This window comes from Taurulus bubalis (genome assembly GCF_910589615.1).
Source record: "Taurulus bubalis genome assembly, chromosome: 3".
Taxonomy (NCBI): domain Eukaryota; kingdom Metazoa; phylum Chordata; class Actinopteri; order Perciformes; family Cottidae; genus Taurulus; species Taurulus bubalis.
The window spans coordinates 3,311,729-3,383,402 of record NC_136591.1 but is presented as its reverse complement, the minus strand read 5'-3'; the positions used below and the strand labels follow the sequence as shown (position 1 = coordinate 3,383,402).

Genomic DNA, 71,674 nt, shown 5'->3' with positions numbered 1-71,674 from the left:
TGGTTCCATCTCCGCTCTGGACTTACCACTGTAGTTGGGGAAGGACGCCATGGAGGTGATGTGGCGCTGGCAGTTCTGGGTGATGACGCCGAAGCAGGCGAGGGAGCCCTTCTTGCAGGCGATGTGGAGGGCCGTGTTGCCGCTGTCGTCGGCCAGATGCGGGTCGCCGCCGGCCTTCAGGAGCCGCTCTACTAGCTGGGGCTGCTCTGTGATCACTGCCAGGTGGAGGGCAGTCTGGGGAGGACACATTTAGGAACATATGGTTAATTACCATCCTGACTAATTGGGGCGGCGTATGAGGAGGAAGGTGTGGCGTTGCAGCCGGGTCTTTACCTGTCTCTGGTGGTTCTGTGTGTTGAGGAACGGGTGATTGTGAGAAAGTTTGATCATCTGAAAGGCATGTTCTGTGGCTTCATGGATGATGGCCAAGTGGAGGAGCCTGTGGGTGAGGAGGGAGGAGAGGTTAGTTAAAATGGTGCTTTTCGAAAAAGAAAAAAAGACCAAAAACCCGCATTACGCATGGAGGAAGTGGGTCCAGTGAAGTGAGAAAGAACAAAGCAAGCGCAGCGGAGCGTTTCGCAACAGCGGAGTTTTGTCGGGTTATTTCCACCAGTTGTTGCTTGACACATCTGATGCTTTATCAGTTCCTGGCAGCGCGCCAGGGACTTTCCTGAACGCGCAGAGCGGACTTTAGCCCTGCCCAGCCTGCGCTCTCAGCCAAAGCACACACACACACACACAGAGGGGGCGCGCTTTGCTGCACGCGCACACACCGTTTAAAAGGCTGCTTGCTGCAAAATGACGTCTGAAAAGTGCAACTTTCGACATTTCCAGACGTCATTTTGCAGCTTCTTCATAACTTTTTTGTGCATTCAGTTTGAAATCTGGATGCCCCCCCTCCCCTCTCCCAAAAAAAAAGTCCCTTTTTGATTTTACGCATATCTGATTTGCATGCGCAACAACGTCCACACATAATAACAATCTACTTACGAGTCTCCGTCCTCCGTCACTGCAGACCTCCACGGTTCGTATTCCAGTGTGCTCTCGTCGCGTCTGTCCACCTCCAGCTCCTCAAACGCGCCCACCAGCTCGTCCTCCTTCATGGAGTCCAGGCCGCTGTCCACGCGGTCCTCCTGGCACGGCAGCGCCTTCCCGTGTTTGGGCTCCTCGCTGTCGAAGTTATAATCCATTTGATTGCGGTTCGGCACTCGGTGTACGTCCATGGTTGCTTTGTGACTGTCGGAACAAACAAGCTTCGTTGTTGATTCCAAAAAGGTCAGGGCAAGAGTAGTGCCGCTCAGGGAGGCGCGCTCGTTTTTATACGCTCGGCGGGCGGGGCTTCAGCGGGGAATTCCGATTGACTTATCTTAGGGCTGTGCGAGGGAAATCACACCGGGCTTGTGCTTTTGTGAGAAAAATCCCCCCCTCCCTCCCAAAGACACTCAGAATGAAATCGTGTAGTTTCCTATTAGACACCTATGTACACCTGTGATGTAGGTTATGAATTATGTCAATGAATGAGACACATGCGCATGAATGAGAGGGAGACTGCCTCAAACCGGCTGCTGAAGAATTCCCTTCTGCACTGGGGAAATTATCTATTTCAAGTGGCTAACCAAAGTGTGTGTGTATATATATATATATATATATATATATATATATATATATATATATATATATATATATATATATATATATATATGTATGTATGTATGTCTATATATTCCATGTACTTACTGTGGCCTAATTGAAATCAGTTAAAAAAGAGACTTACACATTTTGTACACAACTGACACGATGAACTATGGCCACAGCTACACTCTAACCACATTGTATTAATTGTATTAACATAAAACTGCCTCATAATGTCATAAGAGTCCAGATATGTATTGTCATATGCACAGATAACAGACAGTTACTCTGTACAATGAAAAGCTTATTTTTCTGGGTCCTCCTAACACACAGAATTATAATAAACTTAAGGTAAAAAATAAATAAAAATAAGGCACTAAATATAGTAACAGTATTGCACAAAGAATAAGGCACAACAATGTGATAGTATTGCACAATACATTGCTGCATAACAATGCAACAACACATTTTACTTGCAAAGCACATGATATTGTTGCTGTGGATCAGATTTGTGATGTCACTCTACTGAAGAAGAGGTTGCAGCATTAAGCTACTGAGCGGTGTGAAACCACATTACTATGTTTGCATCTTTCTGCATGTAACTAGTATTTGTTGTGTATATTTTCATTCTACTTAAGCTTTGCATTCGCTGTCACCATCAAATAATGTTACAGTCTCGTAAGAGTTGACAAGCAAGGTAATGTTTTTCTTTATTGCATCAGACCTGCCAGCCGTGACCTTTTCCCTGAGGCAGGTTATGCTTTGTTTCCTGCGATGGGATTTGCATAAGTAGTGCGTGTGGTGCAAAAACTTTAACGAATCTTCAAAGTGAATTCATGCAGAACATGGAGTGCAGAGGAAGGGGAAAGACTAACGTTTCCTGGTGGAGACTCCCCTCTGAAACCCACACTGCAGGTTCCACAATGGGATGTTCTGGACTTACCCGTCTTACCCACGGTGCATGCGTATAACACACCGCTGGAGGTCAAATCCTGCACCAACTAGCTTTGATCCTGGAAAACACAGCTTTTACTCATAGACTATATGACTTTTGGTAGGAATTTAGAATATTTTCCTTGTCTTTTTTTTTACGGTGTTGTGACTTCCCTTGTGATCTTTTTTCTTCTTCTTCTGCATTTGTCGCATAGTTGTTTTGAGGCAAGTCTTAAAGAGGAAATTCCTTTCTGTTGCGCAACATGTGCGTGACAGAGCTATACCTGTATGTTCCCCCCTGACATACAGAAAACTCCCAGGATCCCTTCTGTTTACATTTCTTTGTGAAAGGTAGGCTTGGTGAAAACATAGCAACAGTATCCAAGAGCAGCGAAGCATTCACACCTCTATGTTGCAACACACACACACACACTCCCAGAAAGGTGTGATGTCATGTGATTCCACCTCATGCAGACGACTGTCTGTGCGTGTGTGGGTGCGTCAGATCAGACGGATCACCAGGTATAGATTCCACAAATTCATGCATCTCCCCGGCATCGCCGCGAAGCATCTGGGGACAAACTGTTCTTGCAGCTCTGTGGTTTTCCTCCCCGTACTGAGTTTGCGTGCTCGTGTGTCCTCACATGGGAGAAATACTGGGAGTTCCACTTTACTTCCATGAGATTTTGTTGTTTTGTAATGCTGTGCAAGTCCTCTTATCTCCACTAGCCGAGTGTTTACCGCAGGTTGCTATGGACACCAACCGCTGAGAAAGCGCTGACGCCAGATCAGCGTCGTGCTGAACATTGCCCTCTGTCTGCACGTTGGAAAAGCACCACTTATCTGAGTCGGTGAGCGCCTCAGGGGGCATCACGCCCTGTTGGTGCTGAAGTCATGAAACTATCCCTCTTTGACCAACTAACACCAACGTCACGCGACTCCCTTTCACAAAGCCTCCGTGACCGTGTGCAGCTATACTTAGTTACTGTCTAATACGGTCACACATCTTTACCTGGAGGAAGGTTGGAATGTTCAGTTTCTGTTGAAAGTGTTCAGTGTTGATTCCAATCAGAATCATGTATTGCCATGCATGTTTTCACACACAGGTGCATAACATTTAACAATACACATTTAACAAAGAGAGTGCAATAACAGGGAGCATGAATATTTACAATTAAATCTACAGTAGAATGTACAATTAAAGTTAAAATAAAGTGCACAGTCAACAGATAGCAGTACTTTAAGGTGGGATGTAAGTTTGTGTTTGTGTTGCTGTTCAATTATATGTAGTGGTGACATGTCTACCTTTGACATACATGCAGTGGAACAACTATTATTATAACACCCCTCAGCATACAGCACCCAAAGTGATCTTTATTTGAATTAGCACCTCTCTAAAAACTGAAGATTATAACGCCATGAAGGTAGGATCTATTACAGAGCCGTAGTAGCTGCTTTAGTTCAGTGTATCAGGTTGGGTTTTTAGGTGTACCTAAACTGTTGATTAATCCAGGCAACTAAAAATATGCCATGACCAAATATTGTTTATGGTATTTGGTGACAAATATTTGTTAAAAATAAATAAAGCAGAATAAAACAGTTAGTTTGGGGGAAATGTCTCACAATTAGAAGCTTTAATAATTTCCCATACTTTCCTTTCATTAGTCATTTTACATTTACCAACACGGTTCACAGTGAAGGCAGCGGAAGAGGCAAAATACTGTGATGAGGAAGTAAAATAAAAGTAGGCTATTAATATCATATCTCATTTGTGAAACTGAGACACATCATTTTTGGAAAGCGTCTGCACTCTTAAGGAAATAGTTTGACATTTTGGGAAATATACTTGCTGAGAGTCAGAATGCGGTAATCATAGAACTACAGCCGAGATACATTAGCTTAGCTTAGCATAGAAATAGGATGCAGGGGGAAACAGTGACAAAATACATATACATACCAGCACCTTATATCATATTATGTCTCATTTAGATAGAAATTAGACAAAAACCTATTAATTAGTACACTTTGAATGTTTAGGTCGGAATACTGCTAAACTGAAAGAGAACCAGGCTGGTTGTTTCTGCCTGCTTCCAGTTTTTAAGCCAAGCTAACTGGCTCCAGTGTCATGGTAAGCGTACAGACACACCTATATCTAACTTCTATCTGTTTGTGCTGTGTATTAAACAAAAGGCATATAATGTGGAAACAAAGCTTAAGAGTTGCTGCTATGTGTATTTTATTTTATTTTGCACAGAGCCAGCTAGCTGTTTTGGCCTGCTTCCAGTCTTTAAGCTAACCTAAGCTAACATAGCTTCCTCGCTAGGTTGTGGGTGGGAGCGTGTCGGTGCAGGAGATCAGAGAGGTAAGGAGGGGTGAAGGGTTGTGAAGGGCTTTGTAGGTGATGAGGAGGATCTTGAACTGGATGCTTTTCTGTATGGAGAGCCAGTGGAGGTTTTGGAGGACTGGGGTGATGTGATCTCTGGTGTGGGAGTGTAAGAGGAGACAGGCAGCTGAGTTATGGATGCATTGTAGTTTGTTGATGGCTCTGGTGGATGTACCATGCAGGATGCTGTTGCAGTAGTCCACTCGAGAGGCCATGAAGGCACGGATGAGTGTTTCTGCGGCAGAAGAGGAGAGGGAGGGGCGTAGACGGGTGAGGTTTTTAAGATGAAAGAACGCATTTTTTGTGATGTGCTTGTTCAAAAGATGACACCAAGGTTACAGACGTGTGTGAACGCAGGAAGAGAGGTGCCATCGATGCAGAGGGAGAAGTTGTGGGGGGATTTGTTGAGTGATTTGGGGCCGATGCTGAGCATTTCAGATTTGCCGCTGTTGAGTTTGAGGAAGATGGCTTATTGCATCTAGGTCTTTATATCTGTGAGGCAGTTGTTGATAGTGGAGTAAGTAGTGAGTGAGATGGATTTGATGGAGATGTAGAGCTGTGTGTCGTCGGCGTAGCAGTGGAAATGGAGATCGTGGTGGCGTAGAGAATGAAAAGAAGGGGCCCGAGTATTGAACCTTGGGGGACACCTTGAGAAAATGGGTCTGTCAGACTTGGATTTATTGATGATAATGAACTGTTGGTGGTCGGAGAGGTATGACTTGAGCCAGGAGAGGGCTCAAGACGGGAGAGGAGGATGGAGTGGTGATGGTGTCAAAGGCTGCTCTGAGGTCCAGTAGGATGAGGATGTTGAGGGAGTGGTCATCACAGAAGAGGAGGAGGGCGTTGGTGTCAGTTTCTTGGCTGTAATATTGACTTACTCATCTAACTCGTGGCAGGAAATTAAATAAGCCTGATTCCCATTGATTAAATCACTCACTTATCTATGTGTCGAGACACAGTTTTCAAAAGGGTCACATTGTTATATGCAGCCAGATGATTGCATTTAAAATCCATCATGTCAGTAGTTTGTATTGGTGATCTGTTCCTGGCTCAGCTGTCTGAAAATAGCCTCAGTTTCCCAGATCTGCGCATGTCATTCATGACAACTTCCCTCCTGTTTCAGAAGGTAGCGATCACTCCATTGTTACAGTAATCACTCAATGGATAGTCAACCTCAACCAGTCCATTTCTTGTGTGTGGGCTCAGTGACACAGCAGCTCTATACACCCACATATACAAACTACACCCACTTTTCCATCTTATCAAACATGCTCTCTGTGTTATGATGTGTCAGGCTGTTTATTAGTCAGAGGGACTTAACCCCAATCATGCAAGGCTATATGAAAGGTTGCTATCTCTTGTAATTGCATAATGTGTGCCTGTCATACTGCATTTGCCATGATGTTAATAGAGTCACGAGGAGAATGGAGATTTTGATGGGTAGCAACAAGACAAAAAGTAGAAGGAAAGTCATGAATCCCCAGAGCATTCAGTCACGCTGTTCAAACAGGTGTTCACACCTGTAAAAATGAATGTTGTTCGCTTTCAGTGGCATGTGATGATTATGAGATTTTGGGGTGGAAAATGGTCTCTTTTGCTATAGCTTCTGAAAAAGTCATAGAGGACATCTGTCACTGGTTATTGAAACTTTCAAACTGAGGTGAGATCCTCCCCTCTGTTGCCTCGGTTTCACGCTGAATGTGCAAATGCATATTTTTTCGAGGAAGTGTGGGTGTCTTTCGGAGAAGGGGTAATACCTTTATTTCCCTCCCCAGGCATTCCCACGGTGTTATAGCCCATTCATGGGTCGACTGGACTGGGTCACAAGAGATTTTAGGAGATTTTGTATTGAATTTCCCATAGTCTTATCTTATGAAACATTTATATCTGCAGTGCAACTTTAAGCCACAATTCAATAAAATGTATTTTATATATATATCAACTCATGTTTATTGAAAATCAAGAGAGAAGTAGATTAATTTTCTCATAGACTTTTATACGACCACAGGAGTCGCCCCCTGGTGGACAATAGAGATAATGCAGCTTTATCGTATGTATACAGATTGTAAAGCCATCCGAGGCTAATTTGTAATTTGTGGTTTTGGGCTATACAAAATAAACTGAATTGAATTGAAGTGAACATGACGACAGAAATAACATTTAAGAACCTTATTTCTGTCTTCGGTAATACAAAATTTGAATGCCAAAATTGTGGTCGCTATTGATGGTAGCTTAGGCTATATAAAAATAGTGGGTTTGTGCAGGATGTCCCATGTTGCACGTGACAATTGGGAGTTGAGTAGAACCATGCAGTGGACATTTGGCTATAGTGAGCTTGAGCGGTACTTGTACATTAGACCTTTTTTCTTTACTTTTTGAGTGAACCAGATCAGCTGTTTCCATTCTTCATGTTAAGCTAGGCTGCTGGCTTCATATATAGCATTCAAACTCAAAGGTTATTGATTGATATTGATTTTCTAACCTGTAAACAAGAAAGCAAGGCTGTGCACATGTAAGCAGGAGCTCTGTAAAGCCACGAGAGAGTGGAGCGGGTTCAAACAAGATCATTCAAATTTGAATATAATATTACAGTGGTAAAACAGAGGGGAATTGCTAACGATGGGGGTTTACAAACACTTTGCCTGGCCGCAATTCAAATGATTTCTGCTGCATATTGAACAAGCAAGACATGCAACGGTGACTTTTGATGCTCGTTCAAAGGAGATAAAACAAAAGCATCAGAGAGCAACTTCAACGTCTTGTTTGATGGTCATTGTTCAAGTGTAGGGAGCAAGTCTTCTCCCTGCTCTTTCAGAGTTGAGTCAACAATCGGGTTTGTTTTGAGAGATAGCAGTCTGTGTGCGCAGGCATAACTTGAGGTGAAAGATTAACATTGATTCTACATTGTTATCACAATGCCGACTGTGCACATGCAAAGCATTGTTTCAAAGAAATGCACTAAGAACGGCAGAGGCAGCATTTTAGCACAGCTGTAAATAATGAAGCTGGAAGAGACTTGGAAAATATGCCAGTTGAACATAAACTTTTCAGAACTGCTCGTTCTTGAGTTTCCCCTCCATTCCTTTGTGTGCAACTTCATTGATCATCCATTGTTCCAGCAGTCTCCTCTCCACTGGACCGTGTGAGACCACGAAGGGGAAACAAGCACAGTTTTATGAAATAAACCACAGAGACAGCTACTAACTTTCTGCACTGCCCTGAATACAAATTAGACCAGCGAGGTTTACCTGACACACTTACAGCAGTGTGAAGATGGATCTGACTGGCTTCACACCACAGAAACAGTTAGGCTGCAAGACACACCGCAAATCAACTGAGTGAACTCTGTCACTGTTTGATCATCACAAATCTAATTTTGTGAGAATTGAGCAGACGTCTGTCTGTTATGTCAGCTCATGTGTCACAGTAAAACTCCAGCTTCCTGTTTTGCCTTTTGATGACAGCACACATTGGCTCAAAGCGCAATTTGTGTGTATATATATATATATATATATATATATATATATATATATATATATATATATATATATATATATATATATATATATATATATATATATATATATTTGTGTATATATATTTGTGTATATATATATATGTATATATATATATATATATATATATATATATGTATATATATATGTAATATTTTTATAAACACATATATAGTAAGCATTTATGTTCCTTATGTCTTCATCAATGTCCCTATCTGTATTTTCATTCATCCATGTATTTATATATCCAGTCGACCATTCATTAATCATGTTTCTTCTATAGTTGTTATTAATATTTCCAGTTTCACTTCTAGAATAGATCATACTCTCCAGGAATGGATGAGATCTGATAATCTGGTGAGCCGCTGTTTGAGCAGCTAGCAGAGGTCTTTATCGCCCTCCGGTGGTTCTAATGGGAAATACAGATCCTGACATTATATCCTGCATTAAATGCACTAAAACTCTTGAAAGATACATAAGTATGAGTGGACTATGTGGATAAAATAATCTATCATAGTATTTGTCATTTCATATTGCAATATAGTTCAGTTTCTGTCAAATCTGGATTGGACTACCAGGCAAGAAATGTCTGTTTTTGGATCATATATCAAATAGTTAAATAAAGCTATACTTTTTATTACATTGATCATACATTCTATGTTTGCAATATTTATAACAATGGCTTAATATTCACAAAGATATTAAATGATAATTAAATGGGTTGTCAAAATCGTTGACCGTTAAAAACGGTTTATGTTTTGAGTTGACTTCAACCACGATCATTTTGTGACATGTGCACAACCAGCAGTAGTACAAACTGTCACTATAATGGATATATACTGTATATATAATGGATATATAATGGATATAATGGATATATAATGGATATAATGTATATATAATGGATATATAATGGATATAATGGATATATAATGGATATAATGGATATATAATGGATATATAATGGATATAATGGATATATAATCGATATGTAATGGATATAATGTATATATAATGGATATATAATGGATATATAATGGATATAATGGATATATAATGGATATATAATGGATATAATGGATATATAATGGATATAATGGATATATAATGGATATAACTAGGATGGATGCAGCTGATCAATTAGTGGATTTTACTTAAAGACACAGAGTCAAAATGATTGGACATTTGTTGATGTTGTATTATTGTTAATTAGAAAACATACTGAACACTAATGCACATGGAATATTATTTTGTTTTTAAATTGGAGTGTTCGTGAAAGACCCTCTTACTTGATACACACACACACACACACACACACACACACGATAGACAAAACCACGGCTTCAGCCTCCACTCCTCTCAGTCGTCCATCAGGTGAGTGAGTGAGGTGAGTGAGTGCAGCAGCCAGCCGTGACAGCCTGAGCCCCGGGGCCGAGTCATCTGCCAGCGGCTCAGCGGCTCTCTGGCACCTCTTCACCACGTCCCGCTGCGAGAACCTCCCGTCTGCTTCAAGGGCCACTAAAGATCCATGACTGACTAAGATGACAGCATGTTTGAGTCTGGACCTGCAGCACATTCTCCTCATGAGTCAGCACTATGATTCTCCCTCTGTGGCATCTGTTTTGTAACCACAAAGCTGTACCACTTTCTCAAAGGTCAGCCATTTTAAAGGGTTTCTACGTTTCGACTGATAGTTTCATTTATATTATAAAACATTTACTAATATTGATCTGATAAGCCAATAAGAACAACTTTTGGGTTGCTGGTTTGTGAAACACGTGTGGAGATATTTGCTGAATTTGATTAAAGGTGTATTGATAGAATAGTTTATGGAATAAGTAACTATATGTTAGTGATTAAAAAAGGTTAATATACCATTACGGTTGTAGTTAAATGTTGATAACACCTCCATAAGCCATCAGAAAAAGTCTGTCAATCTTCTGTAGTCAGGTTCAGATGTCCGGTCCCAGAAGGTTAGAGGTCAAATGATGCATTAAAGAACTAACGAGCTGAAACCCATCTACAAAGGATGAGTAAATTATTTACTAACCATTAATCAAGCTTTTATTTATGAATGGTAATTTAAAAAGTAGTACCCACATCACATAATATATATAAAAAGTAGCATATTGTGGTGGTAAGATTAGAACAAACACAACAACATATCATATAATCATGTTTCCAACACGTCAGACTAAATCAGTGCAGTGACTTAGCTGTACTGCACAAACAGAAGGCTCCGTATTAGGTGACAAGAAAAAGTGTATAAAAAAACTACAAATCCCTAAAACCTTTGCCTAGCAATGGACACCCATACAGAGCATCTGATTGGACAGTCACAGTAAGGCTGCGCGTCATTGGCTGGCGGTCGCCATGTTAGCATTACCAGCTGTCTAGCTACGGGCTAGCTAACCGGCTAGCTGTTCGAGGTACCGTCGCCTCTTTATTCGGGGGGGGGGGAAACTGAACTAACGGCCCCTTCACGCCCGTTGCCGGGCCGCCATGCCGGTTCACCGGGAGAAGAAAGAAAGCAACCACGAAGAAATGGAGGTGGACTTCCCCGAGCAGGACGGCAGCAGCACGGACGAGGAGGACACGGTGAGCTCGTCCGTGTCCGAAGATGGAGACAGCTCGGGTAGGAAACTACGCTCGGCCTGAAACACGTCGCTGATGCTCCTTAATGTCACGTGCTGCGTTATGTCGTTAAGGAGCTCGACCAGATGATGATGATTATGATGATGAATAGCTGTTGTTATGGAGGTGATGTCAGACCTGTGTGTGTGTGTGTGTGTGTGTGTGTGTGTGTGTGTGTGTGTGTGTGTGTGTGTGTGTGTGTGTGTGTGAGAACAGAGATGGACGATGAGGACTGTGAGAGGAGGAGGATGGAGTGTCTGGATGAGATGACCACCCTGGAGAAGCAGTTCACGGACCTGAAGGAGCAGTAAGTCTCTTGTTACAGCCTCCACCCATTAGTCACAGCCTCCACCCACTAGTTACAGCCTCCACCCACTAGTCACAGCCTCCACCCACTAGTTACAGCCTCCACTTTCTAGTTACAGTCTCCACCCATTAGTCACAGCCTCCACACACTAGTCACAGCCTCCACCCACTAGTTACAGCCTCCACTTTCTAGTCACAGCCTCCACCCACTAGTTACAGCCTCCACCCTCTAGTCACAGCCTCCACCCACTAGTTACAGCCTCCACTTTCTAGTTACAGCCTCCACCCACTAGTTACAGTCTCCACCCTCTAGTTACAGTCTCCACCCACTAGTTACAGCCTCCACCCACTAGTTACAGCCTCCACCCACTAGTTACAGCCTCCACCCACTAGTTACAGCCTCCACCCACTGCTAGTCACAGCCTCCACCCACTAGTTACAGCCTCCACCCACTAGTTACAGCCTCCACCCACTGCTAGTCACAGCCTCCACCCACTAGTTACAGCCTCCACCCTCTAGTTACAGTCTCCACCCACTGCTAGTCACAGCCTCCACCCACTAGTTACAGCCTCCACCCTCTAGTTACAGCCTCCACCCACTGCTAGTCACAGCCTCCACCCACTAGTTACAGCCTCCACCCACTAGTTACAGCCTCCACCCTCTAGTTACAGTCTCCACCCACTGCTAGTGACAGCCTCCACCCACTAGTTGCAGCCTTCACCCACTAGTTACAGCCTCCACCCTCTAGTTACAGTCTCCACCCACTGCTAGTCACAGCCTCCACCCACTGCTAGTTACAGCCTCCACCCACTAGTTACAGCCTCCACCCACTAGTTACAGTCTCCACCCACTGGTTACAGTCTCCACCCTCTAGTTACAGTCTCCACCCACTAGTTACAGCCTCCAGTCACAGCCTCCACCCTCTAGTCACAGCCTCCACCCACTGCTAGTTACAGCCTCCACCCTCTAGTTACAGTCTCCACCCTCTAGTTACAGTCTCCACCCTCTAGTTACAGCCCCACCCTCTAGTTAGTCTCCACCCTCTAGTTACAGTCTCCACCCACTAGTTACAGCCTCCACCCACTAGTTACAGCCTCCACCCTCTAGTTAGTCTCCACCCACTAGTTACAGTCTCCACCCTCTAGTTACAGTCTCCACCCACTAGTTACAGTCTCCACCCACTAGTTACAGTCTCCACCCTCTAGTTACAGTCTCCACCCTCTAGTTACAGCCTCCACCCTCTAGTTGCAGTCTCCACCCACTAGTTACAGCTCCACCCTCTAGTTACAGTCTCCACCCACTAGTTACAGCCCCACCCTCTAGTTACAGCCTCCACCCTCTAGTTACAGCTCCACCCTCTAGTTAGTCTCCACCCACTAGTTACAGTCTCCACCCACTAGTTACAGCCCCACCCTCTAGTTACAGCCTCCACCCTCTAGTTACAGCCCCACCCTCTAGTTAGTCTCCACCCACTAGTTACAGTCTCCACCCTCTAGTTACAGTCTCCACCCTCTAGTTACAGCCTCCACCCTCTAGTTACAGCCCCACCCTCTAGTTAGTCTCCACCCACTAGTTACAGTCTCCACCCTCTAGTTACAGTCTCCACCCTCTAGTTACAGCCCCACCCTCTAGTTAGTCTCCACCCACTAGTTACAGTCTCCACCCTCTAGTTACAGTCTCCACCCACTAGTTACAGCCTCCACCCACTAGTTACAGCCTCCACCCTCTAGTTAGTCTCCACCCACTAGTTACAGTCTCCACCCTCTAGTTACAGTCTCCACCCACTAGTTACAGTCTCCACCCACTAGTTACAGTCTCCACCCTCTAGTTACAGTCTCCACCCTCTAGTTACAGCCTCCACCCTCTAGTTGCAGTCTCCACCCACTAGTTACAGCTCCACCCTCTAGTTACAGTCTCCACCCACTAGTTACAGCCCCACCCTCTAGTTACAGCCTCCACCCTCTAGTTACAGCTCCACCCTCTAGTTACAGTCTCCACTCACTAGTTACAGCCTCCACCTTCTAGTTACAGCCTCCACCCTCTAGTTAGTCTCCACCCTCTAGTTACAGCCTCCACCCTCTAGTTACAGTCTCCACTCACTAGTTACAGCCTCCACCTTCTAGTTACAGCCTCCACCCACTAGTTAGTCTCCACCCTCTAGTTACAGCCTCCTGAAAGTCATGTAAATGTGTTATATTCATGTGATTATGTAAATGTGTTATATTCATGTGTTCATGTAAATGTGTTATATTCATGTGTTCATGTCGTTCATTTACGCTGAGATTGAAATAATGAATATGCTTTTAAAAGAAAGACTCAAAATATAAGCAGGCATCCATACAGGCATCTATATAAATGTTTATTCTTTTAATCAAACTATTGTCTCATTCATTTGTGTCATTTAAGGTTTACTGTATGCTTTGTATTCTCATTGTTAATTTAAATACTACATTTACTCACTTTTTACTGTTTACACCCAGATTTAACAACATGTTTGGTCATGGAAAAGTCATGAAATCCACTGGTCAGAATGTGAATGAACCCTGAACTCTCCTTTAGACCGCTTGAGTTTTCTATTTTGAACTTGCTTCTGAGATATTTATAAAGTGAGCACTAAAATGAGGATTGTGAATCTCCTTGTCTTGCTGTGCAGGCTGTACAAGGAGCGCCTCAGCCAGGTGGACATCAAGCTGCAGGAGGTGATGGCCGGCTGTGCACAAGAGTACCTGGAGCCTCTGGCCAACCTGCAGGAGAACATGCAGATCAGGACCAAAGTAGCTGGTGGGTCAATGTGGGGCTGCATGACACTTTAATATTTAGATTTGACTTAAAAGGTGGCGTCAGCAACGTTCTCATGATATGCAACTAAACGTTTCCAGGCTGTGTTTTCTGTGTGACTGAAGTGAAATGCCTCCACAGGGATCTACAGGGAGCTGTGCTTGGAGTCGGTGAAGAACAAGTACGAGTGTGAGATCCAGGCTGCCTGCCAGCACTGGGAGGTGAGAGGTCGACCAATGAGTCAGGGGCTTATGCGGGGGTCAGGTTTGTATTTCCCACGTCAAAACGCATCTTGTTCAAGTAGATTGCTGCCTCTACAATGTTGGATATCCACTCTGGTGTTGGGGTCTGCACCACCTGAACACAATGCAGCCCCAGGCTTCAACCTCTGGAGGTGATTTTGAATCATCCTTGAGCATCTCGCCCTCTTGTTTCTGTCTCCAGAGTGAGAAGCTGCTGCTGTTTGACACTGTGCAGAGTGAGCTGGAGGAGAAGATAAGAAGGCTGGAGGAGGACAGACACAGTATTGACATTACCTCAGGTACCTCATCACTCTGTGTGGTCCTCACTCTCATTTAGTTTAGCAGCAGTCGATCTGGGTTCATTCATAAAAGATACAGAGTAGTGGGAACAACCAATACAGACAATAAACCAACCAGATGCCTCTATGAAACAGAAATATGAGTGTTTCTCCTCTATAATCTGTCCTCTCTGCTCTCCAGAGTTGTGGAATGATGGATTGCACTCACGGAAAAACAAGAAGAAAGACACATTCTGCCCCGTCAAGAAGAAGAAGCCCGTCGTGGTTTCTGATATCCTTTTTCCGTTTGTCCCGTCCTTGTCTCATGCCTCATCATTCATCTGCACCACAGCGACGTGCTGCTAAGACAGATGTTTCCTTAACCGCTTGTTACGGCCGTTTATCGTTTACATGCTGCAGGACCTTGACATTCTGGAAGACTGGACCGCGATAAGAAAGGTATTTTGGAAAAGGACAAAGTAGTCGCTCGCTGAAAGTTGTTTTTGTGGTTTGACTTTTAAGTTGTGTCTGTCGCCCTCTCCCCCACAGGCGATGGCATCTCTGGGGCCACACCGGGTGAAGGTGGACGGTAAGAGTCTCTCCTCATCCTCGGTTACAGTCAATATCTGGCTGAGTGCAGCCATCGACCCACAGGCGCACTCCTCAAGTTCATAGTTGAGGAGTCAGACGTTGCCGTCCTTGTCTCTGTCTTCCTTTTTTTTCTTCAGTTTTGTGCTGTACATAATTGACTAAAACAAGCATTGGCTAACATGAGTAGTATAGTGGGTGTAGTTTTACGCACACACGTATGTATACGCACGTGCACGCGGGTGCGCATCTGTGCATTTTCTCATATTCATGAGGTGTCTTTTAAACGTACACTGTCCCGCTTCATGGTCCTGATGCTGCTCCTCCAGTCCCGGCAGTCAAGCCGGACAGACATCCCCACGTGGCGCGCTTCGAGGACGGGCGGCTTTTCTACGACAACCAGTGGTACTGCAGGGGACAGGCCATCTGCATCAACAGGAAGGACGAGTACCCAGCCAGGTGTGTGTGTGTGTGTGTGTGTGTGTGTGTGTGTGTGTGTGTGAGCAGGGTTTATTGTATGATGTTGATGACAGCACCTGTCAGTGATGATGCTAAAAGGTGTGTGTGTGTGTGCACTCGTCTGCAATAGTGGATCATGGTGGATTCATTGAGAATGGAAAGGACAAAGCAGCAGATCACGCAGATATTATTAATGCAGCATTAGTTCATTATTACACGGCTCTTTAGAGAGTAGTGCTTCTCCTCTCTGCAGCCGTCGCTTTGTAAAAATCATCTCTTCAGTTTGAATGTGTGTGTGCTGCTGATTGCCCCGTATCCCTTTACCACTCGAGCAGAGTATCCCTTGTTCCTTTTCCCTGTGGACGCACGATGAGGAGACGTGAGCGCGTGTGGCTTCTGCAGACAGGAAGTGGCGTCGCGCTAATCGCGTTGTGTGCTTTCGTCCCGCAGCGCCATCATCACCACCGTCAACAACGACGAGGTGTGGTTCAAACGACTGGACGGCACCAAGTCCAAGCTGTACATCTCCCAGCTGCAGAAAGGCAAATACACTATCAAGCACTCGTAAACACACACACACACACACACACACACACAGACCGACGTCATCTCTGCTGTGTTTCTTTTCGTCTCCTTTCTGTGTGCTATCTGTCTACATTATGTCCATGTGTACAGTCACACACACTCTGTGTATAAGTAACAAAAGACAGACAAACAAATATCAGCTGACCCTTCTAGTCTAAGGAGACGATCTTACCTGTAAATATGTATGTATGTGTATATTATTGACAAGGTCACAAAGTGTCATTTTCTCTGGAACGGAGATCAATACAAAAGTGCTGCTAAAAAGAATCTGGAGGAGCCGGATCCGCGGCGGACGGTGAAGTGCGGAGCTCAGCCGCGTGCCTTTCTGAGACAGAACTGTCCCGAACTACCGAAATCAATGCAGCGAAGCCTTACTCGTTGCTGCGCTCGACCCAAGAGGACTGAAGCGGGTCAGGGGAGCCTAGTCCAGGTGAGGATTGCGTCAGCGTGGCGTTGGATCGGCCTCTCTGGACGCACCGGTTCCACTGGAAGTCCCGGCTCCACAGAGCCGAATGAATCATTTAGTAAAAACTATGAACGAGTGTCAATACGGACTGAGATGGATCGTGATGAATGCATTTTAAAAGACGATATTCTATTGTGAGAATAATCAGATAGAGCCGTTCTTCAAGAACGCCCACTTGAATTTTGTTAAAGCCACTGTACTGAATGATCTTCTCATGTTTTAGTGTCATTTTCACAGCACTGTATATGAAGTTGAACCCAAGGCCAAGACATGAAAGCCTGAGCTGCATGTTCAGCCTACAGAGATGGGAGGTGCCCTGTACATACAGGTGATGTGATGCTCGTCTCATAGTGCCGACTGTATGACTTGACATTGAAGACAGGGAACCGGCTGAAGCGTCTCTTCTCCACAGCTGTGAACTCTGTGCTGGTGGACTCAAACGGTCTCGAGGTTTGTAATTCATAGTGCCATCTCCCCGTTGTGTTTGTCTTTCTTCAACCCGTTTTTGTGTGCGCTGGGATTGTGTCAAATCAAATCCAAAGCGTCTCCCATTCTCCGTCCCCTGTTTTCTTCGTCCTTGTCGTCTAACATGTTGAACGGTGCGACGAGGAAGCAGGATTAGGAGTTTTTGTGTGTACAATCCGTCCGATCCAACCTTCTGCGTGTGTGTAAACGATGCTTGATTCAACTGAAGGGGACTTTGCTTTGTGTTGTGTTTACGGTGCTTTATATTGTCAGCATTGCATACATATGTCAAAGTATTAGCTGCCAGCAGTATTGTAAAGAGAAGGAGCATTACATCATGAACATAAACAAAGTGTCCCGATGTGGCGTCAACTGATGAAGAACGTTTCACTGTTTACTTCCTTTTTACCTTTTTATGCATTATGGTTACTTTACCTCGCTTGAGGTAAAAAAAAGAATGTGACATTGTGCCAATGCATGTACAGCTGATTAAAGATTGTGTTTGTATCATTTGAAGAGTCAACCTGCACCTCCTTATTTATCCTTGATATGCAAAAGGGAGTCGAACCGCCTCTTCTGTACTTTTTGACGACATTGTTGGCACAAAGAGAAGCGTCTGCATTTAGGTGATTACAGTATCAACATGCACTGCTCTGCTGGAGTCAAGCTAATTTACTTTTCTTGGACTTAACAGCTTTGGATAAAAGAAAAAAATGTCAGAGCTTTGCATATAACTTAAATGTGCTTTGGATTTGGCCAAGCATGCACAAAAAAAGGCCAGATACAATCTTATATAATACTCCAAAGGGAGAAAGTCCCTGACAGTGCTCAACCCAAAGTCACCCCAGAGGCTTGCTGAACCCTGGCTACACCCCTCAAATTAAAAAAAGCTTATTTGGGAGAAACATGCTGAGCTCGTCATTTGATAATGGCTCTGTGCTCTGCTGTTCAACCTTTCAGTCACGTATTTCTGCCAGAGGGACACTCACTAGATTAACTCCACACACTGCTATTGATTCAGGTCCTACCCCACCCACTGCCCATCTGCCTGGCCTTGGGCCCGAGCAGACACCTCATGCAGAACCTCTTCAACCTTTGACTGATCTATTGGGAATATTGATCAGATACAGCAGTGAGGCCAGAAATTCAAAGGGAATCAATTGAAAGGCTAATTGGATAATTTCCTCCCTTTTTTTTAGATGGAGTTTATTACCAAAACTGGTGTTTTATAGGAATATTATTTGGTCAACACCATGAAGTTCAAGAAATATATTGGATCTCCCATTTCAGGCCCTCCTTTCACCCCCCGCTGTAGGCCCTGTTCCCGGCCACTAGGTGTCAGTAGTGCTCCACAGCGGAGAGCCCTGCACTACACGGGAGGAGGGAGGCGGTCTGTGAATCTGGGGCACCCTGCTGCTGAAGCCCTCCAGCTGACGAGAGCGAGAGGAAGGATGAAGGCACGGTTTGATCACAGCTCGCTGGCCACATCTGCCACGGCAACAGAGAGCGAGGGAGAGGCAGAAAGAGGAAAATCCCCATCACCGCGTCAAAGGCAGCAGCAAGCCAGCAACAGGGCTGTCTGTCTCTGCAGCGCCATGCAGCATCTCTCTGGAGCTGTCTTTGAGTCGTCTTCACACACTCCTGTCAGGGAGGACACACACACACCATCGCACATGGGTTTCCCTGTTCCTTGTTTCCTTGTCCTGAGGTTCTGTCCGGCTTCAGCCCCATCTATACTTGATGAGTAACCAGAAAATGGAGGGTCATCGGGACGTGTTTACTGCAACATTGGGGCTAATTAGACCGTGAAAGTGTCACACTGATAAATTTCTTATATGCGTGCCTCCGCTTGTGTGATGCATGAGCGTGTGCATCGCATGGGGGGTTTTCAAGAGAGCGAGAGTGTATGTGGGTCTCTTTGTGCATGCATGCATGCATGTGCTGTGTGCCGGGCCTGTGCGTGGGCTTGTGCAGTTTGATGCTGATTGTGTAAGAGGAGGCTGGATGCATGCATCTATAGGTTAACATCAAAGGGACGAGGCAGTCAGCATGACGAGGAGGAGGGCGAGAGCGAGGTGCATGTCGGTGCTGCCGCCTGCGACCCGCGTTCTAGATGAGCTCCAGGTGTGGCCTATCAGCAGAGCCCTTTCTCCATCTTGTACTCTCTGTACTGTCTCACCCTGCATCAAGTCCAGTTGCCCACCAAGTAAAATGCCACATTAACAAAAAAGAATTAAACACGTTGTTTTCACATGTTTTTCCGGAGCAGATGATGGAATGTCTCATGTCACAATTGACTTTGATTTCTGACCGATTTACCCAACAGGGCGAATGAAAAGAGACATCAACGTTGAACCCTGGAGTTGCTACTTTGCCTTCCACACTGAAAACAAGCATATTTTTTACTGGAATAAGTGTATATTTGTATCAGTGACATTTGATGTACCTTCTTGATACCTCTTCGAAGATGCATCCCTTTAGAAACTAATAAAGAAGCCTCAGCAGCCAAAGTGAAAACCCGTCCACAGCAATAATTCAAAGTCCAAAAAAGACAAATGTACCTCCTTCGTACATGCCCCTCAGCAATAAAAAAGAAAATTATTAAACCGAACCAGACTAAACTTGAAAGCGGTGTTTATTTCATCTGGATGTTACCGCTCACCAGAAATGTTCCTTTATTTAAATGGTTCCATTTTCAAGTTAACACAATAAGTGATTCCCTCTCGACACAAATGCTCATGCATAAATAAAGGGACTTCAGGGTGACAAACGTCTGGGGAAGTAAAATGTCAAATCTAACAACAGTGCAATCACTTAATAGTACATCCTAAAGGACAGCAATAGGTGCATTAGTGAACTCAAGATGGTCCTCGCGATTGATGGAGCTCCATTTGATTTGTAGCTACTGTCACATCTCAAACTACTCTTGGAGCACCTCATGTCTGACATGATTCTCGACAGCATTGGGAGAGCGTGGTCTCCCTCGTGCTCTGACCTGACAGAGCTTTTATTAACCAAAAGACACAGCCTTGATTTTCATGCCTCAACGCCGCTTCTCCCCAATTGCTCACCATCATCTTCCCTTGGGAATCGATATGTTTGCTCATGGGGCATAACTGAAGAGGTTGCATAACATTTTGCATCTCCTCCACCTGATCCTTAAGTCGGAGAGTCAGACAGGAAGAACTGCCTGTCAATCACTTGGACTGAGCAACCATTTTGTGATATGTTGAGGTAAGCCAGCTAACGCAAGCTACATGCTAGCTACAATCCTCAGTGCTGGGGAGTTTTGCCGCAGTCCAATTGCATGACTGGCACCTTGCTAAACCTGGGCCAACCTCTCATGAGGATGGAGAAAAGTTCAGCCATTTCTGTCTACAAAGTAAAACCGCTGGGCTGTTAGAAGTGGTGTGAGGACAGGGAGTTGACCCCGAGAGCTACCTAATCTGTTCTCTTCCTGTTCCTCTTTCCTGTCTGTCGCATCCTACTATTAAGGTGTATGCATCAGTGATCTCTTCCTGTCACTTAGGGTTTGGAAGAGAGTTTATTTTTAACAACCCTCTACTGAATTTGACTAAGGCGGCTGCATTATGTGCTCCACTCCTCTGTCCCTCGGCTCATATTAAAACCTTACAGTTCTACGAAACAAACCTGTTGAGCTAGCATTAGCGGAGTAGGTAGCACATCATTAACTAGCGTTAGCACTTCAAGATTCAAGATGTTTTTTTACTGTCATATACACAGATAACAGACATTTATTCTATACAATGACAAGCTTGCTTTGCTGGGTCCTCCTACCACACATAATTAGAATAAACTTAAGGTAAAAAAAAGCACTTCCATGCTAAGCTAGCTACTGATTGCATACTGGATGTCTGCACATGCTGGTTTAGCTTTTTAATGATTGTAGCAGTGCTTTACAGGAGCACTGTTGTTCCTTCATGTCATCGTGTTCTGTCTGGATCTCTGGTTCACTTTTACACTGTGAGCTGTGGCTTTAGCTTCTTAATCAGGTTGACATCTTAGATTTACCCTATTGTCGACCCTTCGGTCTGCTTCTCTCAGAAATCACTTTGTGGTGTTTCCAAAAATGTGATAATATGTATTCAGTGTGCAGTTAGTAACAGTGTGGGCTCCATGGTAATGTGAGATCTGGCAGTTTGACAGAATAGTGAAGTCAATTGCCATTTTAGATCCACTAGGCAGTTGCCTCTAAAGCAGTTACCCATCAAGGCTTTATTGCTGTGCACTGTTGTACCACCAAGCTGCTCAGTCGCAAGGAGCTACCTTCAGATAGAAAACATCCTTTTTTAGTCAATACATGTTAAACTAGGTTTAGGTACTGCGCCCTCAGTGTCAGTGATTTTTACTCTCAACCCAACAGGAGACAGAGAAATGGAAAAATCCCACATTCTATTCCCTGTGTCAGCTTTGGCATGTTATGCACTTTGCTTCTCTTTTTTTCCTCTGCGGACAGTGTTGTCGGTAAACCCCCTGAGGCTCACCCATTGGCTGTGCAAGGGTATCTTGGAAGGACCCCCCCCTTGGCTGTCTGTGTACACTCAACAAGTGCAAAGGCCGGGTAACTGGGTGAGGACACCTGTATGTCAGCATCAAAGGTCGAGGCATTTTGATACCTTACCTGTTTTACTTGTTGGTGAAGGTTTAAACGACCTGAGCGCTGCTGTCAGAGCGTTCCCTCCGTCCTTCCTGTCGGGCCTTAGACACCCTTGTGCTCGGTCACCAGTACGCCTGCAGAGGCGGGTGAGGTGTATTATTCAGTTTAGCTAAATTACTGGCCAAAGAACAGTTGGTGCAGCCTTGTATCGGTGTAGGATACTGCACTTTCGTCAAGTAGCTGGTTGACACCTGGTGAGTGTGACTTGATGACGCAAATTTTGAATGCAGCGATGACAAGCGATGACAAGTGGCCAAGCTGTTTGAGGGATGGTGATCGTAGAACATGGTTTATAATGTGTATCCATTATTAACGTTCCTGATTAAAAATAAATTGCAATAAGCTGTATAACAGCAGATGTTGATGACATTTCAACAGCTGTTTATGTCTGATACATCCCATTGAGAAAATGTACCGTAAAATTATGTTTAATCACCGTATCGCCTCCTGCCTTTTGCCTCCTGCCTTTTTCCCCCTGCCTCTTGCCTCCTGCCTCCTGCCTCCTGTCTCCTGCCTCCTGGGTCCTGACTCCTGGGTCCTGCCTCCTGGGTCCTACCTCCTGCCTCCTACCTCCTGCCATGGCCCTGCTGATGCCCCTTCTCTCTAACCTCCGTCTGCTTCATGGATCGTGGTTATCTGGATCGTGGTCCATTTCTACTACTCATTATATGAATAATTTCTGTCATATTCATGTAATGCGCTGTAACTCTGTTACGTTGGTCATTCAGGTCACATGACATCTATTGCTTCTGTCCATCCGGGGAGAGGGATCCTCCTCTGTTGCTCTCCTGAAGGCTTCTTCCTGTTTTCCCTGTGAAAGGGCTTGTGTGTACAGATTGCAATGTCCTCAAATTTGTAATTTGTGATTCTGGGCTACACCAAATGAACAGAATTTAATTTAATTATCTACAAAATGCATAAAGCATTTTTTTAATGTGGTTAAAAAATGGGAAGGAGCCAATAAACCCTGGTCTATATCAGAGCTAATGCATAGAGGCAACGATGAAATGATGTTGATTGCTCATGCTTTCACATTAGAACTGTTAAACACTTGACAATGATCTCTGCCTCCCACTAATGGAGCCGTGATGGCTGTTAAAACTCGTTTTGACTTGAGACCTTGAAACTGAGGCGGCCCAACAGGCCGTCAGCCCTGGGTGTGTGTGAGGTTTATTTAGCTGACCAGACGAGGTGGCAGTATCACCCTCCTGTCCTCAGACACTGAGCATTATCTCCTCATTATGTCAGGCCTGATATGCAAAGTAGCCTCGGGAACCACTGTAGCATGGCAGCGCAGACAGGGTGTGTGTGTGTGTGTGTGTGTGGGTGTTTGTTTAGGCCCTTCTCTCTCTGTATGTGTGTGTCTGAATGGACTCTCCAGCCAGTGGCAGCACTGTAGCTATGATTTTACTTAGCGAAGAGTATCGAGTTCAGTGCCATGTCCTCCAACAGATAAACACACACACCTCACCCGCCCTCCTGCAGGCCCAGCCTCAAGTGATCCGTGCAGGCTCAATATGGAAATGTAGTCAAATGGCCAACTGGCATCAGCGACAGGACAAGAGACTGCAGAGCGTTGGAAGTGAGGGCGATTCTGCTGCATCACAATGTAGACACACAGGCTTCCTTTCCTTCAGGATGCATATAAACGTGTGCATGCATGTTTCATTTGAACGAACGCTTGAATGTGTGTCGACTTTCTTTACTGTGCGTGTGCGTTTGTGCAGGACAGAATCAGTGGAGTGAGAAACAGAGAGCTCACCCAGCCTTTTGGCTGCAGCCCTAATTGGCTGTGTGTTGTTGACAGGATGCTGACAGAGCACATCGCACAGACAGGTACTCTGTTTCTCTCCGTTTCCTCTTCTGGGTTTGGGGAACTATTTCCTGGGAGGAATTCCCCGCTATACTCATTTGTAGCCTTAAGTGGTCCGTTGACAAGTTACGAAGCTGCTTGCTTTTCTCGTGTTTGGATACAGAACGAAAGGGAAGCGAGAGGCAGGAGATACGCCGGCCTTAATGAGACTCTGTCTGCCTCTCATGAGGGCCTGGGTGCTTTCCTGTTCACTGACCTGCTGGGCTTCTGAGTGTGTGTGTGTGTGTGGACACAAACATGCACTACTGGAATTACTGTTATGTGTAATGCAAGAATGTAAAGGTATGTGCATCAACACAGACACCCCCTGCTAATAAAAGGTGCACTAAAAGCGTAGAGAGACGATATTAAAGATAATCAAAGGTAGCATTCGTCATCATGGCGTACTACACTTTCATGCACACGCTCACAAGGGAGCTTTGATGGACAGTAAAGACCACTGGACCACAGCATCTGAAACCAACCATGTCTAAAGACGGGGAGGATTGACGCCTCAGGGTGCTTTTACCCAACACTTTACTTTGATGGGTCACAATGATATCACTTAATGCGCTTCTTGCTCCGAATTCAGAAATACACTTACTGAATCTGAGATCCCTTCAGGTGACTCTTCTCATTGTGCACATTTTATGTGGAGTTATGTCATGGACTGAATCATCTCTCCGTGATGCCGAGTCCATCTGCCCCTCATCCCTGTCGGCCTGTCTCACTAGAAAACTCTCCGGTTTAGCCCCTCCCCCACAGACCAGGTCAACCTCTACAATAACACACTGTCCCTCTCAAAACCAGGCCGGTCTCTTTCACCCACACAGTCGCTGGTTCACACCTGGACTCCGTCTCATGGAATCCCGGAAACGCTGTCTAAATTAGCATAATCAATTGTACAAGTTTTGAAATAATATGGAACTGGTTTGGCAACTTAGCTGCTTGTAATTATGGCCCCGACCAATATCAGTGAACGCAGCAAATAGTATTTTTTACCGGGCGTAGGAAGCATTAGACATGTGGGCGGGACAGTCTAACAGGGTTCTGAGGGTCCAACCCCAGAAGATTTTAACAGATTTATGCTTTTATCTGGCTATACTTAGAGAATATGTTGAGTACATTTTGTAGTTTCATCCGGGAAGCGGTCGGCCCTAGATCACATATTTGAAGATATAAAAAAGTAGTTTTTAAGGATTTATTCCACACCATCTTTAATAATAGCCACTCTTGTTTTTGTACGTGAGGATCTCTTTATGCTTGCATGCAATTTCAATATCTGTTGAATTCATTTCCCTAATGTCAATGTTTACTGTTGACAACTGTAGTTTATAGGAGAGACTTTGACTACATTAATCTTCCAATGTGTTATTCTACGGCGCTACAGGTGCTGAGGCCTGTGTCTTAAACTATAATGTTTACACACACACACACACACACACACATATTTTAACACACTGCTACACAAAAGCACTCCTCATACATATTAATGGCAACATTGCATGACAAAAGGCCTCAATATAACAAACAACTGCTACCAATAGTCTTGGATTTATAGCTTGGAGGAGTGTGTGCTAGGTGGATAACATCATAAAAGCTTTATGTAACAGGCCCCTAATAAATACTTGTTTGGCTAAAAATTCCCATTTGCCATAGAGAAAATGACTCACACATGGAACCCAAATATCTCATTAAATATTGACATGAATGGGACACAATTTACCACCAACAATGACTTGAGGGGGTTGATGCTTTTTGCTATTTTCTTATTTAATGCATTGCATAACCTCACACATTCATCAGGTACCCGGTTGTATTGTAATGGTGGCACTGCAGTACCTGTTAGAAAATGTCAAGATAATAATTTTAAAGAAAATATTTCCTAACGTGTTCAAATTTCTGATTCGGGCAGGAAGCTAAAGCTACCTTTTAGCATGCTAGCACTCAAAGTAAGATGGTATTCATGGTCAACATTGTGCCTGCTGAACATCACCATGTTAGCATTGTGAGCATGTTAGCACACTGATAGCATTTAGCTGAAAGCACCACTGTGCCTAAGTACAACCTCACAGAGCGGCTAGCATATTCATATATAGCTTGATGATAAGTTATTCACCAGATTCATAGATTGATTCAAAATACATTTTGGAAAAATACAGTTTAATGTGATTATACTCAGATTATGTTATGACACCAGAACATTAGTTGTTCTCACAAGGAAAACATGGAGGAGGAGTGATGTCTGAGGCTCAGCTTTGAGAGGAGCTGAAGCGTCCTTAACTTAAACTGGAGGGAGAGTTTAAAAGGTGAAACCGCTGAGGGGCTGAGTGCAGGAAGCTCGTCATGGGATGACCCCACATTCTAAAGTACGGCCTATTTAATGTTGCATCACCTTTTCTCTCTCGTTCTCTTCTGGATTCTCGTCCCTCTGTCCATGTTCTGTCTTTTTGGCTGAAAATCTGTTTTTTCATTTATTGTTTTTATAACGTGTCAGACAACAGTAATCAGAATCAGAACCATTTTTTGCTATGTATGTTTTCACATATAAGGAATTTGTCCTGGCGGGAGGTGCATAACAATTTTTAACAATAAACAGAGTGCAAAAACAGGGAGCATGAATATTTACAATTAAATCTACAGTAGAATATAAAATTAAAGTCAAAATAAAGTGCACAGTCAATAGATAGCAGTACTTTAAGGTGGGATGTATTTAAATATGAGGTATGGAGGGATGATCGGGGGAGTGACGAGTAGGAAATAGCCCTGGGGTGACAATGATGAACATCGGTGTTTCTTTCTTATTTTAATTTTTTTTTTACTTCATCAGTGATTCATTGAAGATGATTTAAAGATTAAATGACTTGAGAGACTTTCAAGTTCAGTGAGTTCACCTCATGTTGCTATAGATAGGTTAACATTATAAAATATTCACATGATATGCCAGTTTTAATAATAAAGCTCTATCGCCGGAACTGTTAATACCAACTGAGGTTAAAACCAACTGAGCGAGGAGCACAATGTGTGAGTTTCCTGGGACGTGTAGCATCTGCAGTGTGACATCTGCCCGTGAAATAGCAACGTATGCAGCGCGAAAAGCCTTGAACTAAACGACAAAGGCGGTAGTGTGAAGACAATGCCATCAGAAGTGTGTGTGTGTTCATTGTTAATCACCATGGTTTTATGTTCTCAGGAGCAGCTTTAGCCTTTAGCACACATGCATTACCATAGGTTAGCGCCTAGAGCTCCTCACAGGGCTTTCCTTCCATAAGGAGGACTCAAGCAGCTTTGGCCAAAGCCCTTGGAAAAGCACATTGGAATATAATTCAATAAATGTAATTAGTTGTCTACTGATATGCAGTTCCAGTGGCTCATCGTGTCAGAATCCATCCTCTTTGTCTTCCATTGATGTGGGTCTTAGTCTTGTCTTGTCCTAGTCTGGACACAACAGCTAGTCATGTGTATAGCAATGCTTCTGCCTTTATGTATCTGTGTATGAGCATCATCTTTAAGGTGAGATGTGATGATTATTTTCTGGATTAATCATAGACTTTTTTTGAAAATTGGGAAAAATGCCCATCACGATTACCTGAAGATGATGTCATCAAAAGTATTCAGTTCACCTTCATAGAGGATGAAGACATGCAGGACGTCCTCCTTGGTTTATGACCAATACCTGCTGTGTTTAGTGCTAATTAGCACATGTGAGCTTGCTTACTTCATTAATCCATGGCAAAAGCATGGTAAACATTATACGTGTGCTAAACATCAGCATGTTATTGTCATGTTGAGCACGTTAGAGTTAGCATGTTTGTGCCTCACAGAGCTGCTGCCCGGCTGCAGACGCGTTTTGATTAATAGTTGCCGATCAATCATCTTTACTTCATTTATTTACAGTAATACAAACTGTTGCTGACACCGCGGAAAAACAGGTTAAAAAAAAGTCTTGCATCAGCTTGCAAACATAGGAAGAACACTTGTTCTCTCAGCCATGATATCACAATTATATTTCAGACAAACCAATCAGTCTGATGGAAAACTACACACAGTGCATCATTGATTTCCAAAATTGACTTCCACTGGTGCCTGTGTCACCCACATCTCACTCCAAATGCCACATGAGATGTGCAGCTGTGAGCTGAGCGGCGCTGCCAGGGCATCACAGAGCTGCAGTAATGCGACGGGGCTTGCACTGACCGGGCCCATAGGCTCGGCCTCGTCACAGCTCTCCAGCACCGACATCGGATTGGCCGTCGTCTCCGTTCATTATCAAGAGTCGCTGCCTGTGTGCTGGTGAGCTACTGTCGCCGTAGCTCCCCAAACCTGTGAAGTTGAAAGGCAGGTGTTGATCACGTGGCGAGGAGCCATCCGAGGACGCGAAGAGAAGCACTGACTCGTGAACGTTGTGTGAATCTGTGCCTCTCCAACTCAATTCATTAGATGGTGCAGAGGTACGGCTCATTACCGCTCTAGCATGTGTGCGCTTGATAGGCCGATAATGTGGAGGAGAAGCAGCTGTCCAGATATGGATTCATCACAAATAATTCACTTACACAGTTGAATATGAAGCAGCTCATTATGCAGGACAGCTGCTGAACTGTGACGTACAAAATGTCCTGATCAGAGGACGAAGGAGCTGGTGGAGGGAAAAAGGGAAAGATGCGGACCACAGTGTTCGCCAGCTGGACCGCGTAAAACATGAAAGCAACGTAGGTGGATGAGAGTCCGCGCGCGTGCACGAGCGTGCACGTTAGACATTTAGATGTGCGTGGGCAGGCGAGATTTCAGAGGAAGACGGAGAAAACCGAGAGCGAGAGATGCAGAACCACGCATGCATACGGCACCGCACTGCACGGGTGTACTTGCGTGTTTTTTGCACGATTGGGGATTTCTCTGCGCTGATCTCAGCGAATTCTGTTGCGTCTCCAGCAGTGTTGGCAACGTGAATATTCATGAGGTCCTCTTGTCTTTGGTAAAAGCCTCGCGTGGTTCCCGAGGGCCGGTCTGACGGGGGTGCAGGCTTTGTGTGAATCAATGTTTCATTGCACTTTCACCTTTTTTTTTCCGGCGTCTGGGAGAGCCGGGGGAGGCCCTGCCAATCAGTGTTGAAGCTTCTATGTTTTGCTAACAGGTGTGCATTCTTGTGACCTGTCGAGATCACTTTGTGTGACACTGAGAAATGTTGCCGTTCACCTGGGTCCTGATTTATTTATCAAGTCATTTTTTCAGGTTTTTCAGAAGAAACAAAAAACTTGACCAAATGTAATATAGTGCACACGCTGCCTCTAGACACTGCACAACAGGCATACTGTAATACCGGTCAGACTATGTTATGATTACCGTAAAAGTCGGGTTACACGCCGCTACTACCTTCGGTCAGTGTCCCCGTTTTCTCCCCGCTGTAGCCATCTGGTGCTCATGCTAGTTGCCCACTAACTTCCGCTAGCTCTCCGCTAGCTCCCCGACAACCACCGAAGGTAGCGGGACCAGCCCCGGCTCGACACCCGACTTGGGCAGAGGGGACCTGGCCAGTAGCAGCAGCGGCGGGGAGCTAGCAGCAGGAGCGGGGAGCTAGCAGCAGGAGCGCAAGGTAGCCGGAGCGCAAGCTAGCAGGAGCGCAAGCTAGTGCTGCTGCTAGCTTGCTACAGCGGGACACTGACCGGAGATAGGAGCGGCTTGTAACCCAACTTTTACGGTACTAATATTATGTTCCAGTGAGATTTTCATTGACAAAAATGCTAACTAAACTGCTAGCTTAAATGCTAGCTTCAAAATGCCATCTTGCAAAGCTTGTCAAATTGCCTAAGTATCATGAGGAGATGATTTAGGCAAGAAAATCATAACTTAGGCCATTATTTTAGAAAGGTAACGATGTGCACATGTGTATAATTATTATTGCATTTTAAAAAGCACACACACACACACACCACGTGATTGTGTTGAGCTCTCTATTTATGAATAAGTAAAAAAGAATGTCCTGTCCAGCAGTGGCTCCATTTGCTTCGAGACGTTTTTATTTCATTTTTCTCCCTCACATGGTCCTTTCTAACACACACACACACACACACACACACACACACACACACACACACACACACACACACACACACACACACACACACACACACACACCCCATTGGCTAAACAGGCCTACTTTCACCTCCGGATGCAACAGCGCCGGCATGCCTGCTTCTTCCATTCTTATGTAACCCTCAGAAGGAGGGCGAGCAGAGGAGCAGGCTCACTCCGTCTTTATGCGCTGGCATCGCTGAGCCTCGGCGGCCCGGGGGTGCGTGTTAAGCCCTGCAGACTGCGCGCTGGAACATACATAAAGACGCAGCAGCGCTCGGCCCCCCTTCTACCTGACCCCTCCGTCCACATGCATGTTTGAAGCGTAAATGAATAGGCTGATGCGTCTGCGTCGTCTTTGTAAGAAAACATTCTGTTCCCTTTCTCTCTAATGCATGGTGGCTGAGGATGGAGGGGAAAAAGGGCTTTTATTGTGAAGTGGGTGCATCCTTTAATGGGTTAGAGAGGGAGGGAGAGAGAGACGACATGAGCAGGTGGATGCAGAGAAAAGAGAGGAGGCCCTAATGGAATTCACTGTGATCCAACCATTTTCAAGTCCCAATAATTCCAATAGGCTTTTTATAGCGACAAATTTGCTCTGCTGCTGATGCGATTAGAACGGCGCACAGTCTGATGTAACTCTGCCTTATTATGGCGGAATAATAATGTGAGCGATGCACTTGCAAAAAGGTCGAGAGCTGGATTTTCCAGCGGGATTATTAAGCGTACACCTGCTCTCATTATTGTTTCATCAGGTCAGGGTTAATGGCAGCATCCCCAGAAAGCCCCAGCTGGTCTTCAACACGAATAACATAACGGAGTCCTGCTGATCAGCGCTGATCAGACACTGTGCCGTGTTAGATGTTCGCCTCGTGGCAGAAAGGGCTCAAACCTGTGTGGAGCTTCAACGTTCACGTGGGTTTCCTCCAGGTGTCATCAGGCCGGCTGGAAACTACATTTGAAATAGGTGTGAATGTGTTTGTGCAGTGTTGAGGATCCTCAGCTATTGGCAGACAAGGAACCGATTTAATAAACAAAATGATTTTGTAAATCATCCGTCAATCAAACATGTTGCTGGTTTCATCTTCTCAAATGTGAGAATTTGCCAGTTTTCTTTGTTTCACATCAGTGTAAATAGAAAACAGTTGAGTCCATGTTTTCCATCCCAAACTGTGGCACATTTAACAATAGACACTATCTCACAATGTGTCAATCACGTTTAGTTTGTTTGACCTCTCAGAGCCACCGTCCAAAATGGGATCTGATAAACATACAATCTGTCCAGAACACAGTAAATAGTAAATTAATTTGTACTTGTAAAGCACCTTTCTAGTCTTCCGACCTCTCAAAGCTCTTTAACACTACATGTCATCATTCACCCATTCACACCCATTCATACACTAATGGGAGGAGCTACCATGCAAGCTGCCACCATCCATCAGGACTCCAACACTCACACGCCACAGGAACAGTCTACGGGAGCATTTTGGGGTTAGGCGTCTCACCCCAGGACACATCGACATGGACTAGTGGAGCCGGGAACATCTACACCTCTAAACCGCTGCCGCCACTTACTTTATAATTACTTTATGACTAACAAAGAATACAGAGATGTGGAGTTTAAAACTAGGTTCAGGTGATTTCAGAACACTTTGGACTCGGGGGATGATCGTAAAACAAAGGTTGTCGGAAAGATTAGACGTTAGTGATTGTGTTCTAGGCGGCTATACGATAGCTTCTTGCTAATTACATTCCTTCATTAGCGCTGCTTGTGACCAGTACTAGTCATTGCGCACGCGTAATTCATTCAGTTTTTTCTCGTATTTCAAATTTGCACAAAAATAGAATAATCAATCAGACTAAAGGTCTCTCTGCGTAACGTGATGTTTATTAAACGCAAACATAAAATAGTTACTTGGAGGGAAAAGGCCTTCCAAGATTTAGAGCTGTGAAATAATCGTGATCTCTATTGTCGAACATGACAGACGGTAACATATGAAGCATAAAGAATGTGTCTCTTCATTTCTTAATTATATTCAAACAGCTCAACATTCAAAAAGATATTCACTATTTTTTTCAGCCATAGAATTCTAAATATTCACATATTCGATGCAAGAACCAGATAATTTTAACAGTTTTGTTTAAAAGTTAGTGAAAAGATTTCAAAAATTGTTGCAGATTTATCAACAAATGTATTATTTCTGAAAGTGTGTTTTGTCTGCTGTCTATGATCAGGACTTTTTCTATACGACTGATATGATTCCTGAGATTTGACGCTCATATAAAACCAGTTAATGCTAGTTTTTTGTACGCTGCAGATATTTGTTGCTATTAGCACATTTCCATCATAAAGCTGCTGCTCACTATCCTGTTGGGTCTCATTATCTCTGCTCCTCGTCGCTGACCCTGGACCTGCTCGGCACCAGGCTCTGTGACCCCTTAGCCTTGGTTTGCCCCTCTCCCATGATGCACCTGGCCCTGAGCTGAGCTCTCACCACACCTGTTGAGTTCACCTGCCGTCAACAGGCTACAGCCCCTCCATTATTCATCCGCCGTCTCAGGTGACCTCCCGTAAACATTCTGTTATCATTTAGGATCCGATGTCTCATTAGCGGTCCATTCAGCTTCCGCAAATATTGCTTTTGTGACCGCTGCCCTCGGTTGATCCCGGGCGTCTGTCGGCTGCCAGCCGGCGCCGGCGAGCCGTCAAAGAGGCCGCCGACAGGAAACCGAGAACGCCTCTGCCGGCAGGAGCGAGTTTCGGTAGACCGCCGCCGTCGTCTCAGGTTTTCATCTCGTGAGTCCCCCCGTGGGTCTCCACGGTAACCGCTGATGAAGTGCACTTGTTTCATTCACCGCCCACACATTATGTGTGCACATACAATGGCATCTCTTTATTCACCCAGCAAGAACGCAGAATACACAAAGCTATTTTTAGTTCTGCAAACTGTGCCTCTGTGTGTTTAGCCTTTGACCTCCATTAGCCCTGACCCGGCTCCACCGGCGCACACCGCTGTCCGCTCAGATTGGGCTCTCGACACTAAACACAGCAGCTCACTCACTTTGCAGTTTGCCTTGAGCAGTGACACAAAGTATGCTTTGGTAGTTGGCACCGGTTAGACTAGAATGATGCATGCTGGTGGTTTTCCTTCGTCAACCAGTCAAGATGCAGTTTACATTCCAGTCATACATTTATCCTATGAGGATATGCATTGTAAAAGTTAGCATATGCAACTCTGACGTTACTAAGATATTGGAGGCACGTAATGGACGGATGGACAACCCGGAAACATAATGCTGGCATAAAAATGGACGTTTATTTTCCCTCCCCAAGGAAAGTCAAAATTCTCTTAAGCCGTGTGACGGGTTTTAAGAAACCTCCCTCCGGAAGCCTCCAGAGTGGAAAGAGTCGAAGCGAGTAGAGGAAAAAGAACAGTCCGACCGAATTTTGATTTATCAGGTACTAATATACGACACACAAGGATCTATCATACTTTATTAGATTCATACAAGCTCGTAGGTTACTAGTGCAACGTTACGGCCGCGGCCGGAAATGACGGCGAGGTTGCGTGGTTTATGTAATTACATAAACTTAACGGTAAGTTTAATTGTTTCTGTTTGGATAGAACTCTTCCCACAAGGCTTTACTGTATTTCAGCCATTTAAATGAAGTTAATCAACGTTGTGGTTCTGGAGATCCTTTCGGGAACGTCACTTGACTTATGCTCCTCTTTCCTTGTCCGATAATGGACGCCGCGGGGGGCGGGGCTAAAAAGGTTTATACCCAACACAAATGGAAACTATCATCATAGTATATAACATCATGACATGTTTTCTGTCTTTGCTGTACTGTTAGTTTCCACTTGTTGGCCCCGTTAGGCCTCTGTACCTTCAGGTTGCCCGTCCAGTCCATTGTCAGAGAATTTCTTAAAATGTTGCAGAAACATCCACCTGGATTCTGGACAAACTGATGAAACTGTGGTAGTCACAGGTCACTGTAACCTCAGTTTAACCATTTTTGGTCACTGTAACCTCAAAAGAACATTTTTGGTTATAACTCAATTTATGAGTAATAGGATAAAAATGACCATCATATGTGAGGAGTTCAACCTGGAACCAGAAATGTACACATTCCCTTTGTCAGTCTGCTGCTTTATCTCTCCCTCGCCAGCAGAGATATGGTACCTACCGCCTACTGAGCACAACACGACACATATTCAATACACGGCGAACCACATGCGATGACTCCTCCTCCCTTCTGATGTCAGGCGGCGAGGCCTTCATTTGTCTCGCTGTTAGCTAGGACCGAGCCCTTATTAGACACTCGACTCTCTGCCACAGTGTTTTCAAAAAACAAGCCGAGATCGGCTGCTAATTAAGGGCCAGGCTGCTGTTTTAATGAGAGAATCCTCCTCATTAGTTTGCCAGGCGGTAATTAGAGAGAGATGGGAGGAAAGGGAAGAAGACCGACTCCACTCTGCACTGCTGTACCGTACATCAGAGGATGAACAGAGGATGGCGTCATGTATGTTGTACTGTACGATTGAGGAGGACATTTTGATCAGGTTATATCAATAGACTGAATAGATTATGTCTATTTGATTACGAATGATAAAGCTGAGACTAAGACTAAAAGATGGGAAGACCTGAAATGATTAAAGAGGTTTCCTTTTTGTCTGGACAGCCGAACAGAGAGCTGTGACTGTGACATGTATTTCAACAAATAAACAGGAATTGAATTTTAAAAAAGTCATTTTAGCATTTCAAACAGCTCTCCTTTGAAACTGCCGTGCATTTGAGGATCTCTGAGCTGCATACAAATGTGCTTTAAGATGTCAAAGGAGTCGTTCAGGCTCTCGTCTCCTATGATGGGCAACACTTAGGGAGGCTGTGCTTCCTTGTGTGATGGTTGTTGACCCCAATGACCTTCTACATTACATTTACATTTACCGCGTCTGTTTCCATTCGCTGGAGCGATGTGAGAATGATCCTCGGTCTCTGACAGGCCTCCCAGGCTCACAATGACTCAGACATTTCTCGAAATTCTTAACCAACGCTTTGAATCCTCATCAAAGGGGGGCGATGGCGTCACTATTTATATCAAGGTAGTCCTCTGAAGCGGCTCATCGCTGCAGCAGGGGGAGATGGAATCATCTCCGTTTGGCCGGGGAAACCGCGCTCTCTGTTTCCAGCGGACAGGAGGCCTCAGCCGGCCAATGAGAGCGCAGCGCCAGCCGCCCACCTGGTGACTGGGCCTCTGTGTGGGAGGACACTGCTGCTTTCCAGCCATGTCTCTGTGGTTGCATGTAGACACACATTATTAGCTCTCATGTGCAGAAGAGTACAGGTCTGTGCTATTCAAAGCAAATAACTGGACTTCTTCATTTGTTCTGTGACTTACTTACTAGCTCAAGTTCATTTTGTGTGATGCATTTTTCCTATGTATCTGTTCAGAATCAGAATTAGCCTTTGACATTTCTCGCTTGCATACAGTTACATTTTCCTCCAATGTGACGGCGCCTTAGGGGAATGAAAGGGAACCAACAACGCCACCTGGGGACTTGCATTACTGATATTGGGCCAGAGACGTGTTTGATAAAAGTAACCAGAAGTTTATTACAGGAATTAAAAGAATATATTTTCAACAGTAAAATGGATGAAGCAAGACAATCAAAAGCAAAACAAGTTAAAGCAAAACAAGTGTAGAATCAGAGATTTTATAAAAATATTCAAGCTCATTCTCTGTTCGTCTGAATCTGTATTAATGTTGTAAAAGCTGTATTGATCGAGGCGGTTTGGGCTACTTGGGAACACAACACATATCCAGAGTCCAATATTCAATCTCCTCTTAGCTCTGTTTTGGTTTCAATATGTCTGTTTAATTCTCCACTTTATTATGTAGCCTACACCTGCCCAGTCTAATGTGATCCAATACAATTGCTCTACACTGAACATTAGAGCAATATAAAATGTTTAATTTGCATTTAGTGTCGGAAAAGAATTGATTCAGAGTTCTAGTGTTTTGTCCACAGTGGTTTACATGCAGGCACAGAATACTGCAATAGTGATTTCACCTCCTCTCATTCACTATGGTGCTGAAAACTCATAAGAACCTGGACCCACTTCTCCTTCAAGGAACATGATGGGGCCATAATACAGACTGACTAGAACACATACAACACATTTCTGACATTGTGTTCAAAATAGTGTTGGCGTTAATGGTAAACAAATGGTATTTATTTTGGTTTGCATTTGTTTTAGTATGCTTTGGATTGAACAATGTAACATATGTTAGCTAAATATCATTGAATCAGCCAAATTAACTGATTCATTTTAGATTTTTAGGTTAAATTCCCGATGTGACGCATATGTCGCAACGATTTTTATCAGATTTGTTTTATATCAGTTTCTTCAAGAAATGTGCTCACAGCATGTTCAATACATTAAAGGATGTGTTCATTAAGCATTATAATTCTTAAAATGGGTAAAATATTACCTTTAACAATGAAAAACAAGCGTATTAAATTCAGCATTTCCTTCAGATCTGTCACAACCTGGATCAGCCATCTTGGAAAGGTTGCTATGGGAACACAAAATCACATGACCCACCAAGATGTTCAGTAGGCGTCACTTAGGGACTTCATGAGTTATAACAAGGATGAAGCTGCATGTGGAACTCTCCAGAACACTTAAAGGACGTGTGACACCATGGGTCCTCATGGGATGAAGTAAATGAGACATAAATAAATAAATAAAAGAATGGTACACAGACAGAAAAATAATAATAATTTACAGGGCCGTATCCTAACCTGCAAATAGCCGCCTCCCATTTCTGCTCCATCCGGAGGTCGTATGTGGCACGTGTTCCTGCATGGCCACGTGTTCCTGCATGGCCACGCTGTTGTGCACAAACGTCTGATTATGATTTTGAGAACAAGCTTTTTTCCCCCCTGCTGACAGTTGGCTCCCTGTCAATCAACACAGCTCTGGATTATCCCGCGCTGACGGCTGGCTGACCGCTCCGTAACGAACGCTCTGCCCTTCCCACACTGTCGCCTGTCAGCGCCTTTCACATACAATATTATACAAATGCAGAGCCTCTCCATTCCCATCCCATTTCCCCCCCGCTGTCTCTTCCAACTACCCCTTGACAGCAGGTTTTTCTTCTCTTTTTTTTTTTTTACCCCCACAGCACAAAACGTGGCCCACGGCTCGTCACAGCAGGACAGAAAACGTCTGAGTCGGCGAGTTGCCTCGGCTTTCTTGGCTCTCTGATATACTGTCAATGCAGGGAGAGCTGACAGAGAGGGAGAGGAAGATAGAGCGGTGGTTGGGACTCGGGGGTTATACACACACGAGGAACAAAGCATAAACCAGGCTGTCAAAACACGCTGTCTGGCTAATTGAATTGTTCTTGGCAGCCTTGAGAGTGCGCAGACCCTTTTAAGTTTAGCTTTATTGAATTATTAAATCAGGAAAGGAGGACGTTAGCATTTAAGGGAACATTCTCCAGACCCGCCCGCTGAGGGAGGAGGGGAACGGTGTTGTGACGCTCTGACTGTACGCCGCCTAACAAGACGCGAAACAAGATTACTTCTGAAAATTGTATTACTCCCAACTGCGTCAGCGAAGAGGGCCTTGTCTACATAACCTAAACCCCGGCCTATTTGCAGTCATGACTTCTTTTGTGTCGGGGTACATTTGAGCCGTTTGAGTTTTGTTCAGGGCGGTGCGTATATTGGAAATGAATAATTGAGCGCTTCAGCATGTGTGTGCAGATGGTTGTAGATGGAGTGCGTGCGTGAGATGATGAGGTGTGTGTAGTGCGTGCCGAGAGGAGGGCTGGAAGTTGGATTTGGATGCTGTGTCAAACAAATCTGTCGCGTGGGACCGCAGGGAGACCCCTGGCCATTCTCACTTTCATCTGCAGCTACTGTTGCACTTTTCCATTGCGCACTAATATGCAATTCATAGCATGCGTCCATCAAGGTCAAGGGTGCTGCAGGAACAGCCTTCCTGCCCCGTCTCCTCTGCACAGCCTCCTCCAGCTGCACTGCATTATGTTGCATTTGCATCGTATTTGCCTCTGCATCGCCTGGCCCCTCCTCCCTTTCGCTTTCTTCTCTTATCTCCTTCCCTTTTCCCCCTCGTCATCCCTCTCTCCAGTGTCCGGCGGGTGCCAATCTGCAGGGGTTTGGCAGTGAGCGGTTGTGCAGACGGGGCAGGATGGCTCAGTGGGTCTGCAGCAGGGAAGGTGGTGGTGTGCAGCACTTGGGTATTGGCAAGGAGTACGCAATGAGCCCGGGAAAGATTACGTTGCGGTGGAAAAAAAAAAAGAAGGGTGGGGGGGGATACATCAGAGGAAGGAAATCCCTAGCAGGAGGATCCCAGCTCTGCCCTTTTTCCTCAATCCTCCTCTGCATCTCTTTCTTGTCTCTTTGGATTGGTTCCTTTGTCGCTCTCTCTCTCGTTTTTTCTTTCAGTTCAGATTTCTTTTTACCATTGCTGATGCAATCCACTGCCACCAAGTTCCCCCTCTACTACGCCTCGCGCCCATGTGTGTGTGTGTGTGTGACTGTATTTGCTTTTTGCATGCGTATACATTTGTTGTGTGTGCATCACAGGGCGAGGGGTATCCAGAGCACACAAGCAGAACTCCCATGCTAACGATTGTCCCTACACTACTGATAATGGTGCTACATGGGTGCTGGGGCCCCGTGTAGCAAACAGGTGCATGGGTGCTGGGGCCCACCCCTGATTTCCGGGCTCTCTCTGGACACAACCAGCTGACTGTCCTCCTGAAGCTCAACAGGGAGCCGGCTGTTCGGCCAGGCCGTTATTAAAGCGTTGTTTGTATCGCCTGCTGCTTTTTTCATTAGCAGGAATCTTATATCATCGCCTCTGAATATTGCATGAGGTTCAGGGAGGCTTGGTTGTCGTGGCACCGCCGTAATATTTCACAACAATCAAAGATGGATGAGCCCTTTCTGCTTGGTAAATAGAGGGAGGCCTGGCGCCGGCGAGGAGAAGCCCGGAGACAGTGACAGCGACACAGAAGTGCTGTGAGGGAGGCTGGAGGAGGGGGAGGGGAGGGGGGAGGAAGGAGGAAGGAGGAAAGAGGAAAGAGGAAAGAGAAGGAGGAGGGGAAGTAGGAGGAATGAGGAAGAAGGAGGAGGGAGGAGGGAGAGGAGGAAGGAGGAGGAAGGAGGAACGAGAAGGAGGAGGGGAAGAATGAGGAAGGAGGAAGAAGGAGGAAGAGGGAGGAGGAGGAGGAGGCTGGATGATGATGAAGAAGAAGAAGAAGCTAGAAGAGTGAAACTACACTGTAAGACAAATGGAGCAGCAGAGACGAGAGAGCAGGGAAATGAGGGGGAAAGAGAGAGGGAGAGGGAAGAGGAGGGAGATAGAGCAAGAAATCGAGACGGTGGGAATGACGGAGCGAGGAGGATAAAAACACGAGAGATGGAGCTATTAGAGGTTGGGAGAGAGAGTTAGTGAGAGACCCACGCTGCTCCCAGTAATTGAAAAGGCACTGGGACTGATTTACAGTGGAGCTGAGCTGGGTTTACTGGGTTTACTGGGATGCTGGTGCTGGTGGTGGTTGCAGAGTGCGAGGAGCAAGAACAGCCAAACCCCCTGCAGCGCTTAGCAACACCACCTCTATCGTCGTCATTAGCAGGACCCTCCACGGCCCATAATAAGCAGTGAGGCTGCACAAACATTATGCTCACATGCACACAGGCTGATTACGGCTCTGCGGGGAAATAAGAAAGCACGGCTTTAGAGGAGAACATATATATATATATATATATATATATATATATATATATATATATATATATATACAGTGATGAAGTGGGAGGAAGGTTCCTGTGTGGCCCCAGGTGAGCTCTATACTTACACAACGATCTTCAAGTGGATTAGGGCGTGTGTGTGTGTGTGTGTGTGTGTGTGTGTGTGTGTGTGTGTGTGTGTGTGTGTGTGTGTGTGTGTGTGTGTGTAAAGATCAAGCCATTATAAAAGGTCTTCTCTGTCATTCTTTTTTTTTTTACAGTGCTTGTGACACTGCACCCTTAACTTTAGAGGGGATTGGTCCATTCCTATAAAATGTGGTCACCTTTACAGACACCAGTATGAATCATATGCTGGTTTAGCTCAATATAACAACATCCTGGACACATTAAACTGGGGCTAATGGACTTCTACTGCATTAGAAAGGGCCAGAAGCTTCCCCATTTTGACGTGGTGCTCATCCACGTGTTGAACCTGCAAATACAGCTGGACACTAACAAACAGGACTCTCTCCCTCTCTACATATACATACATATATATGTGTATGTATATATATATGTATGTATGTATATACTGTACCTCCTGCTGTATGTCATGGGCCTGTCTCATATGTGTGCCTGTTCTTTCCAGGGGCGCTGATACATGATCGCTCTGCCCAGTCAATCCGTCTCGCATTACTGCCTCCACAGTGCTGCTTCATTTACACGTGAAATATTGATGTTCTTAATTTAACCCCCAGGGTGCTCAAGTGTCCTTTCCTCCCCCAAGAGGAGGAGAGGCCTCTTCCAGAGAGTCCGCGGCCTCAAGCTAGCCACACCCTCTCCGTCTCAGGATTGGTCGGCAGCGCGCGTTAGGCTTCTTCCTCATTGGTCGGTTTGGCCCACCAGCAGAATCCTAGTGGGTTTGTCCTCTGTGTGATGGCCCACCTGTTCTCTGTGTGTGTGTCTTATGTGTTTGCATTGTGTGTGTGTGTAATGTGAGTGCGAGTTAATGCTGTAGTTGGGGTGTTAACACAACAAATATTGGAAAGTCCCAGTAGCTCAGATAGTCCCCTTATTATGGGAAATAGCCTTTTCCCCAGCATCTATATGCCAAATGGATTTTTGTTCTGTAAAAGAATATGGAAGCCGATTTTAATTGAGACGTAATGAATAATTAAACTTACTTGTAAACCTGTTTTTGACATTGTATTCTATCTTCTTTTTTATTGATATTAATTCAATAATATAAATGTCACTTTGTCACCTTTCCATCGCTTCACCCTTCAGCCAATCACGTGAGCAGCTGTAGCTAGACGTGGTTCGAGGGAGCAACAGCAATAAATAAATCCAAATAAACCAACAAGCTGCTGCTGATAATAAAAAGAGTAAAAAGACACGATGAAGGTTAGTCGTACTGCTACAGGCCCCAGTGCACGCTATTATGAGCAGTTATTATATGAAACATGCACAAACACAATTGTATAGTCCCATGATCTGACATCTGACATGAAGACTTGACATTGGACAACATCTATACCCAGAAATCATCTATGTATATGTATATGTATATATATATATATATATATATATATATATATATATATATATATATATATATATATACACACAGTATGTGTGGGGGTCTACGTGTACCCTTTCGCACACCTACATTGCATGCTTTTACAAATAATCATGCAAATAATAATAAATATAATCACAATATAATATGATAATAAAAGGCAATGGAACGATCTCATTGGCTTTTTGTCCAGGGAACCAGTGCGATGTTTACATATATAATATGTTGCAAATTTCTTGATAAAAAAGTCATAGTATGGTGTATCATGAAAAACGTATGTGTATGCAACACAATAGTCATTGTATGTTTAGTCATGAAACAGGGAACCAGTGTTATGCTAACGACAGTAACACGTCATCTCTGCAGATGGGATGACATTAACTACTGATTGTCATTGCCGTAAAAATCGGGTTACAAGCCGCTACTACGTTTGGTGGGTGTCCCTGCTAGTTCCCCGTTGTAGCCAGCTAGTGCTGCTGCTAGTTCCCCGCTAACTTCTGCTAGCCCGCCCGACTCGGGCAGAGGGGACGCGGGCAGTAGCAGCGGGCAGTAGCAGCAGCAGCAGCGGGGAGCTAGCAGCAGCAGTGGGGAGCTAGCAGCAGCAGTGGGGAGCTAGCAGCAGGAGCGGGGAGCTAGCAGCAGCAGTGGGGAGCTAGCAGCAGGAGCGGGGAGCTAGCAGCAGCAGTGGGGAGCTAGCAGCAGGAGTGGGGAGCTAGCAGCAGGAGCGGGGAGCTAGCAGCAGCAGCAGGGAGCTAGCAGCAGCGCTAGCTTGCTACAGCGGTGACAACCACCGAAGATAGTAGCGGCTTGTAACCTGGCTTTTACGCTAATTTATGCCATTAAAATGGAATTAAAAAGTCTTGGTCTAAATGTATTAAAATAAGTTAGCATAACACACCATTAAAACCTCAAAACAGGTCTGAGTACAGTATGTAATCAAAATGGCAGCGGACCTCACCTTCATGGGTCAAAAGGAACTATAAAGACATCGCTATCATGTGGACATTGTCCCCTGTGTTGGCCTAAGGAACACCTCAGGTGTTTTGAAGTGGGTTGTCTGAGGCAGGTTGCTGCTCCACAGTCAGTCTATTACCTATAGATGATACTCTCTGTTTCTCCCACCTGGGCAGGTGCAGACCACCATGTACACTGACTACAGAGAAGTACAAAGTTCAAGTCCTGGCACTTCCCTTCTCTTCTCTGCGTTGCTTCGTGGAATGTAATGCTTTGTTACCTCTGCATTCCATCTCACACACTGAAGCGTTTCACACACACACACACACACGTCATATGTTATGCAGACTGAATCACAAGCAAAGGTTGTTGTTAGTCTGACCTATCCATTTATCAGAATGGCCCCCTGCTGAGGGGAAATGTTGGTGGAAAGGGCTTTGAAACGCAGACACCCAGACACAGGTAGGAGATGCTGGAAATAGATAAGCAGATTATAGCAGAGATTAATAGCTAGTGAGCCAACTTTAGGTTAGCTAAGAGGCAGACCTGGGAAACGGCTTCCATATGTAATCAGAACTGAGTTCAGGTTCAGCCAGGTTATGTTAGTATAATAATGTCTAATTACCTCAAATTATTATCATGCAGTGTATTGCATACTGTAATCAAGAACAAAATGAGGGACCAATTGGAAGTTAATGCCTTTTGCCTTGGAATGACCATTATTATTTGACAGACAATGCCACGGCAGACTACCTTAAAATGAGGTATTGTTCTTTAATTATTGTTCAATATTGTTGAGCAATCACTAAATCAAAAAGAGAGAAACCTGTCTACCTACCTGTCAACCTACCTGTATATCTACTGTCTACCTACCTGTCCACCTACCTGTCTACCCCCCTACCTGTGTGTATTCTACCTGTGCACTCATTGCGAGTCTCACACAGCTGCTTGCTAGACAGCAGTGAGAACTAAAACACTCCTGTTCCATGTTGAGGTTCATGGTGATCATTTTGGGGCAGTGGCTTTCGGAAGGCCTGAAGGGACATTCTCGCTGGATTTAGCATCTTTTGGAGCTAGCGCCGCTAGTTGGATCCTTTTTTTGAAGCTAGCTGACTATCTAGTTTTCAACATTACCAACACTGGCTTTGATTTCCGAATCAGGGTCAAGTTTGCGCTAAAGGTTGATCAGTTTAACTTCAACAAAACAAACTAAGAAATACCACAATTCCCATATTAGCATATTTAGCACCAAAACAGCTTTCAGATCTTTTGTTTCAGTTCTCTACACTACAAAGAGTTCAGGTCTTTGGTCTTTACACTGCAGAGCATGTGCCTGTAATTCAATGTTAAATCATGAAACAAATCTGTCAGGGAAAAACTGCTATTATTCAATAAAAAAAGACTTTTAAACACATCCATAAAGAAATAAAAGTCAACTAAACCTATAGATAAAATTAAGTAACGCTCCATACAAGTTGATTTACTTAATATTCAACTGAATAATATGAATATAACTTTATGTATGCATATGACTATTCATTTAACGTTTTATGCATTCAATCTTTTTTTCTTTTTTTTTTCTTGTTGAAGACACTGCGGCTCGTCCTACCAGTATAAACTTCCAGGCTGGAGCACCTGACTGGAGCAGTCAGTCCCAGCTGTGGATCAACTTCTCGGAGCTTCCCATTGGCTCGCCTGCTGCTGCAGGGAGGGGACAGCTGAGTGCATGAGTTCGCCTGGTTTCCTTCAAAAATGAAACGCCGTGGCTGTAATAAGGGGATGATGGACGTAACAAGTATTGTTCCTGGCAGCATTTGGGCAGGGCTCGTTTCACTACTTCCTTCACTGGGCTTCTGTTTACAGGATTACAGCCATGGTGTGTATCATCTAATGGCATCTAATCTAGAACAGATCTACAGAGCTAATTAGTGGATGAGGAATGGAGAGACTGCTCTGCGTTTTCTCCCTGAAAGCAGAACCCCGCCCCAGCTGAGTAGAAAGAGATGTGTGTACATCTCCATGTGCAGGGCTATGATTAAGGGAAGTGCTGGCTTCATGCTGGAGGTGGGTGGAGACGTCTCAGGCTATGTTCTTAATATGGTCATATTACGCTCCAAATATAGTAAAACAATGCTGCTATTACTCAACATTTAGGTAGTGTTGTGTCAGATTGTGGAGACCTTTTACTGTGTGTGTGTGTGTAAAGTGCACACATCAGTAGCGTTGTGCCCTGGTTTGCCAACATGGAGTCATCGGCAGAAGCAGGAGGGTTTATGCAAACTCCCACTTGCCTTTTAAAAAAAAAAAAAAAAAAAAAAAAAAAAGAAAAGGAAAAAAAAACAACATCCCAGTTACACCATGTTCCTGTTGCCTAGCAACCAGCCAGGTCTTGAGAGAGAGAGAGAGAAGAGAGGCGTCACAGATGTGCATGTACATCCAAGCCCCGAGAGAAGAAGCTCTCTGCCGCGTGACGGAGAGTCCTGCAGACGCACCGCCGTCGCGTTTCATGCAAGAAGAACGACATGAGACGCGGTAAAGTTCATGGTCTTTTATTTGAAAAAAAAAAATAAAGACTAGCATGTACAACTTGGAATGAATGTAAACTGAACTCAGACGAACAGTTGCGAAGACTGGTGTGCTGACACCCCTAATAGCATGCGCTGCGAACACAGAACACCCCTCACTACGCTGCTGTCTGAGTCGAGAAACAGAAGAAGAAAAAAACGAAAAGTGAAGGCCAGTGATTCTCTCTTGCAAGAAAAGAGGACAGACGCTCCATCTCGGTGAAAAGAAAAAGAGAAAGAAAACAGAAAGCTCACCGTAAGACTCTTTAGGTCCCCCCTCCTTTAAAAAGGGCAGGACGCACAACTACTAAGATGGCCGTCCAAATAACATAACAAAAACAAAAAGAACATGCCAAACATTTGAAAATGTATTTTTTTGTACATTGTTTTTTCTCTCTTTTTTTATCTAGCATACAATTAAGTCCCTTTCCACTTTAACGCTAGAGTCAGAACCGGGTATACTCGCTCATCTTAACAGTACAGGGTTCCTCTCCAAATACAAAAAAACTGTACCAAACCAACAAGAGGACAGCTTATAGTGGAATCAGCACGCTCTGGTAGCCCGGAGGAGGGGTGTGGGTCGGGGTTAGTGCTCCGGTCTCAAGCTGCATGCATGAAGAACAGAAAACAGACAGAAAGAAGAGATGGCCAGCCCAGACATTTACCACGAGCAAATGGGACTGGAAGGAGTTCGCCAAATGCTTTAGCTTTAGTCTGAAAGTAGTAGTTACAGGGTTTGTTGTTATTATTATTTTTACTTGTTAAGTACTGATGCTAAACTGATCTCCGGGGGGAGGGGACAGGATCACTAACCATCATTTTCATGCAGATATTTTTTGTATATTTTTTGTATATTTTTCCTGTGTGGACAGAAGGATATTTTATTTCGACATTCAATTATTTTCTATACAGAAACAGTATGAATAAATGAACATTTTCTTTTTTTTTTTCCCAAGAGGTAAGTAAAACTTTTTTTTCCTTTTTTTTTTCTGCTAAGAGGGGGACAGGACGGGGCGGGCCAGCTTCACTTTGCAGTCATCATCTGTACAAACTCTGCAGAGGGAGAGAGAGAGAGAACAAAAGACAAAGAGGGAGGTCAGGATTAGGGCTTTGGCACAGGAAGAGCAGCCACCTGATCAATTATTAAATGCGTTATTACATGTTTTAATCAACCTGAGCAGCTTCAGAACACATCCTAATTAGTGTCCCCTTTCAACGCAGCTTCCATGTTCAGCTCATTAAACCCATCTGATTAAAAAAAAAAAAAGCTCCGACACCGCGGTTACAGTTGTGGACGGCGGTATGCACGCACACATGCATTTATTATGAAAATAAAGAAAGCAGAGAAGGCTCTCATTGTCCGTGGAGTACATATTCCCCATTGTTCCTTGGTACAATGGGAGTATAGAAGCGGGGCACTTTTCAGCCAGGACTTATGGACTGTTCATAATATATCAACGGCCTTCTAGAAAAAGAGTGCAGTCTCTCGTGTAATGTGCCAACGGAGCGACAGTAGAGGGGAGGGAGTGAAAAGCCTCCTGGCACACTGATGATAATTCAGAAGGATCTCTGTTCCAGCAGCCTCCATCTATAGCCCCCATCTAATAACTAATATTATGTGTGGCTGGCTTGTCCTCAGAGAAATACACAGCCTGGAAGAGGAAGTGCTCTGGTCCCCCGGTTTAATAAAAGCTTACGCCGTGGCCTAGAAACTAAAAGCTAATTGTGCACCGCGGCGTTTTAGTGCGCTTCCTTTGCTGCCCGCCTCTCTTTTACCTTCATAGTTGACCTGTCCGTCCCCGTCGATGTCTGCTTCTCGGATCATCTCGTCCACCTCCTCGTCCGTTAGCTTCTCCCCCAGGTTCGTCATGACGTGACGGAGCTCTGCGGCGCTGATGTAGCCATTTCCGTCCTGGAAAACATCCGGCATTGGGATCAAACGTCCAACTTAAACTTCAACTTTAGTTATCTTTGAGTCATTATGTAAACAGATTCCCAGGTGACCTGACCTCTTGCTCCACATACATTTAAAAAAAAGGTCAAAAGGAAGCTATAACATTTGCCAAGCGTGAAACGGTTCTCTAAGTTCCTCATCATACTCTGAAACCTTTATTTTTACCTTGTCAAATACCCGGAAAGCCTCGCGGATCTCCTCCTCGCTGTCTGTGTCCTTCATTTTTCTGGCCATCATGGTCAGGAACTCCGGGAAGTCAATGGTTCCATTACCTGGAATAGGTGATCAATGAGGCGCGGTTAAAATCAGTAAAAAGATTGCTGCAATTAGTTAAAAGCAAACCGGGATGAATAGAGAGAGCATTTAGCTGATGAGAGCTGCTGGACTTCACATTCATTTAATTCTATTGTGGTCTCTATTCACGATCCTCCTACGGGTCAGAGCCCTACTAGAGACGTGACAAACCGCCCCGAAAATCATTTTAATATCAAATATAAGGTTTAATATAAACCTTCCTTCCTGTGATAAACACCGCTACCGCAGGCTGCGAGGAGGGGGGCGGGGAATCGGTGTGTGCGTTTCCCTTTCTTCCTCAGGGAAGCCCTGGAAAGATGCTGCATACGTTAAACACCAGCAGCAGGATAGCAGGCCAGCCATCCATAATGCAGACGTATAGCACACTGTGCAGCCTGGATCAATCGAAGGCTCCTCTCCTGGTGCCTTGGAGGGGAAGAGAAGGCCCAAAAAGAAGTTGGGGAACTTCCACCCAGATTCATCCCTCATGTCCACTTATATCCCCCTTAAGTCCTTGCTTGTCCTTCTTTCCCATCAACATTCTGACACTGTTTTGGTGGGGCGACTGGCAGCTGCTGCGCTGTGAGCGTGCGGTCGGATCAATATCCATGTTACTGTTGTCAAGACAGGACTACCAGGGGATCAGACCCTCTTGACGAGAGGACGGATCTATGAAGAACTCAGCAGCTCACCAACCGACTCCCCGGGAGGGAGGACGGCGCTCTAATGGCGGCGAGCTCTGCTTTCATGGAGACCCGGAGATGTTGGGAGTAAAGCGTGGCGGCGCATTGTAATTAAAAACTGACGCTGAAAAAAAAAAAAAATGTCAGGGGATTGGAGAGAAGGTCAGGGACACCGAGGGCAAAGCACCCGGGAGGATTAGCCACAGGGGGGGGGAGGGGGATTGTACGCAGATTAACCAATGAGAGAGCACGCCTCGGAGAGCCAATGGGAGAGCCAGAATGCATGTGTGTGTAACGAAAAGGGACGCAGTAATGTGATGGGGCAGATGGTGATCTCGTAGCCCGGGGTAACAATCTAAGGACCTGTTATCTAACACACAGAGACGGCCAGCAGCACCGAGGGGAGCGCGCTCTGCCACTGGGGGGTTGGGCAGAAGGTTGCGACTGGAAAAACCATCATCTGAGGGGGCCGGCGAGTGGAGAGGGAAGGCAGACCTCCACTGCACCGCGAGCCAGCTGCTGCGGTGGAGGAGGGATGAAGATAGGGAGCACGAGATGTAGAAAATGGTGGGAGGGAAAGAGAGAGCGAGGGAGGGAGGGGGTGAGTGGGCGGTAGAGAGGGAGATGGAGATGAGGGAGCTGCGAAGAGGAGAGAATATAAAGGAGTGAACCGAGTGGGAGACGGTGCGATTACACATAAGAGGCGCCGACGCGTCTCGGCGCTCCTCAGCGTGGTCCTCCTGCGCCACGGAGACGACCGCATCCCCCGAGATGAGAGCGAGCGGCGGCGTTGTGTAACGATGACGAGCGATGCGCCGCGACCGAAGCTAATATTCAGAGTTATTTGATCCCCCGTTTTAAGTCGTTCCACCTTCCGTCATGTGTCAGGGATGTGAAACCAGGGGCGGTGAGCTGGTTTCTCCCGGGCCGTGTGCAGCCGTTCCTCACGCTGTTCATGCACAGCTAACAGCCAGGAGACTAGTTCTTTTCAGCAGCTCTCTGTCCGTCCTCTCCCCCCATTCATTCTCCTTCTTTGCCGTAGCCTCCTTGTTTGGTAAATAAAGCTGATTTTCAATGGACCGGCTGACGTTCCATTGCTGCCGATGTGGGCGCTGGATGTGCAAAGCGCATAGAGACCTTATGTAACCACTTTTATTTTCCATTACTAGCTTCATTGCCGTCTGACCTAGATTGCATCAGCCAAGGGAGGCAGAGGCAGAACAAGGGGAGGTTAGTGATGGTGTGTGTGTGTGTGTGCTCCTGGATGTAACAGAGGGGGAGGGGTAGGGTGAGGATGGTGGGAGGGCGTTTCAACAAAAGGGGCGCGATCGATCGATTTCTCCCAATCAATGCGTCCCATTTACAGAATCCTATAAGCTGACCGAGCAGCGCCGAGCTGAAGGCCCACTTACAGCTCACATCCTCCAGCTCAGGTGTACGACTCCTCCCTCTCTTTATACTGGATGATTTTATTTAAAAAATGTTTCGTATAGTGTCTTTGAGTACCGTGAAAAGCGCCATAAAACCGACCCACCCTCAACAGAAAACTGGACTGAAATAACTAAAGAAATCCACGAGATGGAAAGAATGACCTTCCTTCTGAGACTGAGAGGACATAGTCATAGCTAGATGGACAAAATGGACCCAATAAAAGTCAAAATAAGAAAATTGGCAGGTGACTCGCCCTCCCTAACCTTTTTTGTTGGCTCTAGATGCTCAGCGTCTCTTAAAAAGAAAAGCACTATGTTTCACCAAGATGTATAACTTTAAAACAAAGTTAAAGAAACCCTGTGAGTACATATTTTTTGCTATATATCTGCATGTTGGACTGAATTCATGGTTGACACGACTGACTGGCAATGCTGTTGAAGTGTTGCATGGTTGTTTTGTTTTCTTATGTTTAAATGCTTAAACTTTTTGTATTCTTGTTTTCTTTCTCCGTGGCCCTATTTGGCCAGATGCATGGTTCATTTCTTATATTCTTACTTTTGACAGTTGTATTTCTGGTTAAACTGTAAAAATACCTAAATAAAATATCAAGTATGAAAAAAAAAAAAGCGCTAAATGAATTATTATCCTGTCATTCTCTCCATCACAGCAGCTCTGGGAGCAGGATAAATGCGTCTGTTCCTGCGGGGACTAGAGGAATCAGCCTGACAGTCTTCTGACACTCGGCACCTCCTGCACGCCGTATCTCTGACATGGCGCCGATGATGGAGCCGAACACTCGGTGACTAAAGTGCTGACACAGAGCGACGCGTCATCTGAAAGTAACGCCGGCCAGACAGTTGGCCCGGACAGTTGGTTGACAGTTGGTAGAAAAGGGGGGGAGGTGGGCAGTAATGGATGCTGTACTTAATCCATCATGTACCAGAGCTTTTATCACCCAAGTCATGCAACAAAATGCTCATGTGGAAGGAATTATGGTCCTGTTCCTCTGAAATTAATGGATAATTAAATGGATAAATCTCCCAAAGGACTGTAGCACCTCGCATTGAGGTAAATGTGGTCTTTTACTGTCAGTCATTTCCCTGATTAAACCGTGGGCGTGAGCAGGAAAGGATCAGTTAAACTGCTGATGGGAACAGAATGGCACCACCTTATTAACCTAAATATTAAAACCCTTCCTACCGCGCTTACTTTGTAAAAATGTGAGTACAATTAACAATTTAACTGCTGATTATCCATCTCCTGAATACATTTCCCCAGTAAAGTAAGACTTTGTCCTGTGACATGTTTTACCTGCCTGGACATGAAGCCAAACACAGAACCGATGTAAATCTCTGCTGTCTTTCTGATGCAGGACCTTCTAGAGTTAGTCCTCTCCTCTGTTGAGGATTTATTCCTCTAGTTCATTATTTGGCACCTGATATGACCTCTTTAACTGGGTAGTAATAAATAACTCATAACTGTTAACATCATGGGCAAATCGACAAGAGCTGCACGTAATAATCATTTAGTCGATTAACTTGTTGTTTTAATAATAACAATGAATTTATTCAAGACAATATTTCAATATTTTATTCATTCATCCTCAATAGAAATGGACATAAATCCAGGATTCATTAATAGCTGGATGTCATTGTGACCCTGTCCCTGACCTGTGTGAAGAACGTGTTCTTCTTGTGGGTCAGGTATTTAAGCGTGTTCTCCTGGGGAACCGCCCTCCGCCCTACAGGCGTGTGTGCGTACTGACCGTCAGCGTCCACCTCGTTGATCATGTCCTGCAGCTCTGCCTCTGTGGGGTTCTGGCCCAGCGACCTCATGACGGTGCCCAGCTCTTTGGTGGTGATGGTGCCGTCGCCGTCCTTGTCGAATAAGGAGAAAGCCTCCTTGAACTCTGCCGGGAGGGGAGAGGGGGGGGGAAACGGGTTATGTTAGGACGCTGCAGACGGGTTGTAAACGTTAATCAATCCCTTGTGGCTAAAGGTTAGCTAACTTCATGCTCGTCTATAAATTGGCCCACGTGAACGTGGACAAAGGTGAAGTCGTAAATGTGCTGAGCTCTGAAACCCACACGGGGATCTTATCTCAGACTGTGAGAAGACAGAAGGATGCACTGGAAGCGTACCAGCTTGTGATAGCAGGATCCTAAGCTAGGGGCCATGAAGAGCCATCCAGAGAGGTGCAGGAAATAGTGAGCATTAGCTTTGGAGCCTCAGCACAAGCTACTGGGTTTGCCTGAGAGGAACCGGTGCAGCCTCCAGTTCTAGTACAAAGGCCACATCATTTATTCATTCATCAAGGTGCCTCAGTGGATGAGTCTGCTGATACGCTCCCCTGGAAAAATGTAGATTTAAATGTTGCTTCATGCGTTTTACTTCCGGTTCTTCCTGTTCAGTTTGAAAAGCTAATGATCTACCAAGGGAGGGCCGCTGCCAGCTCCTTCAATGCTCAGTTTCACTCCGTGCTCAAGTGTGGTGGAGGCCACCGGAGCAGCTAATGAGGGATGTCACCTTGCTAATGCGACAGAGGAAACGTTGTTGAATAACACGGCGTGTGTGTGGCCGGGGTGAATGTGAGGATTCCTACCTGCGATCTGCTCTTCTGTTAGTTGATCAGCCTGTGAGAAAGAAAGAAGAAAAGGGTTACAAACAATGCAGCCTCTCAACAAAGCAACCACTCCAAATACCAAACTGTTGCGCCATTACATTCCTCGTCGTCCCCACCCACCGAGCGCCAGGCGGCTCAACACTGGCCGCAGTGTTCAGGAGCGCTGAGAGGGTTGGGCCGCCGCTGGGATCTGCTCTCGGGACGGCTAAGGCTTACAAAAGACAACCACGAGCCTCGTTAGCTAGCGCCCACTGCACTGGGGATGGGTGTGCCAATCACTTAGGAGGGCTCGTTTCATTATCTATGACTTAACTTGTCCTTTCAGTTTGCGTCTCTGCCATAGCGTAATGGCCACTGGAGTCCACCTTGAAGTTGATACCGACTTGGCTCACGTTATCGAGGTTTCTTTTAAAAAGGTTGTGTTGGCTTAACACGGAGGTCTGCTATAAAGAGCTCAACAGACTGTAATTCCCAGCTGAGGAGAGGCTCCATGGGATCGAGTCACACCATGTTCAGAAAGTAGGTCGCACCGCGGCGGTCCACACAGAAAAGAAGACCAAAACGGACGAAGTGCTGCCTCCAGATCAGGAGAGGATGTTTAGGCGGGGTTGATCCAGGACAGAATGGCTGTGTTTTCCATGGTCATACAAACAGAAAAGAAGGCCTTCTGGGTAACATCCCTCCGTGATGGCTGGTAGTGACTCACACACGCTTGAAGCAGGGGCTTTTTTTTCACATAGAAAAAGATGCAGCTTCTTTGTGAAGCAGCTACTGTTTCCAAACAAATACCCTCAGCAGTAAAAGTGTGAATACCTCCCACATGTTCCCTCCCATCCCCGCTTCACATAAAAAGATTCTCTTTTAATTATTATTGTGAACAGACCACACTGGCAGCAAAGACACACACACACAGATAAAGAGTAGTCACAGATGTGCACACTAACATCCACACATGTGTACTCTTGTAAACACAAGTTCCTCTTCACGGCATTCTTCCTCAACACCAATACTTTCCATCCGCATGTTTCCTGTGAATTAGTCAGAGTCGCCAGTTCTGCCTCAAAGCGAATTCCTCCAGCGCCGTCGGTGTGTTTATGTTTGTGCAAATAATCTAGGCGTGGATACCGCCGAGCAAACATCCAATAACAAATCCTTAAATCCCACGGCAGTGGAAATTAGAGCCTTGTAAAGTCTACGTTTGGAAGTGAGGCTGTTTTATTTTTGTAAAACCCGAGCCAGTAAATTGAATTCAATTTGGTTGGACTGGACAACGTTCAGCAGATGACACACTGAGAGCTGACATTTGACTTTTCAGAAACCTTGAGCAGGGGGGATTGATCCAGCCAGCGAGGGGCTTCGCGGACAACATGCTCGTACAATTAGCTGCCATGATTCAACGCTTTCTCCTCTCCCACCCCGCGCCCCCTTCCGTCTTCCATTCACGACAATAGGAAACGTCAAGAGATTCACCAATATTCTCTTCATCCTCCCTTTTATTTTGCTCGCATTAATCCCTCACCCCCTCGAATAGCCTCCCTTCCTTGCTCTCTTAGTCACCCTCTTTGTCACGCTGTGTTGCTCCTGCCGACTCGTTCTGTCCCCTGCTGTCTCTCTAAGTGGACTGGGTGTAGGGTACGGTGACTCAGTGCTATGGATCCTTCCCTGGCTTAGGCCCAAGCTGTCGGAGGCTCACGGTGCTGCTGCACCACCAGGCCCATCCCTTCCTTTTCTCCTTTTTCCTCCTTCGTTCTCTGGCACTTGGACTTCAGCCAGTACTAACTCCACCCCCTCCTCCTCCTCCAGAGCTTCTCCCCTCTGTGTCTCTTCCTTCTATATGTATGTGACATACTGTTCAGAGGAAACTCCCTGTGATTCACCCTGGACGGGCTTGTTCGCTGCCAGGCCTCCAGTCGTATAACAGCTTGTAGAGGAGTCGGGGTGTGTGAGTGTTTGGGCAGCGGGTCGCTGGCACCAGTGTGTCAACCACTCCCTCCACTCCAGGCAGCCGGGCCCAGCAATGCGCTCCAAACAAGACCGCGGGCGGCAGGCGCCGTTCACTGGGCCAGCGAGGATGTCACATTACCCTGGTGCAAACATACTGCATCGCTCACTGTTCACACTCGGTTTTAACTTGATGGGGGATGCAAAATGGTGCAAGAGAACGCCAACGATGTAGATATATATACTTTTTTTGAATTTCTAATCTGTCACAGAGAGGGGTCCAAACAATTTCTGCAGAAGCTCGCTTCTCTATACTTCACAAGAGGGAAAGACGCACAATCAGCTGTCACTCGGACAGATGGGTGTGATACACACACACACACACGTTCCATTCATCCAAACACAAGCACAAACACAAAGAGTGAGTGTGACACACACACACACACACACACACACACTTCCTTTCTAAGGCTGCAATGAGCTCCACAGAGCATTGAACGCCTCTTCTCTTTGAGGCCGGACAAAAGACAGCGAGGCCTCGGGGCTCGTGTCTGGAGGGGAGGAGGGAGGATGGAGGGAGGGAGGACGGAGGGAGGGAGGGAGGGAGGACGGGTGTAAACAACAGCAGCCTCCCCACGCCCTGCGGACAGGGCCGGCCCGCCATATGGCGGTGCTCCCTCCACGCCGCAGAGAGCACTTTATGGATCCTGGACACTGGGGACACGGCTAGGTGTTGCCGCCAAGCACATCAATTATTCATCGCCTCGGATCGGATGTCCGTCAAGTTACTAAACATGCATCAGCAAACAAGAGCGTAGCGGCAACCGGATAGCCTGAGCGCTCAATGGGGGGGGAGGCCGTTTCCACTTCAATGGCGGCATTGATGCAGACAAGAGGCTTACGCCTGTGGATTTAACTTTTCAAGAGATGCTGATACGCAGGCTCCATAACTCCATAACAATTTCCACTTTACACTCCAATTACCGCGCCGTGTTGCAACACGAAACGGCATCGCGGCTCGATACCGCACATGGGATATTTGATCACGGCAGCGAGGGGGCGGGCGAGGGTGGCACGGCTTTCTCGACTCCCTCGGGGGCAGTTAATGATCTATCAGACTTTGATAATCAATAGATTAGTTTGGAAGGCCTCTTTTCCCCACATGCAGATCCGTTCCACTCGGTGGAGGCGCGCTGGTTGCAGATGTCAGTGCGTGTTTCCAACATCTGGATAGAATGGTGGGCTGATGTGCATGTTAAATGTGTTTTGCAAAGTCACTGAGGCCTACTGAAACACTGCATGTAAGCTGCAGCAGAATGATACGTAAGCTTTTAAAATATGCGAGCATTAAAGTGGCATCAGGGTCCTATTTGGTGTGGAACAATGTGGACTAAACGTCACAGCCGCTGGTGGTTTGTGTGGCACAGAGAGAGCTTCAACACATTTGCATGACATCGGACAATTGCAAAGAGGCAACCAAATGAGCCGCCGGAGCAGCGACAGATAGCGCAGCCCGAGATAAACCCGGAGGAGCCCGCAGTGAAAGGCGCAGCTGCTATAGCCTTGTCGTTACACAATAATGGACGCTTTTCCAATAGCGCCGATACCCATCACGCGTAAAGCAAGCAAGATGGTGCAACAGAGAAAAGAAGGAAGCATTACGCACACGGCTCGGTTGGCTCCGGGGGGAGGGGTTGTTTCGCACTTTGCAGACGGCGGAAACGGGAGAATAAAACCGAGACCTCTCCAGCAGACGGGCTGAAACATGTCGGCTCCGACAGGGGAACGAGTGCGCGTCTCCCGGGTCTCTAATAACGCGAGGCGGAGGCAAGGCTGCGCGACACGCCTGCGCTCTGAGGGCGGATTGTTAAAGACAAATTAAAATAAATGCACCCTAATGCATTCATGGCTGCAGAATTATCCCGTAATGAGAGCCACAATAGCGGGGTAGATATTCCCCGGTACCGAGAACTCATTTCGATCTGCAGCCCCGGCGGAGTAAGACCGAATAGCGCCGCGTGAATTGCGCAGTTATGAGGAAATGCGGTCCCGTTTTGAAGGTGGACCGCATTTCAGGCAATAAATAGCGCAAAGGCGACTAATAGTCCACAATGGAGCCTCGCGCTACCCCGTGCGCGAGCGAGAACAAATGCAATGCGGGGTTTTGCGGGCGTTTTCCCCGTCTCCTCTCGGACTCACTGGCTGAATATGAATATAGAACCATGCAGCAGCGGGGAAAAGCATCCAGATACACTCGGAGTAAACAGGCTGTGCTAGAATTAAAACCCGTTTCCTCACCGCATAGAATGAATGACAATACATACCATGGCGGATGGGTTGTGTGTGCTTGTTGGTCTGTGGAGGCAGACTAGGAGTGTGGTCGTTCCTTAGATGGAGTTCCACTGGCGGGTTAGGAGTGTGTATATTGGCCGTGGCCAGAATGGGGATTGCCTGTGTATCCCTCCGCCGCACTAGCACTGATCACTCACTTCCTTATTTCGCTTTCAGGGTTGCTGCAGCGGCGCAGCCCTCCAGCAGGAGACCTGTCAATCACCGGGGCCACGAGGGGACGGCCCCGTTGGCACCGGTTTAGTAGGGTCATGTTTACATGGTGTGCATTCAAACCGTTATAACAGCACTATACTAAACACAGCACACTGGCATCTCACCTGCACAGGTAATGTGTCGCCTCCATCCCAGGAAACAAGGACCTGCATGTGTGTTTTTACATGAAAATGCTTTTATTCACGTGGACATTTGCTTTATATAATCACTAATCACCTTCTGGTATCTGTTTCGGTTCGAGAAGCATGCATTTTATGGAGTTTCTAAGGTAGGGGCCCTTAAGTGGCAGTGAAGCTGCAAATTAAAGATAAACCCAAATAGTTATTGAAGCATTACTGGTTTATATGAACACCGGAATTAACGTTGGGCAAAAAAATGTGCAGGGTACACTAAAAAGATTTAGTAATTGTTCCTTATCAATAAATATATTTATTTTTAACTGTCTTATCTGTGCATTTATCCAATGTTTCTTAACCAAAATCAGGTTAGTCCCCATCATGGCAAAAACAAATCACAATAACAATCACAAATAAATAAGTTAGACACTAAATGCCAATGGTTCCAACATAAAGGCTAACAAGTCTAATATATCTTAATCCACTAAAGGGCATTTTTTTTAAATAATTTCTTTACAATTGTATCACAGTTCTGAACATGGTAACCCAGGCGTATCATTGTCAGACCTCTCAACTTCACAGGATTTATCTAATAATGAACTTCACTAATAAACAATTAAATCCCCAAATGTGCATTAGCTCCCATCCATCCATCCGGGTTCTTATTGCTCCAGAAACAGCGTTATATTGCCCCATCACAGGGCACTAGTTTTCAGGCGCGGAAGGATACCGCTAGTGTAGGAAGCAGCCCGGTTGACACTGGAGAATTTGCCGTGCTGGTGTGTAAGGGCGTTTCTGATTGGCCGCTGCAGACCTGCAATATTACCCTCCATGTGTCGGCCGCTGTGATTGGCTACACGGGACCTGCATTGCACCAGGCAGTGGCACTTGACGGAAATGTAATAAATATAAATACAGGAAACGTAAAAAAACCAACGCACCGTCCAGCGCCGCGTTTCCAACGGTTGATCGGCGCGTGTAATTATTTAGATTATTTAAATATTTGAGGATAAGGGAAGTGTGCAGACTTACTATTGGCTCCTAAAAAAAGTGTAGTAGTAGGGCTACGTGGAATTAACGATGAAGCGTGGCGGGGTCTGCGTGTTGAACTGGGGTGCGTTGCATTTCTCCACCAAAACGGGCTCGTTGTGTCATTTAATTCAGTTTAACATGGCTGCCTCCCGCAACGAAACGCGGGAGCAAGATGACCACGCAGAGCAGTTCGTCTCGTGGCATTGTCATAAACTCATAATCCACAAACAGACGAACACTCCAGTCCGCTGTGAGCGTGGACACTGACTCACGCGCCACCTAGTGGACAGTGTGTGTAGTTCACCGCAATGTGTTAGTAGCGGAAAATCCCTTTTTAAATAGGATATAGATTTATTTTTTGTGTTTTTCTTACGTAGCAAAATGGAACTATATTCCAAATTGTGTTGTGCAACAATGTTGACAAATACAACAACCATGACCCTTGTTTTAGTTTATTAAAACATATCAGAGGGAGGAGCGTTGCTCTTTATTGTTTATAGACTGCATATTTGACTGTAGTGTGTGTGTGTGTGTGTGTGTGTGTGTGTGTTGCAGATTATGTGACAGATTTGACTTCCTGGCATGTTTCACGTGCGTGTCATCGTCACGTGACTCCTAGCTGCTAACAAGGGACCCCGACTCGAGAGACATTTCATGTGTTACTCTACTGAACGCATGGGGTTGTTGGTGTTTTGAAATGAGATATTGCATAAGCAGAGGTAGATATTGTTCTTGACGAGTACACACAGCGGTTCTCCTGGCGGCCTCGTTTTCCCTTCATCTCCCTGCTCATGTGGGATTAGCAACAGATTGTGACCTTTGACCCCTCGTAGCCCTTTTACAATGGGTACATTTACATCCAGGAAGGATTAGTCAGCACCCACGCACGACTTTGAGCATGAAGAATACAAACGGATCTGTGTAGGATTTGATCATCATATTTACAAATAACACATTTTTATTGTTGATATAGCATATCGCACATTATTAGGTTTTACATCACATGTTCCTCATCACCTCATGCGTTTGGGATTTCAATCATTTAAACAACACATATCAAGCAGTGATTTTCAACCACAGTGCCGTGGGAAAATGTCCAATTTCGCTTAAAATGTAGTTTAGTTTTAGTAATTTTCCATTGTTGAGCGTCTTAACTGCAATATAGCGCAATAATTACCTACCACATATGCTGTGTTATGCTACAATGTGACATTTGTAACTTTGTTTGGTTGTTGGTGTGCCGCGGGATTTTTTTTATTGGAGGAAATGTGCTCAAAAAAGGTTGAAAAACACTGAAATAGAGCAGCACACACGGTGAGAGGACGATAGTGTGGACGCCGTATCGTCCTCCATCAGAGGGCCTGAGCCCAGTTCACCTTCTGCTGACACACTCCTCACTACAACACACACACACACACCTCCTGAACCCCTCCCAACTCACCACGCTTGATTTAAACGTTTTCTCCTCTTCCATTTGCTGAATGCGCTCCGATGTACGAGCTGCAGTTGAAATGCGTGACTGATTTAATAAGGAGAGTGTTTTCCGAGGAGGGGGGGGGCTGCTGCTGCAGCGGCTCCGTTCTCATTGGAGCCCCGGTGACGGCCCCCCGCTGCACCGGGGGCCAATTTCTGCTGAGCAGCGAGTTCCACGTTGCTCCACATCAAGAAGACTTAAATCAACGCATGTCAGGACTGCAGCAAGGGCAGCTGAGCCGGATTGACTTCAGCGCGCTGTAATAACGGAGTATTGAAGAGAGCAAAATCTAAATCACAGGCCGACACTCGTCCAGCTGCCACAGATGTGCAGAAACCAAAAAACACGTTTCACCCGTCTGTGTGGCTCAGCCTCAGTCCATTGAAACATCAGTGCAAAGACACCGTGCTGCTCCAGATGTCAATGTCAGAGTAAAACGCTCGTCTGTCTTATTTCAGGCCGTCTCCCAGAGCTTTAAATACGTACCGCCAAGTGTGTGGGAGTCAGATGGAATACTCCAGCGATTAGTGAAGGATGCTTTAAAAGGAAGGGACTGGCAATCCTGTCGAGTCTCTGGGAGCTCGAAATGAAACACATCTTACTCTAAAAAGGCATATTGTTGTGATTGATTCTGTTCCGTTTGTGATATTAATCCATGTGATTAATGATCACAAGACATGCAGGAATCTAAGAAGCAGCCTCCGTACAAAACAAGACGTTTTTGTAGTCCTTTTATTCACGTTACGGTAACAGGGGATTGGGATAGGCCAGACACGACATGCACAAAATATATCAAAACTCTCTCTGGGGAGACGGCTGCCTCCGGTGTTTCACGCGGCGATAGATAAGAGACGGTGTGAGAGGAACATTAACGGTGGCGGTTAGAGGTAGAGCCCCTCCGGCGTGCCCTCCTGCTTCTTGTACAGGACGTTCTCCTTGGACTTCTTGAAATCTTCGTTGGTGACTTTCATACGGCGCTCACGCAGAGCCATGAGGCCGGCTTCTGTGCAGATGGCCTGGAGGAGAGAGGAGAGGAGGCTTCACGTTAGTCAAGTGTTCCAATTATTCAGTAAGAAATACCTTTCTTAGAGCGATAATAAATATACAAAAGTCCTCTCTCTGCAAACCAGCACCAATGACTGTTGAGGGATCGTCTGCGACAGCCTTCATGTCCTCCTTCAGTTGCACTCGCAACAACAAATACATTATTTTGAGTCATTTAGTTGCTCTAAGAATCCTTCATCCCTACTAAAGAGTCCATGCTGGATTTCTGCTTTAATACATGTGTGTGTAAAATAAAAACAGTCCACACGAACACATTAAATGGAACTGTAATGTCAGTTTAGTTTCTGTAGCAACAGCCTGTTTGTTTTGACCACATTGAGAATGTTTTTTTAAAAGGCTAAACGCCAACAAATATGGATTGAAGCTGAATATTTTGTCAGATAAGAACAAGAGTGAATTTTGGAAACGCTAAAAAACGTTTAAATGAATGTTCATTTTTGGTCTGAAGTCTGAAACAATCCTACGCAGCCGCCGCGCAACGCAAAGATGCATTCTGGGTCGGCACACTCCGAGCTCATGATGTGATGGAACCAGAAGAGACAAATCTGCTAAAAGCTGCAGCTCACATGCTTGTTTAGTGGCAGTGTTAGTATGAGCTGCTGCTCTACAGAGCGCTATTCACTTGTTTATTCAAACGTTTATTAATAGTAAACGTGTCGAGTGTTCAAAGTGCACATAACTCGACACGGCACTCCTTTTGGGTCCACAGCCACAGGCGCTTGTTGAGACGTGTGAAGGACACACCAACAGAGACAGAGTCCTTGCCTCATAGGTCTATATATTTCTTATTAATAAACTAGACATGGCTGTATGTGGTTTATACTCTACTGGTACCATGTATTTAATTCAAAGCTGGACAGACAGGATTCAAATGAACCACAGGATAAATACTGGAAACCATCTCAAAGTGTAATTCTGTCTGAGCCCACATGAGGGCGCCACAGATGAGTCAGTGAGAAGTAAATGAAGGATTAACACAAATAAATCATAGTGTTGATACAAGAATAATGTTTCCCTCATCTCGACTCCTCGTTTCTGCTGAACCGGTGTGAACAGACCTGAACTCACCAGGTCCGGAGTTTTGGCTGTTTTATTCGTCTACCTGTTTTTTAAAATGCTCCTTTCTGATATCTGTTGGGTTCTGTGATAAAAGAGAAACCCAGTCTGCAGCTGTGAGCGGCCGGTCTCGCTCTTACCTTAATGTCGGCTCCTGATAGGTCATCCTTGGCCAGGATGAGCTCGTCGAGGGTGACGTCATCGGCTACCGTCATGCGGCTGGTGTGGATCTGGAAGATCCTCCTCTTGGTCTTCTCGTCCGGCAGAGGAAACTCGATCTTGCGGTCGATCCTCCCTGAGGAGAGGAGAAGGAAACCCCGTCACAAACCGGTAGATGGACATTTGTAGAGAGCCGTGTAGCCTTCAGACCGCTCAACACGTTAATCACACACTGAACACGGCCTTCAAGAGCAAGTTGGGGTTCAGTATCTGAATACACATTAATATTTACAATTGTTAATTATGTTACAAAACAATTGAGGACACTCCTCTACCGATGATGATTCTGCTCACTTCACTTTTACAGTAAAGCATTTTAAAAGCAGATCTGATCGATGATCAGCTGACCACGTTGTTAACAGGCGATCTGTGCATTAATCAATAAATAACTGCCATTTTAATCAAATGAAGAATCGTTTAGTTTTTTTCAATTCGCAAGATTCTTTCATCAAGAGTAAAACTTAACTACTCTTCTGCTCTTTTGGAAAAAAGAACGTTGTCCTTAGTCTATGTTTTAAAGATTAGACGCCAAAGAGAAATAACCTTTTTGGTTCATAAAGCAGAAAAAGTATTTCTACTTCCTGCCATGACTTGGCAGAATACAAACATTTCCCAAATGCCATTTTGTTTTTTGTAACCAGGGAACAGAGAGCCTATTGGACGGAGGAGGAGTCACACTGTATACGGTGTTGGTAGGAACCTGTCAATCACCTTGTAGCCCCGCCCCTAAAGCATCCCCTGCTTTATGGTCTGTTTGACTCTAAATGAACCATAATTTACTAAATGAACATCATGCTGTATTGAAGACTTGAAACTAGAGATTGATACATAAACTCATGTTTACAATGTTTACTGAGGGAATACATCAAGAGAGAAGTAGAGTCATTTATATAGACTTCTATACAACCAGAGGAGTCACCCTGGTGGTCAGGAGAGAGAATGCAGCTTTAACACATGAAACATAGACTTCTATACAACCAGAGGAGTCGCCCCCTGGTGGTCAGGAGAGAGAAAGCAGCTTCAACACATGAAGCATGGCTTCACCAGGCAGACGGTGGCAGAATCAGATCCAATCGGTCTCCTACTAACCAGGTCTGATGAGGGCTGGATCCAGGGTTTCTATCCGATTGGTGGCCATGATAACCTTCACGTCTCCCCGGGAGTCGAACCCGTCCAACTGATTCAGCAGCTCCAGCATGGTCCTCTGGATCTCCCGCTCCCCGCCAGAGTTGGAGTCATACCTACACAACAGACAGGAAATATACGTTATTCTTCAGCATTTATAGAACCCACTTCACTGGCCTCAGATCCTCAGACACACGTGATGTTAGCTGCCTTTTCTGCACGTCAACATCCAACCAGGCTCATTCATGTCAGCCCATGTCCAACCCATCAATGTTACTGCCTGTCTACATTCTGTTGCCAAAAGGGATGACATGTATTGTATTTTCTACACTGCTTTTTGCGACTGGTCTGGAAACTTTTTTGTCAATTGAAAGACAGAAATGCTAAAAGCTGCGGCATTACTTCATGCCCACCTGAAAACAAACTTTATCCTCCTGCAATGCAGTGTTATGTATTGCTAAAAATAAAGCTGTAATATATCACGGCATAGCCAGTTATCACACGTACTGATGCTCAGACTAACACTAAAGGTGACAGACATTATTACGGCTCTGCAGCTCTAAAGTTCTCCGTCTCAAATAGTTTCAGCAGACGTCCGCGTACCTCTTAGTACCGATGGCGTCGATCTCGTCGATGAAGACGATGGAGGGCGCGTGCTCCTCTGCGACCCGGAAGAGCTCTCGGACCAGCTTGGGCCCGTCTCCCAGGTACTTCTGGATCAGCTCTGAGCCCACGACGCGCAGGAAGGTGGCCGATGTCTGATTGGCTACGGCCTTGGCGAGCAGCGTCTTACCTGTTACACAACACACTCATTCTGTGCCACAGTTTCAAGTATACTTTTAGCATGAGAACACAAAAGCTACATCACTGTAGCACTAACAGAGGGGAAAGAGACACATTAGTGTGTCACAGTACAACAACATCCAATATTAGTTATTAGTAGAGTAGAACAGCACACTAAGGCTGGATTTTAGAGATATTTATGAATCAGTAATGAATACATTTGTATACAAATATCACACCCCCATCATAAGTGATGAGGCTATAAATGTCTCTGTGCATCTATTATGTTACCCTTTGACAAAAATAAACAGCGATGTTATATATTTGGTCGTTTCATAAGCTAGGTTCATAAAAAGGTGATAAAGGTTTAAAAAAAGAAATGCCAAGAAGTACCACCAGCAGCACTGACTACAGGGTTTTAACGTCACCTTGCATCACACACACAAGGAGAATGTTCTCTAGTCTCAACATGCACACACTGCAATATTTGGAAATGATAGCACATCACGCACTACAGGGTATCATTAATGCACCACCTCATGAGGAAGCAGATGTAAACAGAAAGCTAGTGCTATGACTTTCTGTAGTGATGCTTTGCAGTGAGAAAAACGTTAGCTGAAGGTTAAATGATACACGTTACCCCCGAGAATATTGTTCTCTTCTCAAGAACAATAACACATAGGCACTGACGTCCACAAAGCCTTCAAAAATCAGTCACCCACTTGCCTTAGCGCGGTAATTAAATGTCTACGGTCCTCCATTTGTAACAACACACAGTGCTATATAAATGCACTAGAAGCTGAAGTGCACTTGACTTACCCTTTTATTTTAACTACCTTGTTCAGTGAGGATTTGATTTGTACATTTGTTAAAAAAAAAAAAATACTTTTTTCAGATGAGTGCACTGTGACAAAGGTTAAATTCACACAGAGGCCCATGATTAATTCTGCTCCTTTAATTAAACCCCTTGCTAATATGTTCTTTTTTACAATTGCTGAAGGTGTTTTGCGTCGTTACACCTGCGTAGCACGGCTGGAGAGCATTACTGAGAGGCCGGGGAACGTCTCACCTTCCCTGCTGTGGTGCCCTTTCAAAAATGTCCCTAATGGCCAAATGGAATTTGCTAGTGAAATCAAATCTCTGAATTTAACTTGAAAAAGATTAAACTGTGATTACACTGACATCTTGAAGGTTAAGCTATATATGTAGATATGTATATACGACTGCGATACCACATATTAGGGAAATATTATCAGTGCTTCATGAAGGGCGTACAATTAACTGAGTGGAAGGTAAAGTTAATACAATTTTCCATTTTGCTTTGTATAACTGCCTGGGATTTTCTTTCTGGGAGCCACTGTTCACATGTTAATGAAACACTCACCTGTGCCAGGAGGTCCATATAGGATGACACCTTTGGGAGGCTTTATGCCCATCTCCTCATAATACTCTGGATGTGTGAGAGGCAGCTCCACTGACTCCTATCAAAACCAACAGAAACTGCATGTTAACCTCAGTGCCAAAGGAACATTATTATATACGTTAACAATTCAACCTTCAATGTAATGGAAACAGGTCACAGTGAAAGCTCCGAAAAGTATTCCCATACTGTGGTCCATATTTGTGTTTCGAGAACTAGTAATGAAGAAATTATTCATGCCCTGAAAGTGTTTGGAGATCATTCTGGCAGGCGATATTTACTGTACCTTGATCTCCTGGATCTGATTATCCAGACCGCCGATGTCAGCGTAGGTTTCCTGTGGGGCCTTCTCTACCTTCATCACCGTCACCAAGGGATCAGTGTCATCCATCAGCACCCCGATGACAGCATGAACCTGCAAGCGACACACAGACACAAGACCAATGTGAATTGTATTACAGTTGAAGGAGGACGCAGAGATTATAAAAGTGTTCTTTAAAGTATTTTAGGGAAATGTCGGATACTTGTTGACCCTAGATTGATGGGGTAAACTTAAATACAGAGTCTCACTAAGTATTACCTTGTGGTTGAGCAGGACAGAGCAGCCCGGTTCCAGCAGATCCTTATCCACAAAGGACAGGATACTGACATAGTGCTCTGATCCCACTGAGGTGGAAACGATGGCGTGGTTGTCATCGATGATTTCCTCCAGAGTGCCGACAGACATGGGGGTCCCGCGCAGGTCGTCCACCTTTGACCTCTCCTCCTGCAAAAAAGATAAGACCAGGATTATGATACAAGAAATATAGGAGAAGTTAAGATTTGGTCTGTTCTGTAATGTTCTAGTTTGACTAAAGTTGTGTGTTAAAAAAAGAGAACAGGACTATTGATATAAATATAACAGCGCACAAATAAGTTAGACACATGTGTCACAAAGGCTGACCTCCTGTTTCTCTTCCAGAGGCTTCATCTGCTCCTGGTTTCTGATGAACTCCTCCTCCATCAACAGGTAGTCTTTGATCCGCTCCTGCTTCAGCAGCTTCAGACGGCATTGAGTGTGAGGGGTGACTGCAAGACAAACAGGCCGGTACAGGTAAGGTGTACATTAAAAACTGAAACAAACGTTGTATCCAACCAAAAAAGCATCGTTTCACAGACAGCTGCCAATACCATGCTTTTGCCCCCTAATTTACATCAGTTTGTGGTCTCTTTTTATTCAATAATGCCAAAATAAGGACAGTTAAAGACAGGCTGCCAGACAGAGAAAACACACCCAAGATTTCCCTTCCTTACCTAGTGGTAGTTTACTGGCAGCATCTGGTCCCTTTGTCTTCTTCTTTCTCTTGCCAACTCTGGTGGGAATTGGAGGCTCATACTTTTTCTTCTTATCCTTTGATTGGGACAAAGTGGGATGACATGCCAGAAAAGGTAATAACTAGAATCATCATGTACAGTTTTTAAATATAGTCGTTTACCTTGGCACAAACATCCCTACAAGATATGATAAATGGACTGTACTTGTATAGCGGCTTTCTAGTCGTCCGACCACTTAAAGTGCTTCACACTAAATGTCATCATTCACCCATTTACATCTATTTACAATGTATACACTGATGACAGGGACTAACATGCAGAGTACAGAAGCTTTTAAAAACGTTTCACATCTGGTTTGGAATAAAGTCAGTGGTCTACACTGGTCCACAGTGTTTAGCAAACAGCATGTGTATCAGATAGTGAGGGGAGAAGAAGAAGAAAAAGAGTTGAAGCAACACAAAAAAATAATAATCTTAGTACTTTATGGTTGAATACATGCTCTATGACCGGCTTTATATTTGTTTTTTTTCTCCTAGGCAAATTTGCATTTGTGATGTTGAGCTATATAAAATAAACTGAATTTATTTTCATTATTTGTTTTATTGTGTTTCTTACTGCTCCATCTTTTAATGTGTATTTTACTATGCTCTTTTAACTGTCTGTGAAAAGAGCAATATAAATAAACGTGACTTACTTTATTGAGTAGATACATATCAGGCAATTACTTTAATTTTGATCACATATTGCAGCTCTAATTGTGATTTAAAACCATCCTAAATATCAGTTAAAATCATTAAAATGAATTTCAGTGCAAATAATGAACGAGTTCGTTTCGATCAGAGGCCACACAGAAGAAGAATATGTGGCTAATATAACCAGTTCAGACACTAGCAACAGAGGCTGTGTCATCCTCACCTTGTCATCCTTCTTGCCTCCTCCCGGGCCGTGGCCTCCACTCTGGCTTTGTCCCTAAAATAATAGCAGACATGGGTGAATGAAGCTGAGAGGAAGCGCATCTAACAGTGCATTATGACCTTTTAAAGATAACGCTCGATATGTCCCTTTGTAAAGCTCAGTAGCTGAGCTGTTTACATTTAGCTTGACGTTAGCTTACTGCGCCGTTACCATACCAGCCAGGATAGCTACATTCAACATGCTACCGTGTATTACTGGAGAGACTAACTGTAACATTGTCATCAACGATATAACATCACACATTTCAAAAAAGGGACAAGGCTACCTTTATAACATGAATGACTGTGACAATTACAGCTAGCACAACGACTGCTGCCAAACGAGAGACAAACTAACGTAGCTAACGTTAGCATTCGGCTAGCAGGCGCTAACCTACTTCTAATTCCGTTAGAATTCACAAAAAGGACGTGAAAACACCTGGAGTTACATGGCAGCACGCACGGCAACATGTCGAGCACTATGAGCAAGGCTGTACTAACGAAGAAAGCGTTTTAAAAAAATACAAATACGAGCCGGAGAGAAAACTGCTTGCTCACTTACCATTGTTACTTGTCGCACTGAAGTGACGTCAGAGGGGACGGCAATACGAAGGGACAAAAGTTAAGGGGAAAAACTCATATGGCTATATATATATATATATATATATATATATATATATATATATATATATATATATATATATATATATATATATATATATATATATAAAATAAGAGAATACTTTATTATTCCGCAGTGATGAAACTGGGATTACAGCAGCATAAGGTAAAGTGCTAGTAAAAAAGAAACAAGATAAAAACACGTATTTTAAATAAGCAATAAGCAATATAAAAAAAGTAATAAAGAAAAAGCAGTAAGGTTTTCCACAGAATAACTCATATATGATGTGTATTTAGCTAGCGAGAGTCACGCTATAGTATAGTTTGATGAAATCAAATTGTCAGTGCAGCTTCCACAGCTGTCAGATATACGTCACCATCTACATTCATTAGAATAGCACACTGTGTTGTTATAGCACACTGTGTTGTTGTTTTCAACTTTATTAAACTCATTTTAATGAACATTACATTTCATGTGTTGTCATGATGACATTTCATCATGACAACACACGCACTGTCAGTTGATTCCTGTAATGTATTAAGACTTCATGGCATTTATTGTACGTTTAGGTCAATGTAGAACATGTTAACACTGAAAGACTCAAACTTAACCAAACAGGGGAGAGTGTTATGTATGACTTTAATGACAGCATTCTCAGTCCTGCACAATGTCTCAAACATGGGCGCTTTTCTGAACAAATGCAGTGTTCACTGTGCATATGTTGGATTAGCACCATGTGCTACCTGGATCTCACACCATCGGTTTTCTCAGACACTATTTTATTGGTTCGCGTGCTATTTACCCTCCAGTCACACTCATGATCAATTAATAGTATGCACACAACTTTGACAATGCATTCCACCTATCCTAATGAAGTCATGATAATTAGCTACTAGCGCAGGGCTACAGCTAACGCCTCTGGTCAGACATGTATGTGTCGTAGCGTTGAGCCATGGATGGCGGTGTAACACGGAGACCTCTGCAGCGCAGCAATACAAAACCACTCCGTTAAATGACTGTTCCCTTGGTGTGTTTTTATATTGTCTGTGTGGAGTGGAGTAATTATCTGGGAGTTGTGGTGACTCAGAAAAGAGATTTAACAAAGAGTCTTTGTAGGTCTGCATCTGTACGCCTCCATCCTCTACACACACACACACACACACACACACACACACACACACACACACACACACACACACACACACACACACACACACACACACACACACACACACTTGAGCACATATATACACAAACAGACAGTAACAAACAGGAATTTGTTTGCAGGGTAACAGGGTTCATACACATTCTGACCAGTGGGTTTCCATGACTTTTCCATGACTTTAAACCAAATGTACATGACTTTTAAACAAATTCCATAACTTTTCCATGACTTTTAACCAAATTCCATGACTTTTCCATGACTTTAACCAAATTTCCATGACTTATAAACAAATTCCATGACTTTTAACCAAATCTCCATGGCTTTTCCATGACTTTAAACCAAATTTCCATAACCAAACATTTAGTGAAATCTGGGTGTAAACAGTAAAAAGTGAGTAAATGTAGTATTTAAACTAACAATGAGAATACAAAGCATACAGCAAATCTTAAATGACACAAATGAATGAGACAATAGTTTGATTAAAAGAATAAACATTAATATAAATGCCTGTATGTATGCCTGCTTATATTTTGAGCGTCTTTCTTTTAAAAGTATATTCATTATTTCAAACTCAGCGTAAATGAACGACATGAACACATGAATATAACACATTTACATGACTTTTACAAAACTATGGGGATTTTATTTTTTGCAAGGACTTATCCAGGCCTGGAAACAAACATTTTTAAAACTCCATGACTTTTCCAGGTTTTCCATGAGCGTAAGAACCCTGGTATAAGATACTGGATGTCAGTATTTGGGGATTTGTCCAGCGAGATATAGCTAACTGCGCAAACGTAAGCTCAGTGAGCAACGTTTGAAAAGGCTTTCCCTGGCTGACTTTGTTTACAGCAGACAATATAAAACCAACAAGAACCGTGTATTAGATTCTGCTTCATGACTAACAGCCTCCATGATATTGTGCTAAACCAGTGGTTCTCAAATGAGGTACGTGAGATTTAACAAATATATACTTACAATTAGCATCCATTCAAAAAATCCTTTAAAAATAGTTACTTAATAAATATTCAATAAATATAAGTGTAAGTTCATAAACTGAATTTGCTATATTCTATATTAAATCTGACACCGATGCCTCAGCGCTGTGTATTACGTCTATGTTTTTAACCAAAAATGCTTTGCTGCTTAGTGGGTACTTTGCTGAATTTCACACTGAAAAAAGGTTGAGAACCGCAGAGATGCACGGCTGGAATGTAAACGTCCTTTCTTCTATTCATACCTTCTCCACTCTGCATATGTTTCGTTAGCGCAGCGTCTGCATCGCACTTCCTTCTCAGCTTGTGCTGTGAACGGAAAAGGATTTCGCAACAGATGACTCACAGATATAGCATTCTCACAACAATTTAAAATCATCCTTTTAAAATAAGAAAATCCATGCCGACCCTGTACAAAAACATTATTGCACATTCTTTCTTCGCAGGTTTGCGAGGTCGTCTCTCTGCTCTCGTTCTCTGGAAATCAGAGCCACTTAAGCCAGGTGTAGCTCAGAGCCCTGCAGGGTTCTCACCCTGTAATTGCCTCTCAGATACATTTTCAGAGAGAATAAAGATGTTCTTCTACAATCTCACAGACTCCACGTAGTCGGTCGAACAATGTCTGTCTTTCGTCCTTTTGGGTCGTGCACCTGCAGTGAATCCAGACTACAGGTCAAACATTCACCTCACACGCTGCGCTCCGATCAAATAATAAGCCCCGGAGCGACTTGTATCACTGCCTGCATACGTCAGGCTGTGGAGATGTCTGTTCAGCAAACGACAACATGAACAGCAGTCTCACAGAAGAGGCGTCATCTCAGACACTGAACATCCCCAATTGAGCCAGAAGGGGTTTGTCTTCTGTTGGTCCTGATAATGAATGAAAGCAATGCCAAGATTGAGGCTAATAAATGGCAAATAATACAGATGTGAATCATGCTGTGAACGATATATTTATATGTTGCCATTTTAAATTTGATAGTTGTAAAATTAAGCATTCTGCATTATAGGTAAACATTCAATTATCCATGCATTTGCAGCACTTTTAAAAACAATTAAAAAAATCGGTTGAAAGCTAGTCAGCGCTGTAATCCTTGAGCAAAATTATTATGGTTTGTATCACTTACTTTTAATGTTCTTTTACTTACTTTTAATGGTTTGTATTACTTATTTTTAACGGTTTTTATTACTTATTTTTAATGTGCTGTACTGTAGCTTTGTATTGTGTGTTCTTCTCCCCACATATAATGTTGTATTGTGTCTTTTATCCTGTTTGCTCTTGTTTTATGTTTATTATGGTCTGTCAAGGGACTACAGATGTGAATTAGCTGTAGCTACAACCTTGTACAGTGCATCACATGGTGACATGTATGTTTTAACTGTACATGGTCCCTTTTAAATAAAGATATGTATATATATATATATATTTGATCCTTGTTTCTACATGATAACCAGCGTTATGAAAGAACTCAACGTGAAACCAAACATCTGAATAAAGCTATCTTCATGTCAGACACGGATTAGACTCATGGTGAATGTTGTGAAGTTGAGGCGCGAAGTAGCATGAAGTGCATCCGGTTTTTAAGGCTTAGATACAAGGGCTCCAGCAGGCTCTTTTATTACCATGGAAACTGACTTCCTCACGGGAGAACATTCCTGCACGCTGAGCCGGGTCCAGATGTGAGACGCCAGAAAACTATCATGTATCATTCATGTAGTCCTGTTCTTGAATTGGGGAGCGGCGAGAGGTCGATGGAAAAGATGAATCAGTCATAAATCCAGTCTTCTGTCTTACAGGAAGGCCGTCCTCAGTGTCAGCGCGTCCCTACATGTCGGACTGCTTCCCTATCTGTCCACGCTGGTCTCTGCCAGCCGGTTGTTCATGATGCCCAGGGCGCCCACCCCTCCGGAGAACCCGTTCTGCCGGGAGCTGGACTGCCGCGGGTGACCGATGGCCATCTCGGAAAGCTGCTTCTGCATAATCGCCAGATTCACCTGCAAGGAGGAGAAAGAAGTCAACAGAGGAGAGACAACATGTGCCGTCTCTGTTTGGAAGTCAAGTGTGCGAGCCTTGAAAACAAGGATGAACACAAAGTGTTGGCAGCAGGCACG

General features: G+C 44.7%; 5 protein-coding genes across 6 annotated transcripts in view; 1 reads left to right on the top strand and 4 right to left on the bottom strand.

Moving 5' to 3' along the window:
* LOC306734840 (NF-kappa-B inhibitor alpha-like) overlaps window positions 1-1,269 on the bottom strand; it is a 2,304-nt gene extending 1,035 nt beyond the window's left edge. Inside the window, exons 1-3 of the mRNA XM_079216242.1 lie at window positions 991-1,269; window positions 334-439; window positions 27-234 (exon numbers count right to left, since the gene is read on the bottom strand). Coding sequence (XP_079072368.1) covers window positions 27-234; window positions 334-439; window positions 991-1,223 — 547 coding nt within the window. The 5' untranslated portion in view covers window positions 1,224-1,269. The remainder of the gene's footprint in view (window positions 1-26; window positions 235-333; window positions 440-990) is intronic.
* A 9,696-nt stretch (window positions 1,270-10,965) lies between these two features.
* On the top strand, window positions 10,966-16,374 carry LOC306734220 (breast cancer metastasis-suppressor 1-like protein-A; the record flags this gene model as incomplete). 2 transcript variants are annotated; one of them, XM_079215561.1, is made up of 10 exons in its annotated part: window positions 10,966-11,098; window positions 11,314-11,404; window positions 14,057-14,184; window positions 14,323-14,402; window positions 14,626-14,722; window positions 14,904-14,983; window positions 15,086-15,160; window positions 15,251-15,290; window positions 15,619-15,748; window positions 16,199-16,374. In XM_079215561.1, 10 exons carry the CDS (start codon window positions 10,966-10,968, stop codon window positions 16,314-16,316), a joined length of 972 nt encoding a protein of 323 aa, XP_079071687.1. In that variant the 3' UTR covers window positions 16,317-16,374. The 2 variants fall into 2 exon arrangements, with proteins under 2 accessions (XP_079071687.1, XP_079071688.1); XM_079215562.1 differs by having other exon boundaries at window positions 15,251-15,296; window positions 15,628-15,748.
* Window positions 16,375-44,702: 28,328 nt separating this feature from the next.
* LOC306733632 (calmodulin-1) lies at window positions 44,703-56,092 on the bottom strand. The gene is made up of 6 exons (XM_079214908.1): window positions 55,983-56,092; window positions 51,697-51,727; window positions 50,861-51,004; window positions 46,853-46,959; window positions 46,510-46,645; window positions 44,703-45,786 (listed from the first exon to the last, which is right to left on the bottom strand). Exons 1-6 carry the CDS (start codon window positions 55,983-55,985, stop codon window positions 45,758-45,760), a joined length of 450 nt encoding a protein of 149 aa, XP_079071034.1. The 5' UTR covers window positions 55,986-56,092; the 3' UTR covers window positions 44,703-45,757.
* Window positions 56,093-59,568: 3,476 nt separating this feature from the next.
* LOC306734848 (26S proteasome regulatory subunit 4) lies at window positions 59,569-67,359 on the bottom strand. Its single transcript, XM_079216252.1, has 11 exons — window positions 67,343-67,359; window positions 66,743-66,796; window positions 65,807-65,903; window positions 65,457-65,581; window positions 65,094-65,279; window positions 64,800-64,928; window positions 64,478-64,574; window positions 62,914-63,103; window positions 62,275-62,426; window positions 61,107-61,261; window positions 59,569-59,861 (listed from the first exon to the last, which is right to left on the bottom strand). Exons 1-11 carry the CDS (start codon window positions 67,343-67,345, stop codon window positions 59,727-59,729), a joined length of 1,323 nt encoding a protein of 440 aa, XP_079072378.1. The 5' UTR covers window positions 67,346-67,359; the 3' UTR covers window positions 59,569-59,726.
* Window positions 67,360-71,407: 4,048 nt separating this feature from the next.
* Window positions 71,408-71,674, bottom strand: part of kcnk13b (potassium channel, subfamily K, member 13b) — a gene marked incomplete at both ends in the record, with an annotated part of 7,216 nt that continues 6,949 nt past the window's right edge. Inside the window, one exon of the mRNA XM_079214620.1 lies at window positions 71,408-71,557. Coding sequence (XP_079070746.1) covers window positions 71,408-71,557 — 150 coding nt within the window. The remainder of the gene's footprint in view (window positions 71,558-71,674) is intronic.

Coding starts and splice junctions, on each gene's coding strand:
- LOC306734848 (XM_079216252.1), bottom strand. Junction 64,929..65,093: donor CTGTCCTGCTCAACCACAAG/GTAATACTTAGT, acceptor TGTCGCTTGCAG/GTTCATGCTGTCATCGGGGT. Junction 64,575..64,799: donor ATCAGATCCAGGAGATCAAG/GTACAGTAAATA, acceptor TGGTTTTGATAG/GAGTCAGTGGAGCTGCCTCT.
- LOC306733632 (XM_079214908.1), bottom strand. Junction 46,960..50,860: donor CAACGAGGTGGACGCTGACG/GTCAGTACGCAC, acceptor CACCTATTCCAG/GTAATGGAACCATTGACTTC. Junction 45,787..46,509: donor CGGACAGGTCAACTATGAAG/GTAAAAGAGAGG, acceptor CTCCCTCTGCAG/AGTTTGTACAGATGATGACT.